Source organism: Pinus tabuliformis, chromosome J (genome assembly GCF_031772625.1).
Source record: "Pinus tabuliformis cultivar Carrire ecotype Pingquan chromosome J, CPIR1, whole genome shotgun sequence".
NCBI lineage: Eukaryota > Viridiplantae > Streptophyta > Pinopsida > Pinales > Pinaceae > Pinus > Pinus tabuliformis.
Window position 1 is genome coordinate 1,283,552,926 of NC_142295.1, and position 72,089 is coordinate 1,283,625,014.

A 72,089-nucleotide genomic window follows, 5' to 3' on the forward strand; every position below is an offset into this window, starting at 1 on the left:
TTTAATAAAAGGTCCCAAGTGCAACGGTCAAATGAATTTTCCATATCAAGTTTGATGAACATAATTTATCCTTCCTACACTGCTCAAATGTATTGCTTCTTGGACTAAGATGATATTATCTATTATGTGCCTTTGGCCCATGAATCCCACCTGATTCTTAAAGATGATATTGGGAAGGAAAGGTTTTATGCGCTATGATAAAATTTTAGAAATAATCTTATATGAAACATTGCATAAATAGATCATTCTATATCTTAGGAATGAGACCATATTGACATCTTTTGGAATGGAGACAATAAAGGATGAATTAATCCCTCCTCTCATACAATCATGCTTGAAGATGTAATCCACTAGAAGAATAAGATCAAAATTAATGGCATCACAATATGCCTAATAAAAGTGGGATAAAAACCCATATGGAACTGCAGCTTTGTTCAGGATTTGAGAAAATGCCATTTTTCAGATTTCCTCTGTTGTAATGCTTCACAACAGGTCTAAATTTTCATCTTCAGGCACCAATTTCAGATTTTATCTAGCATGTACTAAATGATCTCTGAATTGGGTATAGGTCAAGAAAAGTATAGAAAATTGAAGTAATCGACAACTGCCCTTTGGATCCCCTTAAAGTGCTTGATCTACACTCCATCCATGCTAACAAATTTAATATTATTCCTCCAAACCAATTCCTTAACTCGGTTATGGAAGAACTTAGTGTTGTGATCGCTAGTTAGTAGCCATAAGCTACAAGACTTAAGGCACCATTCTTCCTCTTCTAATCTTAGCACATGATGGAAGGACTCGAATTTTGCGTGCTTGTATTGCAGAAGCTCCTTTGTGATGGATCCTTTCTCTATTTTCCTTTTAGATTCTGCCAGATTTGATTTATGCATGTTTATTTTGGCCTCCTTTCTTCATTATTTTTTTTTATTGTGTGCTTAATGACTAACTTTAGATCTTTTTTCCCCAAAAGGTAATTAGAGAACCAATTTCCCACCTACTCCATGTTTCCATTACCAAATCTAAACCCTAAACATATAAAATATTTCTAAGAGGTTGTAGGATGGAACCAATGAATAAGAACCAAATGTTTATGAAGAAGGGGGATAATATTCCAAGAATAGATCTATGATTTTATATGATTAATAAGAATTCTAGAAGTGAATAGATATTGATTTGGAACCTGCTTGAAGCACTTTGTAATAATTAATTAGGCTTCACCCAACAAGAAGGTATCATATGCAAATTCAGAGTGATTTATACTCTTGATTCCTGAGACATATCTTATACATGGAAGCTTGACATTCCTTTGTTCATATTCAAGACACCTGCTTAATGAATATGCCATCAAGATTTAGAGGAAGGGTGACAAGGGGCACCCTCGATGGAGCCCTACTGACGCTTTAAAAAATCTTGAGAAGTGGCCATTCACCAAGGGGGAGATCAAAGGACAGGAGACACAAACCTACATCCATTTTATAAATTTCCCATTAAAGCCAAATTGAGATAGAAATTTTAATAAAAGGTCCCAAGCGCAACGATCAAATGAATTTTCCATATCAAGTTTGATGAACATAATTTATCCTTCCTACACTGCTCAAATGTATTGCTTCTTGGACTAAGATGATATTATCTATTATGTGCCTTTGGCCCATGAATCCCCCCTGATTCTTAAAGATGATATTGGGAAGGAAAGGTTTTATGCGCTATGATAAAATTTTAGAAATAATCTTATATGAAACATTGCATAAATAGATCAGTCTATATCTTAGGAATGAGACCATATTGACTTCTTTTGGAATGGAGACAATAAAGGACGAATTAATCCCTCCTCTCATACAATCATGCTTGAAGATGTAATCCACTAGAAGAATAAGATCAAAATTAATGGCATCACAATATGCCTAATAAAAGTGGGATAAAAACCCATATGGAACTGCAGCTTTGTTCAGGATTTGAGAAAATGCCATTTTTCATATTTCCTCTGTTGTAATGCTTCACAATAGGTCTAAATTGTCATCTTCAGGCACCAATTTCAGATTTTATCTAGCATGTACTAAATGATCTCTAAATTGGGTATAGGTCGGGAAAAGTATAGAAAATTGAAGTAATCGACAACTGCCCTTTGGATCCCCTTAAAGTGCTTGATCTACACTCCATCCATGCTAACAAATTTAATATTATTCCTCCAAACCAATTCCTTAGCTTGGTTATGGAAGAACTTAGTGTTGTGATCGCTAGTTAGTAGCCTTAAGCTACAAGACTTAAGGCACCATTCTTCCTCTTCTAATCTTAGCACATGATGGAAGGCCTTGAATTTTGCGTGCTTGTATTTCAGAAGCTCCTTTTTGATGGATCCTTTCTCTATTTTCCTTTTAGATTCTGCCAGATTTGATTTATGCATGTTTATTTTGGCCTCCTTTCTTCATTATTTTTTTTTATTGTGTGCTTAATGACTAACTTTAGATCTTTTTTTCCCCAAAAAGTAATTAGAGAACCAATTTCCCACCTACTCCATGTTTCCATTACCAAATCTGAGAAATATTCCCTTTAGATCCAAAGAGGAGAGAAGCGGAAGGGAAACAACCCATAGTTTACTGTTTGTAATACTTGAAGAGAAATTGGTCGATGATTTGAACTCGCCCAAGGAAGAATATTAGAGGAGATCTGAAAGTCTTGAGATAAAAAAGAACATGAAACTAAAAATCTTCCTAGGTGGGCTACAATATTTCCTAAGCCAAGTCTACCATTATTCCATGTAAATTTGTTAACCTTGATAACTATTACATCTATCTAAGTAATGAGATCCTCTAAAATTTCTTGAAACTAATCTCGAACATGGGATCCTCCATTTTTCCCCAAGGATGGTAGGTTTTATTAAAATCCCATGCCATAATACAATATTGATTTCAAGTGGAGCCTCTAAGGTCTAGGAGAGACAGTCAATAATTGAACTTTTATGTCCATTGAATAGGCACATATACATTTTTTCTGTGTAAGGATCGACATTCAATTACTGATAAAAATAACTAAAAACAATTCTACATGGTGTTAAGGGACGCCCTGCAGGGAAACCAACTCAAAACCACCATTTTAAAGTTTTGATATTACATATACTAAGTTTGACTAAAATTTTTGTCAACACCATAAGCAAGAGTGAAAATGATTTGCAGAATGATACATAGAAACTAGAATTTTGGCTTGGAACCACAAAACTAGTAGTAAATGTGCTTAACATGAAACTATCCTATGTAAATGAACTAGAAGCCACATAAGGGATGGCCGATTACTTGAATGAGCCTGGAATATTTGAGACCGTAAATGAGCTGCGGAGAGTCACAATCTATAAGTTATGAGCCACAAGCTACAAGCCACAAGCCACAAACACGCATAACAAGGACCCCTCCTTGGCCCATTGAGCACACACAGTGGGAGCTCCTTCCTCGACATGCCTCAGCCTTAACTATGCACAATAAGTAATCCTTCCCTATACAATGATCACACACAACAGGAAATCCTTCCCCGACACCCCAGCTACACTACTTTGAGTGTGACAGACGAGCTACCTTCTTACAAACTGTATGACCGCCAAGAAGTAGTAACACAAAGCTTATGCTCTTCACTAACATGACAAGACTAAGAACTTGAAGGAATTGATTCAAATTCCCTGCATGCCTCCCAATGTAATAACTCTACTGATTAGTCAATTTCCAATAGTCTGAAAGGCAAGCCTTAGTGCCGAATTGGAGCCTATTTGCAACCAAATAAATTCTACAGGTCACAAATTGCCCCAAAACTAATGGATGTCCAACCCCAACATCCATGCATACGAAGAGAGAAAAATCCCAATTGTAGGCATCGATCCTAGCTACCAGAGAATTACGAGGAGGATCAACATTGCAATTATCCCACACCATGGCTCGAATGGAAACCTAAAGAATATTGTGATTCTCCATGAAACCAGATGAATGAATACTATCTTTGCATGGTGGAGCAATAGGCCAACACAATTCACCCTGAGGTCGAATGGCCTTATAATCATCACGCACGATCATAAACCAAACACTATGGTATTGGATTGCATTAAAAGTAAAGGCTCTAGGCATGAGTGAGTTTAATTTAGAATAAAACTAAGCTATGGTTGATGCATGACCCCCCACGTGGAGAGCCAAGTCGCCGAGAGCAATCTTGTCAATTGGAAGACTACATTGGCACCCATGGTGGGGGTGAATATGCACATATGCATTAACAACAATAAATTCCTTATTTGATGGGAGATGAAGCAAGTGAACCATCAACAACTGAGGCACCAAATGTGAGTCGATTAACTTGAAAATAGAGGTAGACCAAATTTAGAGCCCCCTAGAAGCCCCATGTGATCCAATCACTCTAAGCTCAAAATTCTTCCAAAACTTTGAAAAATTTTGGAGGATCTCTTGTTCCCCCATATTTGTCTCATGGAGCAAGAGGATGGCCAACATTTCCTTTTTTATTATAGATTTAAATTTATACATCTATTTATCGGAGCCTAGCCCCCTGCAATTCCAAAAGAGGAATTTCATTATTTATTGTGCCATTTGGTGCCTCCAGAATGGAGGCCATGGATGTTTTTATTGATGTTTATACTGACCATTTTGGATGGATCGATTATTGTTTGGGTACCCATTTCCTTTTTTTTTCTTATAAAGTTTTTTCATTCTAGAGCTATCGATTTGTCTTCCTCCCTAATTTTCCTCACAAATGATTTATTACCTTTTCCCTGTTTGCATCCGATTTTTCATCTACAAATCTTGTTGGTAACCCTGAAACCTGAGTTTTGAGGGCCTTGGGCGAGTGGAATTATTCTTCTTATGAATCTATATCCTCCGCTTGAGTCCCCACAGAGGCTTACTTTAAGGGAGCATCCCTTCTGGCACTACAAGTGAAGACACCTTAGTGGGGCTTGGGGCCTTCCCCATCATCATTTTAGTAGTTAGGATTTCCCATTCTTCTAGAAAATGTGTCAAGATATTGAAGCTATTGTTTGGATCTAGCGATCTATTATTAGTAGTAGTAGAGGTTCCCTCTCTAGGCATTGACCCTTACTTTTTTGGAGACATGGGCCCTTTCCCTTTCTGCCTTGTAGTCGCTTGAGGAGGAGCTTGGTTATTCATCCTTGCGAGGCCTCTTCTCCTATTCTATTGCTACCATTATTATCCATCATTACTCTACTTTAGCTTCTCTTCTGCCTTATTATTACAATCAAGTGTGAAATGGCTATATTCATGGAAAAACTTGCATTTAAATAGAATTTGATTGCAATCAACTTCTTGTATATGAGATCAATTATCTAGGTTTATATTTATTACTGTTGGTAAACACTTGTCTAGCTCCACTGCCACACTGATATTGGTGCAAGCTTGCAACCCTTCTTGTGGTCTATGTATTTGCTAAGAATATTTCCTAGACTCCTAAAAGTTTCCTCATTCCAACAATGTAGTAGGAAGAAGAGAAGTTTAACCCATATTGAGACTTCTGTTGGAACATCACATTCAGGATTAAAATCTAGACTCCAATGATCTAGAGATAACCCTTGGCCCCCCCATGAAGTAGGGGTTATTCCTAAAGGTGAGATCCAAATTTTCTTTTCCTTCGGACAGGAAGGTGTAAATCGATTGTCAACAAAATGACATTGAAACCTTATTTTTAATCTTAGGTATCCAGTTCTCATCGATCCATGCCCGCAGGGATCTCAAAGAGGGTCATAAGCCCATAAAATGACAAATAATCCTCCTATCTGCAAGCTTAAGGGTCATTGATTTAGATTGAGGTGTGAAACTCCACCTTGGGAATGTTGTTGATCTTCTTCACAAATTTTGAGGATTCAATATGAGTTTTGCCATCGCCCACTCCATGGTCTTCGCAGTAGTGTCGCTTCCCGCCCTAAATATGTCCTACATCAAGCAATTGGCCATAAGAGAAATTACTTTGGGAGTATGAATTCAGTGGTAAACTCTGATGCTTTAGAATAAGACACCATCTATCATTAAATATGTCAATAGCCTTATTGTATGATACCAACAACGGAGAATGGAAATGATTACAGTTAAGTAGACTCTAATGTCAACGAGAGTAAAATCATCGCTTCTCATTTCTAGCAGAGCTTCCAATAGATCCTTAGAAGCATCACTCCCATTCGTCGTTTTGCCTTTTGTGGTGAGGCGGTTCTCTATGAATTTGTCAAGAATACCAAATTCCCATATATATATATATATTAACCTAGTAAAATATATATGTTTATTTTGTTTTGTATTGTATAGTATCTAGATAGTATACATTGAAATATTTTATTTATAATTCACATCATACATATATATATTTAAAATGTTATATTTCAACTCTATATTAAAAAATAATAAATTACAAATCTTCCTAATGAATTATATATATATATATATATATAATTCATTAGGAAGATTTATATATAGATTTATATATATAGATTTATATATATATTTATATATATATATATATATATAATTCATTAGGAAGATTTATATATATATTTATGTATATATATATATAATAAATTACAAATCTTCCTAATGAATTATATATATATATATATATATATATATATATATATATATATAATTCATATTATATATATTTCTTTTGTTTTACATAGTATACACATAGTTGAGATTGAAATATTTTATTTATGATTTACATCATACATTAAAATGTCAATACATGTCTTACTCATATTTAGAAATAGAAAACATATATCTTCAAAATTCTTAATTTTATTATAAATATTTTTTAAAAGGTTATATATATAATTATTGTTATTAATATTTATAATGTTATATCTGAATTCCATATTAAAAAGTGAATGAATTACAAATATTGTTAAAGAACTTATTAATGGAATAAAAATTCTCTCTGGATAGAATTTATTTATAGTACCTTCATGCCAAGTCTCATCATTTACCAGCTCATAAGTTGGGTGTCCTCAACACCCTAGCTACTCATGCATTGAGAATCTCTGATGAAAACCACCTTTATAATGAGAAATCCCATCTCCTTAATTCTTTTGTTAATACTGGATATATTAGGCACCAAGAACTTAAAGCTTTCCTAAAAGCAAGCAGAGGTCCCAAGGTTAAGAAGGACCCTATAGATCGTGTCTCAGGGGTGCATCTCCCTTTCATCCAGGGCATCACTGACAAGATTGCAAGAATCCTAAGGAAGCACAATGTTCCCTCGACCTTTAGACCCCTTAGCACCATTCAGATCTCCTTAAGATCTGTGAAAGACCCTATTGACCCCAAGGATATGAAAGGTGTTTATGTTATTCCTTGTTCTTGTGGGACCCCCTACGTTGGTGAAACTAGGTGCTCTATCAATTAGATGATTCATGAGCACGCAACAAATACCAAGCATATGAGAACCCAGTCTTCAGCCATGGTAGAACACGCAGAAAAGACCAAGCATCATATTTGCATTGAGGAGGCTCGAGTCATTGCTAGGATTGGTCCATTTCATCACCGGAAGTTTAGGGAGGCCACTGAAATTGAAAGGAGGCCAAGTAATCTCAACAGAGATGACGGATGGAAAATCAACAGTTGTTGGATTCCCACCCTTTCTTCTTAAGACCCCTCTGTTTTTCTTTCCTTTTTATTTTGATTTCATCCTCTCGTCCTTTCAATTATTTTGATTTCCTTATTGTTTTCTTTTCTATTTTAGTGATTTTTTTTTGTTATTCTTAATTCTATATATATATAAATAATGATAATAATATAATAATAATATTATTATTAATTCCTATCATAGCATTAATTTAAGTTTAAAAACTTAATAGATAAAAGGCGAAGACATAGTAATTATAATAAATTTTCATGAAGACACAATAAAGAAGGTCTTTAGGTATTTATTAGCATATTTGTTTAGTTCATTATATAAACAAAAGGTTAAATAATATATGTACTTATATAAAAATTATAGTATTTATAGTATCCTCGTTTTTATTTATTCATAATTTATTTATTTTAATTATAAACACGTTTATTTAAGTTTTATAAATAAACTAATTCATAAATATATAATAAAATGAATTATAATATTTATGTTTGGTCTATTAGTTCTTATTTAATAAAACTTGGTACTTATAATAAACATAATGCAATATTTAATACATATATAATTAGTTAGTTACCTTAATATATTAATAATTTTATATATTTTATTAATGATTTAACTAATTAATTGATTAATTAATAATTATTTATTCCTATTTCTTGGTCCATTTAAATGTAGTCATTTCTAGTCCAGTCAAATGGAAACATTTCAGTTAGTCAAATATAGTTGTTATTTTCTAGCTGTTTCTTTCTAGACGTTTGAATGGTTAGTCTCTTTGTTTAACTCAATTCCATGATATGTTTCTTCATGTTGTCCTGACGATGAACCACACTTGCTGGTTCGAAACGCGTCGACAAATGAATTTTGATGTGATTATTGCCGAAAAAATTATCTTCAAAACTGATATGGATCACAAAAGACTTAATTCAATAATTATTAATCTTTTTTAAATGTTTTTTTCCCAAGTAAAAATCATAATTTCCATTAAGAATATTAAAAGTACATGCTCAAGATGCTAAAAAAACATATCAAAAGGAATACCACATAAATAATCACACCAGAAGTATGAGCCTAAAAGTATATGATCTAGTCATAGCACAATATCAAAAACATCAAAACTGCTGATTTTTAGGGCTTTTTAAACAACCAAATATATAGAGACAAAATACTCATAGTGTTCAATGAGCTCCATCATTCTCAATACCATCTATAAATGGTTTGTGGTAATACTCATGATGTTCAACCTACTCTGTGATCTGTCATCTACCCCAAGCTTGTTTCCTGCCCGCCTTAGAAAGCTCATGAGATATTGTGTTTCTCTCCCTATAATTATGTTGACATGTGATGTGATCAAAATTCCTTTTTATCATTAAAACTTCCTCAAGGATGGGCTTGAGTGTGTGCATGTGACATACATAATTTTCATTAAACCAATTAATAACCACACATATTTTATAAATGTTATATATTAGTTTGCAATAAATTATACATATTCCTTATAATGAAGTGTGAAAACATACATTTTTTAATTTAAATTACTTTGTTTTTATTTATATAAACTTAATATAAAACTATGTTATTTAATATGAACATTAAAATATTTTATTTATATTTTTTTGTTATTAGTATATTTTTATTTTAACTATTACATGCAAACTAAACATAAAATGGATTACATATCATGTAATATCAATTATATTGTTTTTACATGGCCTTTGTAAACTTCATATTAAATATTGAAAGAATTACATATCTCTTTAATATTACAAAGTAAACAATATTTTTTTCCTTTTACTTTCAATTACTTTATATATATAAAGTGGATGAAAATGAAGGTGGGAATTGAAGTATTTGTGAGTGACATTGAGTTATTACTTTTTTTTTTCTAATTTGTTATTGTAAGTATTATTTTATTATTTTTAAATGTAACATTACATGACAACATCTCTCATACTGGGTTGTAAAACACCTCTCAACGAAATTAGTGTACATCATCTTAACTCCAAATTTATAAGTAGCTAGAGGGATCAAATCTCTAGAGGTGAAAACCTCATTTTGAGTACAAAACTTGAGGAAATTTTTGCACCTCCGAAGATTTGATCCCTCTTAGATCTTGATAGGTTAAGAGTTAAGTTGAATATAAGCTAGTGTTAAAAAAATTGCATATTCTATACTTTCTAAATTTGAATCTATAATTAATAATAAAAAAACAAATATTCTTACCTATTAAACCTAAATTTGAATATATAAATGAATAAAAAACAAATATTCTTACCTTTTAAACCTAAATTGGAATATATAATTAATAAAAATTAAATATTCTTACCCATTAAACCTAAATATATATAACCAACCTAGATCCATCTTAATATATTTATGAATTAAACCCAAATATATATAACCAACCTAGATCCATCTTAACTCCAAATCTATCAAACACCGAGAGAGATCAAATCTCTTGAGATGCAAATATTTTTTTGAGTGAAAAAATTGAGGAATGTTTTAAACCTCCAGATATTTGATCCCTTTCAATGCTTGATCTCAAGTTCAGATGGATCTAGGCTAATTTATATGTATATTTAGGTTTAATGGGTAAGAATATGTGTTTTTTATTACTTCTAAATTCATTTTTTTTTGTAAATTTTTTTATTACGTAATGTGAGTCGTGAGATGATTGACATGCCTACCATGTGGCTTGAGTAACCATGACTAAGGGCATCTGAGCTGTTAGAATCACTCAAGGATTGCAATCGGCGTTGGCCGCACCAACCCTTAGCATGGGTGGATTTTTTCCCACGCGGTTTCAAACGAGTGACCTTTTCACCATGGAGTGCCTTAACATAATTCCTTGCAACATCTATGCCTCGTGAGAAATTATGAATTCAACTTTAGAAAGTATAGAATATGCACATTTTCTCAACATAATTAAATAGTTAAAATATGAGTATGCCTGGATTTAATGTATAATTTAACTTTAATTGTGTTGAGAGGCACACCATCCTATGGAAGAGATGTTGTAACGTAATGTCATGTAATCATTTTAACTCGGTCAAATTGCATAAAAAAAAAAATTACAAAAAAAGAATAATATATAAATATATGATGAAATTACTTATTTTTTATACATATTTTCAAACATTATATTAAATTAATTTATATTAATATCACAATAGGATGGATATTATTCATTTCTTAATAAAATGTATTTGATGATTAGTCTCTGCCTCACCAAAGACTATAACACTTACCTCGTTGTCAAATTCTGTTGAATTTCAGTTATTTTTTTGAGCTTTTGTAACTTTAACCAAAGTTTTCTAGAAAATGTTGAATATTCCTATCTTTTCATAAATTCAAAAATAATTTTTTGATTTATAAAAATATTATTTTTAATTTTCCATTGGATGCGTGAGCTTTGATGTGTCTGTTGAATTTCAATTATTTTTTTTAGCTTTTGTAACTTTAACCAAAGTTTCTGGAAAATGTTGAATATTCCTATTTTTGCATAAATTCAAAAGTAATTTTGTAATTTATAAAAATATTATTTGTTATTTTCCATTGGATGAGTGAGCCTTCATGTCACATAATTCCCCTCGTGGAGGGTGTTTTATTTTTGTTATTTGTTAGTTCCTAACAAATATTTTTAAAATAAAAAAGGCTAATTTCGTGAGTTACCAATCCATTAGTGAGTGCTTTGATACTAACACTATTATGCCTCACATTGCTAGTGCTCTACCTAATGATGCCAGAATTGATGGTGTTGTAGGTCACTTACGTAAGTGAGTGGGTGTGTGTGTGGGGGGTGAACAAATATACAAAGGAATTTTTCATTGTGTGGAGTATGAAAGTGCAAGTGATGGTAAATAATGGTGGAAAAGCATAATTAAAATTAAAATAAAAAAAAATCTAGAGCCATCATGAGAAATACGGAGGTGCATAGGAAGCTTTCATTGTGCTTCCTCTACATGTCCGCACTGCCACATGAATTCATCAACCTTTGACAAATTTGGTAAATCACAATTTTGTTGAAAAAGGAACAATGCATTTGGCACCCTTACGATGCTCTCTCATTGAATTATTAAAGGAAAAAATATTGTGATATTCTTCCTACTTATTGTTTGAATTCGATAAGCGATCTCAAATATGAATGGAAATGTATTGCCGTTCATGATGGGGAGAAGATACCATTTCTCGTGTGGAGTTGTAGAGGTGCTTCTCTACACTTCTTCGCACTCGCCGTCACTGTAATTTGAATTGTATGAAAATGTGATCACTCTGTACCATGATCTTTAAACGAGAGGGAATATCAGACATGTTGACTTAGATTAGATGTTTATATATATATTTGTTAAATTGTGCTAAAAGGTCTAATGAGTTATAACGATGAGTTATGATGCAAGCATGATAGGTGTGAATGAGCTTTGAGGACCATTTTTCTTTACTTTCGCACACCACACTTAACGACTTTGTTGGAGAGAATGATAAAATAATATATTCTTATTTTTGGTCTTTATTGTTAGGTCTCTCAATTATGCCCTTAAATTATACAAATAAGACCAAAATAACTTTTATCGGGGAGGGTTTTAGAATGGTTGCATCCACAAGCATATCAGTGATGAACTGGCTGACAATGAGATGATGTAGGCAACTTTTATGACGCACTGTGGCTGAACAATTTGGCCCATCCATGTCAATTCATTCATAATGTATTTGAGATCATGAAATGAGATTGGACTATGGCTCCAATGTTTGATTTTGATAGCTAACTTTTTTGGTTACAAATTCACATAATAAACAAATAATTTATATGATTTTTCGATGTTGTAATTGAGAGAGATTGATTGTACATGCTTTATGTTGGCACCACTATTTCAATTAATTTGCATTACCATTATTACAACTTGGGCTCTTGTATGTGTTTTTTTAAACTAAGGGTTGATGTCATGGTTTAATTGTTCAAAAGATATATATCTATTTGAAGTTAACGACATTATAAACTTTACTAAATTAGACTTCCTACGAGAATCCATGAGATACAAAAAAACTTGGCTAAATGAGCGAAGGAGAACATTTCACATTTTCTGGAAAATCACAAATTAGAATAATACTATATGTATTATGAAAAAATGTTATTGATTCCAAGAGGACTGTAATGAGGATTTAGAAGGAGCACATTTCATATTTTCTAGAAAAGCACAAATTAGAATACTACTAGATGTATTCCAACAAAATGTTATTGATTCCAAGAAGAATATAATGAGGAGGGTGATAGACCAATAGGAAAGTTAATCGTGGATACAAGGGCCATATAAAGTGAATAATGACTACATTGTGTGGAGTGTAGAGGAAGCTTCCTCCACACAATGAATGCACCTTTCTCCACACCCTCACACAAATAAGGTTCAAATACCATTGCCAGTGGTACACCTATGTACAAAGTGTATCGAATTTATACAAGGTGACACCCAAAGTGGTATTGAGCCATATTTCCTTACCTTAAAATCACAATGGATCCGTAGGGCATCAAGGAACTGTAGAATGTAGAGGAATTTCTCATTATGCGTCCTCCACACTCCCCCTTTGTGCATGATGCTACGATGGTGGGAAAGGGTTTCAAACGTTAGTAGGTTTACTGATATCTCAAGAAAAGTTAATATCAAAAACCATTTCTGCAATCCAATTGCAATATGACGCCTAATTCTCACTCAAGATGCATGCATTGAAACTGCAAGTGGTTACTATTCTAATCTATCAACATAATACTTCATCATTGTTTATCTATAAAACACATACAATTATCTAGAGAAAAAAAAACATAAATGCACCAAGAAATTATGCTAAACTCCAACTGGTGAAGAGTCATATGAAGTACAACAGATCAAACAAGGATGCCAAAGAAACCACTTCATTAGTCCCATGGCCTTATATGCCCTAAGAAAATCACAATAAGTTGTGCTTTTTCATATACTATATTTGACTTAGAAATACACTTCAGTTATCAGCTAGGAGCCAACATGTTTGACATTGTATATGTTATCACACCTATATATAAGTTAGGCATAAATTGATACATTCAAATAACAGTTTGTGTAATGACCCACCTCGAATTTTGGGAGGAATATGATTATTAGCGTGCATATAATAGCTACATATGCATATTTCACATGCATTGCACTAATATGTATACTAATTGGCTATAACAAATGTCTAAGTATAGGATAAATTAATTAATTATTAAAAGTACTAATTAAATACCTAACTATCAAGAAGGAAACAAATATATTAAGTATAAAATTCAATAATGAAATTTAAGGGATATACTAAAGCTAAAATTACAATTAATAAACTCATCAATTAGTAAACCTGTTTAATAATCCATTGATTAATAAACCTAAATAATAAAATCATTTCAATCAAAATTTTGGTAAATTAAACCCATTTAAAAGCATTAACTAATAAAATAATTTCAAAATGAAATTGGGGGACCGATTAAAATCAATCATATATATTTAATGTTTATAAATAATTTAAACATCCCAAAGGGTGATCATTTAATGGTTATATATAATTTAAAAACACCAAAGGGTGATCAATTAATGCTTATAAGTATATTAAAATAGAAGGGTGGGTGACTATTAGAGTCATAAAGATCGTACATCATGATTTCAAGTGACCGACTGAATGAATGGATTTGATGAGGAAGTGAGGAGATTACTTGCAGAGGAGATAACCTCTCTTATAAAAGGGAGGTGATAGGGCGAAGAAGTGGGGGGTTTTTTCATTGTTCCTTTTCTAGTGGATGAAAGGAGACGAAAGGAAATAGAGGTTACGAAGAAGGAGGAATGGTACAAATTGAGGGATGAGCCTCAGGCTCGATATTCAACTAAAAATTTGGAAACTTGAGCACTATTCTTGGAGTTTTGGGCATGTGGCCAAGAAGGTCTCAATCTCGAATTCCTCTAGGTCTGGGAACCAGAGAGGTTTATCCAAAATGGGCAGGGAGGAATCAATCAGCTTGGTAAAGAAAGCAAAGGATTGGGAGTAACATCAGCCATGGATCAACATCAGACGGGAGAACTAGGTATGCACTTATGTTTAATTTTATGGACTTTACTTGTGTTTAATTTGCAATTCAATATGAGTTTGATCACAAATAAGCAAAAAAATTAAGGTCAATTGGTGTATTTGACAGAACAAAATAAGGATATCACAAGTAGAAGGATAACCTTCGCCTTGATGTCGTGAGGTTCCTCCCAAATGCATTCAATCTCCTCCTTAGATGACAAGCGTTCCAATCTAAAACTGGTAGCATAAGTTTACATTCTCTGATTTCTGACCTCCTCTAACCCTCTAGTAATTTTATAGGCCAAGAGGAAGAATTTTTAGATCCAAAAGAGGAGGGTGAGATCCCCTATTTGAGAGATCGGTTTTCCATGAGGAAAGGGATAAATATGCATCATTTGAGGGTTATAGTTTGAATAGTCATCACCTAGAAGCTTTCAGTTCGGAAATATTTGACCAACTACGTTTCTAGAATGTACTTTTTATGTTTACTTTCTTGAATTCACCTACACAGTTTATAGTGGCAGAAAGAGTGTATCTCTACACAGTTCTCATAGTTAATTCCAGTGAATGCATGGGAAAAGCTAGGAAAATTAGCATAGGTGAAACTTGACAAGGTGCGACAACTATTATTCCCAAATTTCTCATCTTCTTTAAGATTTTTTAGTTGTTTTACTTCTAAGAGAGTTCAATCAAAAATGTTCGTGATGGTAAAAAGACCCATAAACTGATCAAGTGTCATGGAGACAAATTGACATGTCACAGATACCCAAGCCACTTTGATGAGATGAAACTTTTTGTGGATCTACTTACCACCCTCCCATAAAAATTTCCTCATAATTTTAACTAGTTCACAAATAATCCTAGTTGGTAGTAGGAGAACTATGAACAGGTAAAAAGGAAATATTGATAATACCACTTTAATAAGAACTTGGTTCACAACAAAGTTCAACCAAATCAGTCCCCATTGTCGTAGCTTGGAATTGAATTTCACAACAATTCCTAACCATAATTGTGAAGAGTGGGATTTTAAATGGATCATAAACCCTAAACATATAAAATATTTCTAAGAGGTTGTAGGATAGAACCAATGAATAAGAACCAAACGGTTATGAAGAAGGGGGATAATATTCCAAGAATAGATTTTTGATTTTCTATGATTAATAAGACCTCTAGAAACGAATAGATATTGATTTGGAATCCACTTGAAGCACTTTGTAATAATTAATTAGGCTTATCTCGAAAAGAAGGTATCATATGCATATTCAGAGTGATTTATACTCTTGATTCCTGAAACATATCTTATACATGGAAGCTTGACATTCCTTTGTTCATATTCATGACACCTGCTTAATGAATATGCCATCAAGATTTAGAGGAAAGGTGAGAAGGGGCACTCTTGATGGAGCCCTATTGAGGCTTCGAAAAAGATTGAGGAGTGGCCATTCACCAAGGGGGAGATCGAAGGAGAGGAGACACAAACCTACATCCATTTTATAAATTTCCCATTAAAGCCAAATTGAGATAGAAATTTTAATAAAAGGTCCCGAGTGACACGGCTAAATGAATTTTCCATATCAAGTTTGATGAACATAATATATCCTTCCTACATTGCTCAAATGTATTGCCTCTTGGACTAAGATGATATTAGCTATTATGTGCCTTTGGCCCATGAATCCCCCCTAATTCTTAAAGATGATATTGGGAAGGAAAGGTTTTATGTGCTATGATAAAATTTTAGAAATAATCTTATATGAAATATTGCATAAAGAGATTAGCTGATATCTTGGGAATGAGGCCATATTGACTTTTTTAGGAATCAAGACAAAAAAGGACGAATTAATCCCTCCTCCCATACGATCATGCTTGAAGATGTAATGCACTAGAAAAATAAGATCAAAATTAATAACATCCCAATATGCCTAATAAAAGTGGGATAAAAATCCATATGGAACTAGAGCTTTGTTCAGGCTTTGAGAAAATGCCATTTTTCAGATTTCTTCTTTTGTAATGCTTCACAATAGGTCTAAATTGCCATCTTCAGGCACCAATTTCAGATTTTATCTAGCATGTACTAAACGATCTCTGAATTTGTTATAGGTTGGGAAAAGTATAGAAAATTGAAGAAATTGACAACTGCCCTTTGGATCCCCTTAAAGTCCTTGATCTACACTCCATCCATGCTAACAAATTTAATATTATTCCTCCAAACCAATTCCTTAGCTTAGTTATGGAAGAACTTAGTGTTGTGATCACTAGTTAGCAGCCATAAGCTGCAAGACTTAAGGCGCCATCTCCATCTTCTAATCTTAGCACATTATGGAAGGACTCAAATTTTGCGTGCTTGTATTGCAGAAGCTCCTTTGCAATGGATCCCTGCTCTATTTTCCTTTTAGATTCTGCAAGATTTGATTGATGCATGTTTATTTTGGCCTCCTTTGTTCATTATTTTTTTTATTGTGTTCTTAATGACTAAATTTAGATATTTTTTTCCCCAAAAGGTAATGAGAGAACCAATTTCCTACCTACTCCATGTTTCCATTACCAAATTTGAGAAATATTCCCTTTAGATACAGAGAGGAGAGAAGCAGACGGGAAACAACCCATAGTCTACTATTTGCAATACTTGAAGAGAAATTGGTCGATGATTTGAACTCACCCAGGGAAGAATATTAGAGGAGATCTGAAAGTCTTGAGATAAAAAGGAACATGAAACTAAAAGTATTCCTAGGTGGGCTACAATATTCCCTAGGCCAAGTCTACCATTATTCCATGTAAATTTGTTAACCTTGATAACTATTAGATCTATCTAACTAATGAGATCCTCTAAGATTTCTTGAAACTAATATCGAACATGGGATCCTCCCATCTTTTCCCCAAGGATGGTAGGTTTTATTAAAATCCCATGCCATAATACAATCTTGATTTCAAGTGGAGCCTCTAAGGTCTAGGAGAGACACTCAATAATTTAACTTTTATGTCTATTGAATAGGCACATATACATTTTTTATGTGTAAGGATCGACATTCAATTACTGATAAAAATAAGTAAAACCAATTCTACATCGTGTTAAAGGACACCCTGTAGGGAAACCAACCCAAAACCACCATTTTAAAGTCTTGATATTACATATACTGAGTTTGACTAAAATGTCTATCAACACCATAAGCAAGAGTGAAAATGATTTGCAGAATGATACATAGAAACCAGAACTTTGGCCTGGAGCCACAAAACTAGTAGTAAATGTGCTTAACATGAAACTATCCTATGTAAATGAACTAGAAGCCACATAAGGGATGACCAATTACTTGAATGAGCCAGGAAGACTTGAGACTGTAAATGAGCTGCATAGAGTCACAATATATAAGCCATGAGCCACGAGCTACAAGCCACAAGCCACATACACGCATAACAAGGACCCCTCCTTGGGCCATTGAACACACACAGTGGGAGATACTTCTTCGACATGCCTCAACCTTGACTATGCGCAACAGGTACTCCTTCCCTGTCCAATGATCACACACAACAAGAACTCCTTCCCCGAAACCCCAGAGCCTCAAGCCTCTATGCTGCTGTGAGAGTGACAGACGAGCTACCTTCTTACAAACTCTATGACCTCCCAGAAGTACTGACACAAAGCTTATTCTCTTCACTAACATGACAAGACTAAGAACCGAAAGGAATTGCTTCAAATTCCCTGCATGCCTCCCAATGTAGTAACTCCACTACTTAGCCAATTGCAAATAGTCTAAAAGGTAAGCCTTAGTGCTGAATTGGAGCCTCTGTGCAACCAAATAAATTCTACTGGTCACAGGTTGCCCCACGACTAATGGACATCCAACCCCAACATCCATGCAGACGAAGAGAGAAAAATCCCAATTGTAGGCATCGATCCTAGCTGCCAGAGAATTGCTAGGAGGATCAACATTGCAATTATCCCACACCATGGCTCGAACAGAAACCTAAAGAATATTGTGATTCTCCATGAAACCAGATGAATGAATACTATCTTTGCACGATGGAGCATTAGGCCAACACAATTCACCCTGAGGTCGAATGGCCTTATAATCATCACACACGATCATAAACCAAATACTATGGTATTGGATTGTGTTAATGGTAAAGGATCTAGGCATGAGTGAATCTAATGGAGCATATAACTAAGCTATGGTTGATGCATGACCCCCCACGTGGAGAGCCAAGTTGCCGAGAGCAATCTTGTCAATTGGAAGACTACATTGGCACCCACGGTGGGGGTGAATATGCGTTAACAACAATAAATTCCTTGTTTGATGGGAGATGAAGCAAGTGAACCATCAACAAATGAAGCACCAAATGTGAGTCAATAAACTTGAAAATAGAGATAGACCAAATTTAGAGCCCCCTAGAAGCCCCATGTGATCCAATCACTCTAAGGTCATAATTCTTCCAAAATTTTGAAAACTTTTGAAGGGTCTCTTCTACCCCTATATTTGTCTCATGGAGCAAGAGGATGGCCAACATTTCCTTTTTTATTATAGATTTAAATTTAGACATCTATTTATCAAAGCCTAACCCCCTGCAATTCCAAAAGAGGAATTTCATTATTTATTGTGCAATTTGTTGCCTCCGAAATGGAGGCTAGGGATGTTCTTATTGATGTTTATACTAACCATTTTGGATGGATCGATTATTATTTGGGTACCCATTTCCTTTGTTTTTTTATAAACATTTTTCATTCCAGAGCTATCGATTAGTCTTCCTCCCTACTTTTCTCTACGAATGATTCATTTCGTTTTCCCTGTTCGCATCCGATTTTTCATCTACAAATCTTGTTGGTAACCTTGAACCCCTAGTTTTTAGGGCCTTGGGGGAGTGGAATTCTTCTTCCTATGAATCTATATCCTTCGCTTGAGTCCCCATAGAGGTTTACTCTAAGGGAACATGCCTTCTGGTGTTACAAGAGAAGAGGGCTTAGTGAGGCTTGGGGTCTTCTCCATCATCATTTTAGTAGTTAGGATTTCCCATTTTTCTAGAAAATGTTTCAAGATATTGAAGCTATTGTTTGGATCTAGGGATCTATTATTATTAATAGTAGAGGTTCCCTCTCTAAGCATTGACCCTTACTTTTTTGGAGACATGGGCCCTTTCCCTTTCTGCCTTGTAGTCGCTTGAGGAGGAACTTGGTTGTTCATCCTTGCGAGGCCTCTTCTCCTATTCTATTGCTGCCATTATTATCCATCATTACTCTACTTTAGCTTCTCTTCTGCCTTATTATTAAAATCATGTGTGAAATGGCTATATTCACAGAAAAACTTGCATTTAAATGGAATTTGATTACAATCAACTTCTTGTATATGAGATCAATTATCTAGGTTTATATTTATTACTATTGGTAAACACTTGTCTAGCTCCACCGCCACACTGATATTGGTGCAAGTTTGTAACCCTTCTTGTGGCTTATCTCGGTCGATGTATTTGCTAAGAATATTTCCTATACTCCTAAAAGTTTCCTCATTACAACAATGTAGTAGGAAGAAGAGAAGTTTAACCCATCCGAGACTTCTATTGGAACATCACATTCAGGATTAAAATCTGGACTCCAATGATCTAGATATAACCCTTGGCTCCCCCATGAAGTAGTGGTTATTCCTAAAGATGAGATCCAAATTTGCTTTTCCTTCAGACAGGAAGGTGTAAATCGATTGTCAACAAAATGACATTGAAACCTTATTTTTAATCTTGGGTATCCAGTTCTCGTCAATCCATGCTCGCAGGGATCTCAAAGAGGGTCATAAGCCCATAAAATGACAAATAATCCTCATATCTGTAAGCTTCAGGGTCATTGATTTAGATTGAGCCGTGAACCTCCACCTTTGGAATGTTGTTGATGTTCTTCTCAAATTTTGAGGATTCAACCTTTTAGAAAAGTGGCCCTCTAGCAACAAGGGCATTAAATTCCACTATGTCTGGAGGGGGTTGCGAGGGTGAGATGGGGGTCCTATTGAACCTTGAGCCATTTTTCGGCAAATAAAGGAAAGCAACAAAGAATAACAGGTTGAGCAATGCGCACTAGGTTTTGTTTGATTTTTCTATAATTAATTTACATTTCAAAATAAAACAATATTATAATGTTATAAATGATTAAATTTATATATTAAAATATCATTTTATAGTTTATTTTTAATTGAACACTCAATAAATACAATTATATGAATTTATGTTTTATAAATTTTATATATAATTAAAAAACTATTATTTTTTATTTTTTTTGGGAATTTTTATTAAAAAAAATTCAATAGATTATATAACTTAATAATTCTCTTTTAATATATTGATGTTTAGTTTCTAATGGTTTAATGAATTTATGTTTTGTAAATTTTATATATAATAAAAAAGCTATTTTTTTTTATAGATTTTCTTAAAAAAAAATTAACAGTTTATATAATTTAATAATTCTCTTTTAATATATTGATGTTTAGTTTTTAATGGTTAAATTTACATTTCTACATAGAATTTTAAATTATATTTCCAATATATAATTGGAAATTTAATAATATATTTACTTTTAATTAATATAAATTATTATTATTAATATTGTATTTTATTTTTATTTAATATAAATTGGTTTTTTACATAAAGAATCATCACAAGAATTCTAAATATTAGTTAAATTTGTTTTTTTTTTAATTTAATAGTAAATCATACAAATTGTTATATAAATTTAGAAAAATAAGCATTTACATTTTATAAAGACATTTTTTAAAATACAAATTAATAGAGTAATAATTAATTTTTTATTTAATATTTTAAACAAAATTAATTGAATCTCAAAAACACTTTATCATATTAATTTTCTAATCTTCATTTAGTATTAAAATTTCTTTTAAAAGAACATCAATTTAATAATTAAACTCATGATAAATATACTCAATGAAGATAGACACTTACAACTCACACATTTGTAGCTGTCAAGATAATAAGACTAATATTTTAACTATAGTAATCTAATGAATCAATCTATTATAACTTTAGAATCCTCAACACCTTTAAAGAGCAATGTCTTTTGTTTCTCTCAAAATAAAAGGAATTTCAAAGAGCTACTAATTCATTTCTACAACTCTCATATTTGAAGCTGGAAAGATAATAAGACTAATATTTTAATTGAAGTGATCTAAGTAATGAGATCCTATAAAAATTCTTGAAACTAATATCGAACATGGGATCCTCCCTTTTTGCCCCAAGGATGGTAGGTTTATTTAAAATTCCATGCCATAATACAATCTTGATTTCAAGTGGAGCCTCTGAGGTCTAGGAGAGACACTCAATAATTGAAATTTTATGTCTATTGAATAGGCACATATTACATATACTGAGTTTGACTAAAATGTCTATCAACACCATAAGCAAGAGTGAAAATGATTTGCAGAAAGATACATAGAAACCAGAACTTTGGCCTAGAGCCACAAAACTAGTAGTAAATGTGCTTAACATGAAACTATCCTATGTAAATGAACTAGAAGCCACATACGAGATGACCAATTACTTGAATGAGCCTGGAAGACTTGAAACTGTAAATGAGCTATAGAGAGTCACAATCTATAAGCCATGAGCCACGAGCTACAAGCCACAAGCCACATACACGCATGACAAGGACCCCTCCTCGCCCCATTGAACACACACAGTGGGAGATCCTTCCTCGACATGCCTCAACCTCGACTATGTGCAACATGTACTCCTTCCTTGTCCAATGATCACACACAACAGGAACTCCTTCCCCGAATCCCCAGAGCCTCAGAGCGTGATGGACGAGCTACCTTCTTACAAACTCTATGACCTCCTAGAAGCATTGACACAAAGCTTATTCTCTTCACTAACATGACAAGGCTAAGAACCTGAAGGAATTGCTTCAAATTCCCTACATGCCTCCCAATGTAGTAACTTCACTGATTAGCCAATTGCCAATAGTCTGAAAGGTAAGCCTTAGTGCCGAATTGGAGCCTCTATGCAAGCAAATAAGTTCTACTGGTCACAGGTTGCCCCGCGACTAATGGACATCCAACCCCAACATCCATGCAGACGAAGAGAGAAAAATCCCAATTGTAGGCATCGATCCTAGCTACCAGAGAATTGCAAGGAGGATCAACATTGCAATTATCCCACACCATGGCTCGAATGGAAACCTAAAGAATATTGTGATTCTCCATGAAACCAGATGAATGAATACTATCTTTGCACAATGGAGCATTAGGCCAACACAATTCACCCTGAGGTCAAATGGCCTTATAATCATCACACATGATCATGGCTTACTCTAAGGGAACATCCTTCTAGTGCTACAAGAGAAGAGGGCTTAGTGGGGCTATCACACGGAATGAATCGATCTTGGGGACAAGATAGACCTTCCTAGAATCTAAAGAAGACCTAATGACAAGCAAAACAACCAGACACTATCTTTCTCTAAATATGCTTTGATAAACAATGGTAAACAAGTGTTTTTAGGTCCTACCTTAGGTCCAACGCAAGCTTGTGGATGCCCTCGCTCCTTTGATCCAAATGAGCTCCTTTTCGCGAACCTGCAAACGCAAACAAGGCAAACAAATTAAATAGCACCGGAAAAGCCAATTGCATAAAACATATTTAACATGAAAGTCAAGGAGTCCATGAAACAAATAACATAAGATACTTGTTGAGAAAAATGAGTTTGATTGTATTAATTCAAAAGGAGAAGAACTTTACAACCTTTGCCTTGACACTGTACAAGCTCCTCCCAGGGTTTTCACTTAAGAAGACTCCAGGGTTGACCTTTTTCGTAAATTTGTGTCTCCCAAGCCCGAAAAAGTATAAAATAATACTTGAGAGAACCGCTTGATCTTTTACGACCAAGGAGTACTTTTCGTTATTAGTGCCCTTGACCCGAAAAAGTAAAAAAGCAATCAATGACACGTCGTTTTATAATCAATATCGAATTTGAAACGACAAAAATCCGACAATCTTTTCATGTTTTTACGGTCGGAAAAGAGCTGTAAGTGGACCATCTTTTAATTCCATTTTAACGAGTTTAAAAGAAAAACTCGGCAATCTTTTCATGTTTCAGGAGTCAGAAAAGGGCTTAAAGGTGACTCTAAATGTTTTTTCATCGAAAATGATAGATTTCACCTGAATAATCCGTTATTCTGCACAAAAACACAAACATTACTCATACCTGTTTGAAATAGATAAAAATGTTGCAAAAATACCTTTTCAAAGTGAAACATAAACAAATTTGCAATTTATTTACCCAAAAAACTTATAAAAAGGGTCTTTGTCAATTCATTTTTACCGTTTGATTTTGGGTGAGAAAATAGTGCTTTTGCTCAGAAAACTTCCCGTGAAGATTGTGGGAAATCCAACCGTCGGAATCGAACGTCGTCTTCTCCAGGTAATCCACATCATCCTACTCTTCATTTTTAACCGTTTCATTTTTTTTTTTAGTCATTTATTTCATTTTTGGGAGGGTTTTTAGGTATAAAACCCGCGCGCGCGGGCCCGCAGGTTTTCCAGTGCTGGCCTGTGGATCCCGACATTTTCTCCATTGGGAAAAAGCTCGGGGTCCGCACCTTCCGTGTAGACAAAGTGTGGTCCCATGCACTGCGTCTAACCTGGAGGGTGCGGTCCCCGCCGCAAGGGTTTTTAACCCAAAATTTCTCAAAAATTGACCAATCAAAATAATTTCTAGCAATTTAATTTATCCTTATACTTGATGCAGAGAGTACATCATGCTAGATTGGCACGAACGAGAGCATGAGGACGTGGATGCTGCCGCATGGAATCATCAGCCTTCACTTGATGCTTTGAGGGCGTGCAGCTTGTACAAATTCTGGGCCATTCCTGGCATGAGGGCTCAGGTGGATTTCTTACAGTGGATGGTTGACAGATGGAGTGTACAGGACCAGTGCTTCTTCATTGGCGGCCACCAGCTCGAAATCGAGCTGGCGGACATATATTTCTTGACTAGTTTGCCTAAGAGAGGCGAAGACTTGACTCTGTTCGGGGCTAGGCCAGGTGGCCAGTCTGTCGATAGCCTTCGGCTAGAGTTCTGCAACAGCCAGGCTAGAGACAAAGGGATAGACATAAAGACCATATCCCGTCCTGAACTCATGGTGATTGCGTTTACTGTCACCAGACTTTGCAGGGCTACCGCATTACATATTGCCACCGGATTCCAGATGCGTATGGTAGTTGATTGCTTTCGAGGCACCATCTTCAACTGGTGCGATGCTATGTTTGCCAATCTGAAAGGCCAACTGACCAGGGCCAAAAACGGACAACTAAAGACCTTTGGTTATGGGGCTTTGGTTGTGAGTTTTGGCCTGGAGAGGGTTCCTATGTTGATCCCACAGCACCTTACTGTTGGAGCTGGGCTTCCTCGAGAGCCCAAACTAATGCGATGGGTCGCAATTATGGCCCGTCACCCGGACGAGAGGACAGAGGTTGCTCGATTCAAACCTGAGTATTTCCAATGGCTGGAAAACCAGGTCTTTTCTATTCAGGACTTCCCTTATGCTGGGATAGATTTTCATTGTGACCCAGACATGACTCTTCCACCAGGAGAGCAGTGGGATGACTCAGGTAAAATTCTTTTCAACATTTTTCCTATTTTAATTTTTTTATTTTTCCATCGTCTCAAAACTGATAGTAAAAATTTTAAATGCAAATGTGGGTCCACAGCGACCAGCCGCTCTCCGGCCTTATGAGAGGAAGCAACCAGTTGCACCCGCACCAGCCCCACAGGACGAATCAGCAGAGGTTTTGGCCGAGTTAGAGGGTCATCTCGAGCGCTTGACAGGAGATATTCTGGAGACCACTATAGATGACATTCCTCGTCGACTTCAGTACTATGTGATTGGGGTCCCGGAACCTTTTAGGAGGTTCCTTTGCAAGGTGGCCCGTGCAGTGGTTTCTTATAGAGATCATCACCAGTGATAGGATGATTGCCTATTGTGGGCACATGTGACATTTTTGTTTTTTGTACTTATCATTTTTGCCGATCATAAGGTGTTTTTCAACATATGATCGAGGACGATGTATTTTTTGACACACTCCTATATATATATATATATCACTATTACTGGCTTATCTTGTAAATCATGTTATGGAATGGTTTTAAATTTACATGTATGATTATTGCAAATGTCTATTTAACATTTGAGAAGCAATTGCATCTGCTAATGTATTTAAAGATCTTGGAATACGCTGATATTCAATATAATCAAATTCACGTTCCAAGAGATGCACTCTCAAAAATAATCTTAATAACACTAGATTTCTAATGGCATACACTCTATTAAGCTGTAATACAACGAGTTCAGAATCTAACCTCACTATCAAACTCCGAATCCCAAATGAAATAGATTCAGATAATAATTCAATCACTGCACTATACTCGGCAATGTTGTTCGTTGTTTGACCGAGGCTTACCCCATGCATAGATACTAACTCGTCAGAGGGTGAATAGATAACCCAAGCTGCGGAAGAGATGTTCTGTGTATTACGACAAGCACCATCAGCGAAACCAATGTATGTTTGGAGAGGCATCGACATCTGCAATATCAAGAGTAAAACCAAGATAAGCAGGAATAATGACGAAAAACACTCTCTAAGCTAAGCACACTGTTTAAACTAAAACACACCAACTAGAAAGAAAAAACTATCCTAACTAAAAATCTCCATACCCATTCTTTTAAGCATAATACCTCTTCAAGTAAAGGCCATTTCTGGGTTTACCCAAAGAGTCCCCGTCAAAGTCTACCAATTCATAGGCCCCTTTGGCTAGCTTTCGCTTGACAACATAGGGACGATGCCACATAGGAACGAATTTTCCAGCACCTAATTAATCATTAGCTTGATCGTAAACTAAGACTAGATCTCCTTCCGAAAAATTTCGAGGGGTCACATTTTGATCATACTGAGATTTCATGCATTTTGCGTGAGTCTCGATCGCCAATGCAGCATCACGTCGATTCTCATCTAATTGAGCCAAGTATAATAAACGCTTTTCCTCTTCGAAAGTGGCTGGAAGTAACTCGATGGCCATTTGTAGTGACGGGATTTCGCATTCAATGGGTAACACAGCTTCCAAACCATAGACTAGTTGGAAAGGAGTGAACCCTGTTGATGTTTTTACTGAAGTTCGGTACGCCCAAAGCGCTGAAAATAGCATGTTGTGCCAATTCAACCGATGAATCCCAATGATTCGTCAGATCATGATAACTAAAACTTTGTTGATGGATTCAACCAAACCATTCGCTTGTGGATAATAAGGGGTTGAGCTATCATGACGTAAACCAAGCTGGCCTGTAAGTTCGGTCATCATAACATTTCGAAAATGACGCCCATGATCAGTGATTATCGCTTGCGGGACACCAAACCTAGCAATTATATGATTGAACATGAAAATTGCAGTTGTCTTGCCATCTGCCTCAAATGTAGGCATCGCCTCGGCCCACTTAGTAAAATAATCTACCACAAGGATGATATACGCATGCCCCCTGGCCGAGTGAGGGTTACATGTAATAAAATCGATACCCCATTTGGCAAAAGGACCAACGGCAATTATAGGGTGGAGAGGAGCAGGTGGAGCGCGCATCTTACGATCAAAAATTTGGCAGTTGTGGCATTTTCAGACCGCCGTAATACAATCTTTAAATAAAGACGTCCAGAAGTAGCCAGTGCGCAATATCTTTTGGGCTGTGGCATACCCAGACATATGACCGCCACATGCTCCAGAGTGACAGTCATTTAGAACCCTTTCAGCTTCTTCGTGAGTTAAGCAACGTCGAAAAACAGAGTCCGCCCCACGGCGATAAAGAGTATCTCCAGTAATCCTGAATTGTTGGGACTGGAATCGAATTTTTCGACATTCTGACCTTGAAATTTCTGGCCGAAAGGATTGGGTCTGGAGATAAACGATGATATCCCCATACCACGAATCTAAAGTGCTGATTAGAAACAAGGATTCGTCCGCAATGGGATCCTCCGCCACAGTTTCCGTGTCAGCACGCGGGAAGTCACACATTAACTCCGCAAAAACTAAAGATTTCTTAGACTTAGATTTCTCAAATTCCAAGTCGAACTCTTGCAGGATAACGATCCATTTAGAGTACTTGCCCCCTAGCAATTGCTTGGTAAAAATGTAGATCATAGGGTTGCAATCCGAAATTACTGTAGTTTTACGTAGTAAAATGTAGTGACGAAAAAGTTGGACAGCTTGAACAGCTACCAATGCCAATTTCTCCACATGTGAGTATTTTAGCTCAGTTGGATTTAAAGTTTGACTAAGGTAATATATCACATGTTCAGTTCCGAATTCATCTTCCTGAACTAAGACCATTCTAATGGTGGAATGAGAGGCGGCGAGATACAAGAAGTAATCCTGGTTGCAGTTGGGAGGATGCAACAACGGTGCATGGGTCAACACGTGTTTGAGTGCATCAAAAGATTTCTGAGCTATCTCGTCCCAATAGAATGGAGTATTTTGCTTCAATAACCGGGAAAAACCCTTTGTAACCTCGGCGTAGTTAGGAATGAAACGTCGTAAAAAGTTTGCTTTCCCCTGCAAACTTTGGAGTTGGCGAAGACTCGAAGGAGGAGGCAATTTGATGATAGCTTCGACCTTCGAGGGATCAACGCGAATGCCGGCTTTCGAAACTACAAACCCCAGCAATCGACCCGTTTCTATACAGAAGACACATTTGTGTGGGTTCAACCGAATCCGATAATGCCTACACCTCATAAAGATTGCTCGTAGATGGACGAGGTGATCAGCTCGATGTAATGAATGAGCAGGCAAGTCATCGAGATAGGGTTGCACAATGTGCTTGATTTCATGAAACGCATAAGACATCGCCTTTGAAAAGTTGCTCCGGCATTCTTAAGCCCAAAAGGTAACTTGCAATAAGCAAATGTCCCCCATGGACAAATGAAAGCCGTTTTTGGTTGATGGGCAGGTAGAATATTGATTTGATTGTATCCGGAAAAACCGTCCATGAAGGAGAATATTTCGCTGCCGGCACAATCATCAATGATTTGATCGATATAGGGAGTTGGGTAATTGTCCTTTGGACAGGCTCGATTAATGTCCCTATAATCGATGCATATTCTTATTGTTCCCTGTTTTTTGTTAACCGGAACAATATTCGATACCCAATCCGTTAGCGGGATCGGATAAATGAAACCTGCTTTCAATAGTTTTTCAACTTCTGCTTTAATTGCAGCAGCTTTTCATGGGTGAATCTGACGCAAACGTTGCCGGACGGGTTTAGCATCCGGGTAAGTCTTGATCTCATGAACAACAATCGCGGGATCAATTCCTGGCATTTCCTCATAGGACCAGGCAAACACGTCACGGAATTCTTGAAATAGGGCCTTATATATCTGAATTTCGTCATCTGTACACGAGGCACCTATATGAATGTTCTCAACAATTCTGGGCTTAACCGAAATGTCAATAGGAATAGTTCGAGAGATGTTTCCCAAATTTAACTCTGAATCGGGATGTTTCATTGGATTCTGAGGTTCCTTGACATATTCAGTTGTAAAAATTGATGAGAAATCATTTTCAAAACGATCATCCTCAGGTCAAAGTAAAAACAAGGAAAACAATCAAGTCCCCAGCGGAGTCGCCATTTTGTCACATGGAATGAGTCGATCTTGCGGACAAGATAGACCTTCCTAGAATCTAAAGAAGACCTAATGACAAGCAAACCAACCAGACACTATCTTTCTCTAAATATGCTTTGATAAACAATGGTAAACAAGTGTTTTTAGGGCCTACCTTAGGTCCAATGCAAGCTTGTGGATGCCCTCTCTCCTTTGATCCAAATGAGCTCCTTTTCGTGAATCTGCAAACACAAACAAGGCAAACAAATTAAATAGCACCAGAAAAGCCAATTGCATAAAACATATTTAACATGAAAGTCAAGGAGTCCATGAAACAAATAACATAAGATACTTGTTGAGAAAAATGAGTTTGATTGTATTAATTCAAAAGGAGAAGAACTTTACAACCTTTACCTTGACGTTGTACAAGCTACTCCCAGGGTCCAGCAAGAAGTCTCCTCTACTTTGACAAGTTTCACTCACTCCCCAATGAAGCCAAAAAGGTATGTGATCTCTCCTCTTAAGCTCAACTAGGAAGTCTTGATTTCACCAGCATTTACCCTCAAAAATGTTCAGCTTCTAACCTCCCCAGCAACCAACCCAATGCCTGTATTTATAGTGCAATGGAGGGAGGTTACTAGGTCCTCCTTCAAAGGGATAAAGCCCTCCTTCAAAGGGATAGCTCCTCTCATCAAGGGATTAGCTCCTTCTCTTTTGGGATGCATGAACCACCTCAGAGCGAACAATCCACGTCAAAATTCCTTCTAGAAACCTCTAGAATTAACCTAAAGTGAGTTTTTTAAGATAAAACTTGCGCCTTTTGACTTTCACAGGGGTCTGCACCTACATCGTTAGGGACAAATTGGGCAGGTACGCAGTTTTTGTACACAGAAGGTGCGGGACCGCAGGTGACAGTGAGAGAAAGTGTGGAACCAGAGTTACATTGATTTTTAATGTCTTTCTCTCATTTCCAAAGCTTGATTTGAAGAGCTGAGGTCTGAGACTTGCTTAGGAGGACAGTACAAGTGATGATAGACCGATACTGACTACAAATAATCATGGTGACGATATTTTTGTGTAACAAGGGCTTGGGGTCTTCTCCATCATCATTTTAGTAGTTAGGATTTCCGATGTTTCTAGAAAATGTTTCATGTTATTGAAGCTATTGTTTGGATCTAGGGATCTATTATTATTAGTAGTAGAGGTTCCCTCTCTAGGTGTTGACCCTTACTTTTTTGGAGACATGGGCCCTTTCCCTTTCTGCCTTGTAGTCGCTTGAGGAGGAGATTGGTTGTTCATCCTTGCGAGGCCTCTTCTCCTATTCTATTGCTGCCATTATTATCCATCATTACTCTACTTTAGCTTCTCTTCTACCTTATTATTACAATCACGTGTGAAATGGCTATATTCATGGAAAAACTTGCATTTAAATGGAATTTGATTGCAATCAACTTCTTGTATATGAGATCAATTATCTAGGTTTATATTTATTACTGTTGGTAAACACTTGTCTAGCTCCACCGCCACACTGATATTGGTGCAAGTTTGCAACCCTTCCTGTGGCTTATCTCTATCGATGTATATGCTAAGAATATTTCCTATACTCCTAAAAGTTTCCTCATTCCAACAATGTAGTAGGAAGAAGAGAAGTTTAACCCATACAGAGACTTCTGTTGGAACATCACATTTAGGATTAAAATCTGGACTCCAATGATCTAGATATAACCCTTGGCCCCCCCATGAAGTAGGGGTTATTCCTAAAGATGAGATCTAAATTTGCTTTTCCTTCGGACAAGAAGGTGTAAATCAATTATCAACAAAATGACATTGAAACATTATTTTTAATCTTGGGTATCCAGTTCTCGTCAATCCATGCCCGCAGGGATCTCAAAGAGGGTCATAAGCCCATAAAATGACAAATAATCCTCATATCTGCAAGCTTCAGGGTCATTGATTTAGATTGAGCTGTGAACCTCCACCTTTGGAATGTTGTTGATGTTCTTCACAAATTTTGAGGATTCAACCTTTTAGAAAATTGGCCCTCTAGCAACAAGGGCATTAAATTCCACTATGTTTGGAGGGGGTTGCGAGGGTGAGATGGGGGTCTTATTGAACCTTGATCCATTTTCGGCAAATAAAGGAAAGCAACAAAGAATAATAGGTTGAGCAATGCGCACTTGGTTTTGTTTGATTTTTCCATAATTAATTTACATTTCAAAACTAAAACAATATTATAATGTTATAAATGATTAAATTTATATATTAAAATATCATTTTATAGTTTATTTTTAATTGAACACTCAATAAATACAAGTATATGAATTTATGTTTTATAAATTTTATATATAAATAAAAAACTATTAATTTTATTTTTTTGAATTTTTATTAAAAAAATTTCAATAGTTTATATAACTTAATAATTCTCTTTAAATATATTGATGTTTAGTTTTTAATGGTTTAATGAATTTTTTATAAGTTTTATATATAATTAAAAAACTATTATTTTTTTTATAGATTTTATTAAAAAAAAATTAATAGTTTATATAATTTAATAATTTTTTTTTAATATATTGATGTTTAGTTTTTAATGGTTAAATTTAAATTTCTAAATAGAATTTTAAATTATATTTCCAATATATAATTGGAAATTTAATAATATATTGACTTTTAATTATTATAAATTATTATTAATAATATTGTTTTTTATTTTTATTTAATATAAATTGGTTTTTATACATAAAGAATCATCAAAAGAATTCTAAATATTAGTTAAATTTGTTTTTTTTTTTTAATTTAATAGTAAATTATACAAATCGTTATATAAATTTAGAAAAATAAGCATTTACATTTTATAAAGACATTTTTTAAAATACAAATTAATAGAGTAATAATTAATTTTTGATTTAACATTTTAAATAAAATTAATTAAATCTCAAAAACACTTGATCATCTCAATTTTCTAATCTTCATTTATTATTAAAATTTCTTTTAAAAGAACATCAATCTAATAATTGAACTCATGATAAATATATTCAATGAAGACACACACTTACAACTCTCATATTTGTAGTTGTCAAATAATAAGACTAATATTTTAACTATAGTGATCTAATGAATCAATCTATTATAACTTTAGAATCGTCAAAACCTTTAAAGACCAATGTCTTTTGTTTTTCCCAAAATAAAAGGAATTTCAAAGAGCTACTAATTCATTTATACAACTCTCATATTTGAAGCTGGAAAGATAATAAGACTAATATTTTAATTGTAGTGATCTAAGTAATGAGATCCTCTAAAATTTCTTGAAACTAATATTGAACATGGGATCTTCCCTTTTTCCTCCAAGGATGGTAGGTTTTATTAAAATTCCATGCCATAATACAATCTTGATTTCAAGTGGAGCCTCTGAGGTCTAGGAGAGACACTCAATAATTGAACTTTTATGTCTATTGAATAGGCACATATACATTTTTTATGTGTAAGGATCGACATTCAATTACTGATAAAGATAAGTAAAAACAATTCTACATGGTGTTAAGGGACGCCCTGCACGGAAACCAACCCAAAACCACCATTTTAAAGTCTTGATATTACATATACTGAGTTTGACTAAAATGTCTATCAACACCATAAGCAAGAGTGAAAATGATTTGCAGAATGATACATAGAAACCAGAACTTTGGCCTAGAGCCACTAAACTAGTAGTAAATGTGCTTAACATGAAACTATCCTATGTAAATGAGCTAGAAGCCACATAAGGGATGACCAGTTACTTGAATGAGCCTGGAAGACTTGAGACTGTAAATGAGCTGCAGAGAGTCACAATCTATAAGCCATGAGCCACGAGCTACAAGCCACAAGCCACATACATGCATAACAAGGACCCCTCCTTGGCCCATTGAACACACACAGTGGGAGATCCTTCCTCGACATGCCTCAACCTCGACTATACGCAACAGATACTCCTTCCTTGTCCAATGATCACACACAACAGTAACTCCTTCCCTGAAACCTGAGAGCCTCAAGCCTCTACGCTGCTTTGAGCGTGACGGACGAGCTACCTTCTTAAAAACTCTATGACCTCCCAGAAGCAGTGACACAAAGCTTATTCTCTTCACTAACATGACAAGGCTAAGAACCTGAAGGAATTGCTTCAAATTCCCTGCATGCCCCCCAATGTAGTAACTCCACTGATTAGCCAATTGCCAATAGTCTGAAAGGTAAGCCTTAGTGCCGAATTGGAGCCTCTGTGCAACCAAATAAATTCTACTGGTCACGGGTTGCCCCAGGACTAATGGACGTCCAACCCCAACATCCATGCAGGCGAAGAGAGCAAAATCCCAACTGTAGGCATCGATCCTAGCTGCAATAGAATTGCGAGGAGGATCAACATTGCAATTATCCCACACCATGGCTTGAATGGAAACCTAAAGAATATTGTGATTCTCCATGAAACCAGATGAATGAATACTATCTTTGCACGGTGGAGCATTAGGCCCACACAATTCACCCTGAGGTCGAATGGCCTTATAATCATCACACACGATCATAAACCAAACACTATGGTATTGGATTGCATTAACGGTAAAGTCTTTAGGCATGAGTGAATTTAATGGATCATACAACTAAGCTATGGTTGATGCATGACCCCCCACGTGGAGAGCCAAGTCACCGAGAGCAGTCTTGTCAATTGGAAGACTACATTGGCACCCACGGTGGGGGTGAATATGCATTAACAACAATAAATTCCTTGTTTGGTGGGAGATGAAGCAAGTGAACCATCAACAAATGAGGCACCAAATGTGAGTCAACAAACTTGAAAATAAAGGTAGACCAAATTTAGAGCCCCCTAGAAGCCCCATGTGATCCAATCACTCTAAGCTCATAATTCTTCCAAAATTTTGAAAACATTTGAAGGGTCTCCTCTTCCCCTATATTTGTCTCACAGAACAAGAGTATGGCCAACATTTCCTTTTTATTATAGATTTAAATTTAGACATCTATTTATCGAAGCCTAACCCCTTGCAATTCCAAAAGAGGAATTTCATTATTTATTGTGCGATTTGTTGCCTCCAGAATGGAGGCCAGCGATGTTCTTATTGATGTTTATACTAACCATTTTGGATGGATTGATTATTGTTTGGGTACCCATTTCCTTTTTTTTTTATAAAGAATTTTCATTCCGGAACTATCGATTAGTCTTCCTCCCTACTTTTCTCCGCGAATGATTCATTTCATTTTCCCTGTTCGCATCTGATTTTTCATCTACCGATCTTGTTGGTAACCCTGAACCCCTAGTTTTTAGGGCCTTAGGGGAGTGGAATTCTTCTTCTTATGGATCTATATCCTCTGCTTGAGTCCCCATAGAGGCTTACTCTAAGGGAACATCCCTTCTAGCGCTACAAAAAAAGAGGGCTTAGTGGGGCTTGGGGCCTTCTCCATCATCATTTTAGTAGTTAGGATTTTCCTTTTTTCTAGAAAATGTTTCAAGATATTGAAGCTATTTTTTGGATCTAGGAATCTATTATTATTAATAGAAGAGGTTCCCTCTCTAGGCATTGACCCTTACTTTTTTGGAGACATGGGCCCTTTCCCTTTCTGCCCTGTAGTCGCTTGAGGAGGAGCTTGGTTGTTCATCCTTGCGAGGCCTCTTCTCCTATTCTATTGCTGCCATTATTATCCATCATTACTCTACTTTAGCTTCTCTTCTACCTTATTATTAAAATCACGTGTGAAAAGGCTATACTCATGGAAAAACTTGCATTTAAATGGAATTTGATTGCAATCAACTTCTTGTATATGAGATCAATTATCTAGGTTTATATTTATTACTGTTGGTAAACACTTTTCTAGCTCCACCTCCACACTGATATTGGTGCAAGTTTGCAACCCTTCTTGTGGCTTATCTCGGTCGATGTATTTGCTAAGAATATTTTCTATACTCCTAAAAGTTTCCTAATTCCAACAATGTAGTAGGAAGAAGAGAAGTTTAACCCATACTGAGACTTCTTTTGGAACATCACATTCATGATTAAAATCTGGACTCCAATGATCTAGATATAACCCTTGGCCCCCCCACGAAGTAGGGGTTATTCCTAAAGATGAGATCCAAATTTGCTTTTCCTTTGGATAGGAAGGTGTACATTGATTGTCAACAAAATGACATTGAAACCTTATTTTTAATCTTGGGTATCCAGTTCTCGTCAATCCATTCCCGAAGGGATCTCAAAGAGGGTCATAAGCCCATAAAATGACAAATAATCCTCATATCTGCAAGCTTCAGGGTCATTGATTTAGATTGAGCTATGAACCTCCACCTTTGGAATGTTGTTGATGTTCTTCACAAATTTTGAGGATTCAACGTTTTAGAAAAGTGGCCCTCTAGCAACAAGGGCATTAAATTCCACTATGTCTGGAGGGGGTTGCGAGGGTGAGATGGGGGTCCTATTGAACCTTGATCCATTTTCGGAAAATAAAGGAAAGCAACAAAGAATAACAGGTTGAGCAATGCGCACTAGGTTTTGTTTGATTTTTCCATAATTAATTTACATTTCAAAACTAAAACAATATTATAATGTTATAAATGATTAAATTTATATATTAAAATATCATTTTATAGTTTATTTTTAATTGAACACTCAATAAATACAATTATATGAATTTATGTTTTATAAATTTTATATATAATTAAAAAACTATTTTATTTTTTTTTGGGGAATTTTTATTAAAAAAATTCAATAGTTTATATACTTAATAATTCTCTTTTAATATATTGATGTTTAGTTTTCAATGGTTTAATGAATTTATGTTTTATAAATTTTATGTATAATTAAAAAACTATTCTTTTTATAGATTTTATTAAAAAAAAATTAATAGTTTATATAATTTAATAATTCTCTTTTAACATATTGATGTTTAGTTTTTAATGGTTAAATTTAAATTTCTAAATAGAATTTTAAATTACATTTCCAATATATAATTGGAAATTTAATAATATATTGACTTTTAATTATTATAAATTATTATTATTAATATTGTTTTTTTTTTTTTATTTAATATAAATTGGTTTTTTACATAAAGAATCATCAAAAGAATTCTAAATATTAGTTAAATTTGTTTTTTTTTTTTATTTAATAGTAAATCATATAAATTGTTATATAAATTTAGAAAAATAAGCATTTACATTTTATGAAGACATTTTTTAAAATACAAATTAATAGAGTAATAGTTTATTTTTGATTTATCATTTTAAATAAAATTAATTGAATCTCAAAAACACTTGACCATCTCAATTTTCTAATCTTCATTTAGTATTAAAATTTCTTTTAAAAGAATATTAATCTAATAATTAAACTCATGATAAATATACTCAATAAAAACACACACTTACAAATCTCATATTTGTAGCTGTCAAGATAATAAAACTAATATTTTAACTATAGTGATCTAATGAATCAATCTATTATAACTTTAGAATCCTCAACACCTTTAATGACCAATGTCTTTATTTTTCTCAAAATAAAAGGAATTTCAGAAAGCTACTAATTCATTTCTACAACTCTCATATTTGAAGCTGGAAAGATAATAAGACTAAGATTTTAATTGCAGTGATCCAATAAATCAATCTATTAGAATCCTCAACCGGAATTTCAAAGAGCTACTAATTCATCTCGGGTATTGGTTCCTCAACTTTCTTCTAGCTTTATCAAATAGATGTAAACTTCGGATATTACGCGACACAAATAGAGTCCGATACAAACAGTTCTAATAGACATGCCGTGGCAGGCGTGGCAAGGGAATAATTTCCAGTGGCACTGCCTTCGCCATAGTAATTCCAAACTTCTCTGTCATGTCCACTTCTTCTGCACGCATGCCCTTCGCAGGTGCCCACTCGAATGAATGGAGAAGGGAAGCCAATACCAGATGAATCAACCGACTCGCCAACGGAAGCCCCGCGCATATTCTCCTTCCTGCTCCGAATGGTATCAGCTCGAAGTGTTGTCCTCTGTAATCCACGCTATTCATCTTATCATCCAGAAATCTCTCAGGGACGAATTCCGATGGTTCATTCCAGATGGCAGGGTCCCTTCCGATTGCCCACATGTTGACGATTACCTGCGTGTGTTTGGGTATCAAGAATCCCTCAATCTGACAATCACTATCTGCTCTGTGTGGAACGAACAGAGGAACTACCGGGTGTAGTCGGAACCCTTCTTTCACCACTGCACAAAGATAAGGCAGACGGTCGGTGTCACTTTCTTCGACCCTTCTGTTGCGCCCAACAACCTGGTACAACTCGGCCTGGGCTCGTTTCATTCTCTCCGGATTGCGTATGAGTTCTGCCATCGCCCACTCCATGGTCTTCGCAGTAGTGTCGCTTCCCGCCTCAAATATGTCCTACATCAAGCAATTGGCCATAAGAGAAATTACTTTGGCAGTATGAATTCACTAGTAAACTCCGATACTTTAGAATAAGACACCATCTATCATTAAATGCGTCAATAGCCTTATTGTATGATACCAACAACGGAGAAAGGAAATGATTACAGTTAAGTAGCCTCTGATGTCGGCGAGAGTAAAATCATCGCTTCTCATTTCCAGCAGAGCGTCCAACAGATCCTTAGGAGCATCACTCCCGTCCGTCGTTTTCCCTTTTGTGGTGAGGCGGTTCTCTATGAATTTGTCAAGAATACCAAATTCCCTTGCCATATAGATTGCCGTGTTACGTCCCACCCCCTGAGGATCCAACCACTGAAGAAAGGGAAAGTAGTCCACCAAATTGGGAGCTGCTGCATTCACCGCCAATTGCCAAATAGCATCACTGAACTCTTGGAAAGCTGGAGAATTGGGATGGAACATGTCTTTACCAAAGGCCAACTTGCCTAACATATTAACAGCCAAGTGGGCCATCATATTTCCGATGTTTACACTCTTCCCCTCTGCACTTCCCAACAGAATCTGATTGATTGTTCGGAATACTTCATCTTTTCTCAAATGTTGCAGGGCTTCTAACCTCTTGACGCTGAAGAGCTTCGTATTGGATATGCGTCTGAGCAAACGCCAGTGGGACCCATATTGGGACCAAATTAGTGAGGACTTGTCGTAAGAAAGGCACTGAACTGACTGTACGACCGTCCGGCCTGCAAAAACATGGTCATGGGTTTTGAGAACTTGCTTTGCCATGGCAGGAGAAGAGACCACCACTGTAGTTTTCATTCCAAGAGAGAGACACATGAGAGGGCCGTACTTCTGAGCGAGGTGGAAGAGAGCTTCGTGAGGATTGTTACCCAACTGGAACAGGTTTCCCACAATCGGCCATCCCAGAGGTCCCGGCGGAAGCCTGCGATAAGTCTTCCTCCTCCACACATCAAAGACAAAGAATATAAAGACAGAGGTGAGCCCTGTCACAGAATACCATAACATCCATCCATTATCCATTGAGATTTATTGCAGAGGCTGCTAATGGGCAACTACATAGAAATGTTACATAGAGGTGGAAGACAAGTCGTATAAATACACGAATGCGAGTCTCAACCCTAAGTGATTAACAGTAATCTATTTGAAGTCAATAATGTTACTAGTTTAAATTATCTAATTCTATTTTCACGTTCTTTAGTATTTCATTTTGTTTTCATATTTATGAGTTTAAAATTTGGTATCGACTTTTTGGAATTACAAATTTGATTGGTAAATTGTTTCGAGTTTTAGAAATTTTAGAAACTCTTTATAATCTCAGTATTATAGAAATTTTATAAATTTTTCATAATTTCAATGTTTCAAAGATTTTTCAAAATATTACATTTAATCAAAACCCCTTTTTAAACAATAAAGATTAAAATTTAACTCAAAAAATTACACTATCAAAACTCCAAAAAAATATTTAAACATAATAAAACATGTTAATTTTTTCAAACATTTTAAATAGAAAAGAATAAGCGAGGTTAAATTTTTTTGGTTTAAAACGTCATTTTATAGAAATTGGAAAAATTGCTAAAATATTTTCACAACTAATTAAATTAGCCAGATTTAAATATTTTAATATTTTAAAATATAAATTATTATGGAAAAATTGTTAAAATATTTTCACAACTATTTAAATTAGCCAGATTTAAATATTTTAATTTTTTAAAATATAAATTATTATTAATATATTTAGTTTGTACAAATTATCTTTAGTACGAGTTACTGTATACATTTATTATTCAAAATTTAATGAACAACAAACTGCATTATTGGAGTTGTTTATAATGCGACTTTTTGAAGATTCCGGTGACGGAATCCGGCGAAGAAATTGAGGTCAAATCTTGATTTCTTGCAGTTAAAATGGTTTTTTAACTGCATATTTGGATTCAGCACCCTGAAAAACCCCTAGGACGCTTTCATTGTGCAGAAACTAGCTATCAAACTTCCGATTCCAATAATTCTTGCCGGATTTCGACCGGAAAAATCCGCCGGAAAACAACTCCTGCATTATTTGGTTGGTTGGCTTTCTGCATAAATTCCACATTAGTCGCCGGTAGCGACTTTTATAGAAATGTGTACGAAAATTCCACATTTGTCGCCATTCGCGACTTTTGTGACATTTCTTAATTACTACGCACGTACGATGAATTGATTTAGATTCCGTCCATATATTTATTTTTTCATAATCATAAGTTATTTATTACTATTCTAAATTTATTTTACTTCCAGAGTTATGATTAGAGTCTGGAAAATCAAATATCTTTTTTTCAGAGTTATGATTAGAGTCTGGAAAATCAAATATCTTTTTATTTTATTGGATTCCGATTTAAAGAGTTTAATTATTAATTATAGTTAATTAAAAATTAAAATTATATATTTTATTTTAATTAATTTAAAATGTTTGTTTTGTTTTATTATTTTTTTACATAATATTTATGGAGTTGTCTATAATGCGACTTTTTGAGATTCCGGTGACGGAATCCGGCGGAAGAAATTGAGATGAAATCATGATTTGTTGCAGTTAAAATGGTTTTTTAACTGCATATTCAGATTCAGCACCCTGAAAAACCCCTGGGACGGTTTCATTGTGCAGAAATTAGCTATCAAACTTGGATTCCAATAAATCACTGCCGGATTTTCACCGGCAAAAATCGCCGGAAAGGCTTTCAAAAAGTCGCGTTAAAGACTACGTCAATATTTATTATTGATCTTTGATTTTTCATAGTAAAGTATTTTAGTAAGAGGAATTTATTGAACAAAAATATTAAATAAGATATTTAAGACATTTTATTAAGATAGATTTTTTTTTAATTTAATTTAAATTAATTTTGTTTTATTTTGAGCAAGTTAAAATATTTAAAAATATATTACAAATGTTTAATAAGATATTACAACATCTCTACCATAGTAAGCTTTTGACAACCATTTTTCTATTTCTATTCAATTTTCTATCTTCTTAAAGTTGCATTGTCTCTTGAATATTTGACTTTTCTTGGAGACAGATGTATAAAGGGTAAAAAAAAAATTGCTAAATATATTAAGTATTTAATGAGTTGGATAATGGGGAAAATTTTAGAATGTTGAATTGAGAGTGAAAAATGACCTAAATAAATAATTAAATATTTAATGAAAAAAGATGTATTTTTGTTTTGTTTTGTTTTGTTTGTTCTTGTTGTTTTTTTTTTTTAATAAAAAAATATGTATTTTTGTTTGCTTGTTCTTCTTGTTGTTTTTTTTAATGTAATTTTAGTTTTTTTAATTGAGGCATGAAAAATTGTTTGTGAAAAATTAAGTATTTAATGAATTGGATAATAGGGAAGATTTTAGTTTTGTTAGGTAATTAGCATAGATCCATCTAACTCTGGCTTTACAAGGGTCAAGAGGGATCAAATCCCTCAAGGTGCAAATCTCTTTTTGAGTGAAAAACGTGAGGAATGATTTGCACCTGGAGAGATTTGATTCCTCTCGTTGTAGGTAGACTTGGAGTTAGGTGGATCTATGTTAATGTTATTTTTTAGCAGCACACCAATAAAATATTTTAACTATAAGAAACCTTCTCTCTCTCTCTCTCTCTCTCTCTCTCTCTCTCTATATATATATGTGTGTGTGGTTGCAATATTATTGGATGAGTTTAACCATCGAAAATTAAAATCCTTGAAAATAGTTCATACTCAAGTTAATAACACACACACACACACATATAGAAATAGATTGTACCACTTTTGTCAAAAAATACCATTAAAGTCTTATGTTTCTTGTGCCACTTAAAGGACTCTAAATATTTACTACTATGACTACAATACTTACTACTATGACTACAGTCACAATAAGGTCTACCTAGTTGATATTTTTGGTAACCCTGGTTTACAAACCTATCTTTTACAAAAATACTACTAGCCTACATAATTAAACTGATATCTAAATAGCCTAATGACATAGTAAACCAAAACATAACTTCCCTATTCTCGAACCTCATTCCACAGGAGCCTTGTTAGACATTGCTTTTGTTGGAGCCACTGTTGAAGGGTCACCAGAGCCATCGACTGTCCGAGCCTTATACTTTCACACATGGGCTAATTATCCTTTAGCTTCCCCTAAAGTAATGTTTATATTATGAATGTACTTAAGAAAAATGGTAAACATAGTGTTCAGGTCACTTATACGACCATCCTGCAACTTCTCAATATTAATCAGCCCCTTCAGGACCGATTCAATACCTCCCACTCTTTCCTTGATGGCCCTCAATTGATTTAAGGTATCCATTTGACCTTTGGTCCTTTTCACTGATGCTCTTACTTGTAAGTTTCCCACTAGGGTCTTTACATGCCATGTTATTTCTACAGTATTATGGTAGAGGATTGCACAGGTTGTAGTTTCATCTGTGTCTATGATCCAATTGACCTCCTCCTCTATTCGACTGTCTGGAGTAGCCCTCCTTTGCTTGTGAACCTCGTCCTCCCAAACCTACACCACTTCTTTGTCCTTTTATGGTACCGTAGTGTGAAAAGCATTAGTTGCTTCCCTTTCTGCCATTTCTATGTGAGAACGCTTACTACAACCCGCCCCTTTTGCCTTCGCCTTAGGTCTCCCTTTCGACCTGCAAACTGAATGCCTAATTTTATCCATACTTGACTCAAAAACCTTCCTTGCCTTCGATACTACTCTTATCAAGGTTCTACTATTCCACCAGTGCTCAATTTCCAAACAAAAATCGCAAAAGAGGGCTTCAAGCCCATAATTTAAAGCCTATTATGTTGGACTGCTTTGTCTTGCTGAATTTTTGGTAGTTTTCCTTGACATATTCACATCATTAGATCTGTCGATGATAAGATTGTCACTATGTGTAAGCATGTTCCATCTATCCCTTTCATTCGCCAGGCTCAACAACTTGTACAAAATAATCACCATTTTCCTCCTCTTGTACATATCCTCTGCTAGTAACGTACCTTCCCACCTCTCAGTCATCTTCTTATCATTTATGAACCAGCCTACACGACTTGCCTTGATGGGGTGTTCATAACTTCGCCACCTTTGGTCGTCACTCTTTCCATGCAACGATCCCATGTGCCCATTCTCCCATCTCATTTTGAAATTCCACTTGCTTTCATGATCACAAATTAATCAATCATGTGAGTAGGTGGGGTTTTTCTTGAGGCCGGGCTCGCCTATGCATTGTGCTCATTACCAGCTGTCGTGGAGCTATCTCGTTTAGAAAAATTTTAAAATTCTTCCTTAAGTTGTCCCTCATGGATATCCCTCCAAGCCACGTCAGTAAACGTGTGCATGTTGGCTACCGATTCATTGGCCAGCCTGTCCACCACCGCATTTGTTGACCTTAGAACTAGGCTGAAATCTATTATTATGAAAGTCACCTGATGTTGTTGTATGCACTAGATTAATTGTGCCAGACACCAATTCCTCATGACCTTCCTTACCTGTGAGCCACACTCTAGCGTACGTATTGCTTGGATGGCTATATTCGAGTATCCTTCTACATTAGCATTAAAATTCTCTCTCGAGCCAAAATTTCAAGCCCTTGTTCCAAGGCCTAAAATTCAGCTGTGTTGTTGGAGGCATGTTCCAAGTTTATGAAAAATACCTTGCAAATTTTCCCTTTCCAGCCTTGTATAACTCCACCTGCTCCTGTGCTACCAGGGTTTCCTTTAGATGCCCCATCAAAACTCAACTTAAAGAAACCTTGGGGGGAGGGGGGCAACCAAATTGATGAACCCAACTGGATTTTAAGATCTCTTTTTCAGGACGCCTGCATACTAAGGTAATCTAGCTCTAAGAGCTTTAACACCCTTTCCTCTTGTGGTGATGGATGTTCCTCTGATATTTTGGGGCCTTTACTAATTACCATTTCCTTCAGCTAGCATTGAATTGATTCCACCAGGTGTTTTGTAAAAAGCTTCTTGTTCTGGAAAATTCATCTGTTCATTTCCTTCCAAACTAACCAATTAATGAAACTAGGAACTAAGCACCAGGTAAGGTTTACCATTTCATTCTTAGTGTAATTCCCTCACCATTTTCTAATAGATTCTTGTATATTGTCCTTGATTCTATCAGTTAGCTAGAAGATATAATCCATCCAATCCCATATGATAAATGTATAACTATAGGTGTTTAAAAGATTATTTAGGTTTTCCTCTCCACTTCATAGAGAAAACACCATGAGGCTCCAATAAAGTCTTTCTTCACTAGATTTTCCCATGTGAGAACTTTCTTGTGCAACACCAACCATAGGAAGGTTTTAATTTTCGGTCGTTGGGGTGATGACCACAGTTTCTTCCAAGATGGATCGATTGCCTCACTTTGAGCACATTCTATATACACTTTCACCTCCTTGAGATTAAATTACACTCCTTCTTTTTGCCCCCACCTTAATTGATCATGGTCCTCGTTATAGATGATTCTTCTCTGGCTTAATTCCTCTACTAATCCATGGACCACTTGGTATATTGTCCTTGATTCTATCAGTTAGCTAGAAGATATAATCCATCCAATCCCATATGATAAATGTATAACTATAGGTGTTTAAAAGATTATTTAGGTTTTCCTCTCCACTTCATAGAGAAAACACCATGAGGCTCCAATAAAGTCTTTCTTCACTAGATTTTCCCATGTGAGAACTTTCTTATGCAACGCCAACCATAGGAAGGTTTTAATTTTCGGTCGTTGGGGTGATGACCACAGTTTCTTCCAAGATGGATCGATTGCCTCACTTTGAGCACATTCTATATACACTTTCACCTCCTTGAGATTAAATTACACTCCTTCTTTTTGCCCCCACCTTAATTGATCATGGTCCTCGTTATAGAGGATTCTTCTCTGGCTTAATTCCTCTACTAATCCATGGACCACTTGGTATATTGGATGTACTTCTAAAAGAGGCTAAGGTTCCACTTTTTGCCATTTATTTCCATCCAACCCCTATTCCCAAAATTGGTGCACTTCTCTGCGACCCTGACTCTCAATAAATAATTGGATTGGGCACCACTTTTCCTTGCTTAAACTGGGTTGTTTTTTCCAAGAATATTCCCAAAAAAAAAGTTGAACTTCCATCCTTGATATACTAAAAGAAATGTATTTATATTATTTATATACTTTTGCAGGCCATATTCCATATCTTTGGACCTTGAATTGATCGTGACATACAAAGAAGGTCTTGCGTAGATTGGTTGGAGGCATATTTTTCTCTCTAGAGATAAGCCCATGGTGTTGACCCTCCTTTGAGCCATCACCACGAAATTTTAGCTCCACTCATTTTATTGGCCATCTTCGGATATTGTAGACCCAGCCCCCTGAAGATTTTGATTTACATACAGTATTCTAGGCTAACAACATCCACTTTCTCTTACCCTCAACTTCTCTCCATAAAACAATCCTTTTAATATCTTTGACTTTTTGCAAAACCCATTTGGGAGTTGTGAGTATTGATAACATATACCTCGGAATTGATTTCAAAATGACTATAGTCAAGATTAGACCACCTATGAGGTTCAATGCTCTAACAATCCATGTTTTCACCCTATCCTCCAAGCTCGTGACAACCTTATCCCAATTTAATTTCTTCCGGGATTGAACAGTTAGAGGGATTCCCAAAAATTTGGAAGGAATACATTTCCTTTGCAATCTTAGGATAGCAATCAAATTTCTCTGAATAGAAATATGTGTGTTGAATAAAAAAAGCATAGATTTGGAGTGGTTTATCTCCATACATAAGGTGGCTACAAAAGTATCCATGATAGCCTTGAATGAACGAGCTTCCTTCACTGTAGGGATACCATGTAACATGGTATCATCGACAAACTTCTCGTGCATGGTAGTCAGACATCCTTAATGTCATTAGAGCCAATTAATGTCCTCATTCCTAGCAGATGCTGTAATTACCCTACCCAGGCCTTCATCATTATAACAAACATGAGCGGTGACATAGGGTCACCTTGGAAAATTCTCGGGGAAGGGAAAAATGGTTTTGCAAGAGCATCATTTAGCAAAATCGAAAACATGGGAGAGGTGACCAAGGCAATTATGTAGTTTGTCCATCTATTATCAAACCCAAAGGCCCTTAGGACTGCCTCCATATATTACCAGCTAATATTATCATACACCTTCGAAAGGTCAAGTTGTATTATCATCCCTGCCTTCCCCAGGTTCTTTAGAGATTGGGAAATAACATGAGCATGAATCATATTATCTAGAATTTGCCTACCTTCCACAAAACTTGACTATTCTTCTAAGATGAATATAGGAATTATTGTTTTGATCTGTTTGGTGACCAATTTTGACATAATCTTGTATACCACATTACAAGGAGATATCAGTCGAAATTTATCAGGGGTACTTGCCTTCTCCTCCTTCGGAATAAGAGTGATAAACGTAGATTTTAGAGCATTAAGGATTGTAGTTGAGTCCTGGTAGTCAACCACCACCTCAAAAACATATGTCTTGACTATTTCCCAGCAGGTTGAAGAAATCATTCGCAAATCCATCTGGACTTGGCGCCTTACTATTAGGCATCTCATTTACCGCCCGAGCCACTTATTCCATGGAGATGGGTTTATAAATTCTTATTATGCTCATCTATTATCGGTTTTGGAGTATGATTTACTACCTTATGAATGGATTCTGATATATCAAGCATGGGTTCCTCCATAATCTTTTGAATGTGTTGAACCAGTATCTACTCAATATCTTGGTGTGCTTCATAAGACTGCCCCCTCTTACCCTTAATCCTGAGGATTTGATTAGAGTTTCGGTGTTCAATTTACGAATGATGAAATAATTTAGTATTCTTTTCACCTTCCTGAATCCATAGGACTCATGATTTTTGTTTCCATAAGACTTCTTCTTGAAGGAATCTTTCCTCCAATTACTTCATAAGCTTTGTTTCCTCATTCTCCCTTTTCTCCGTCTATCCTTCTTTAATCAACACTTTTTGTAACACCTCCATCTTCAGTTCCACATCTCTTTTTTCCTGAAATATGTTACCAAACTATGTCTTGTTCCACTATCTTAGCTGGGTTTTAATGTATCTCAACCTGACCTGTAATTAAACATCTTGGTACCCCAGATTGGGAGCAAATCTTCCCACCATTTTTTGATAGTATTCATAAATGAGGGGTGATCTAGAATGGTCTATTTTTAGGGGTACCTAGCATTGCAATTGTCAACACTACTAACCAATGATCTGAGCCCCAGTAGGGGAGAAGATTGGCTTCCATATCCATCCCTTACATCAATAAATCCTCTGATATCAAGAATCTGTCCAACCTTTGATCTAGGTGGATATTCATGGCCACCCACCTATTCCACGTAAACCTCCATTCAATTTCATAAGTTTCCTTGATTATAACGTAATTTACTATTTTTAGCAGTTTTTAGGTCCTGAAGTTTCGAAGCTAGTTTGACCCCCTAAACGGTGGTTTTTTGAGGTTTGCAACAAGCCTTTCCCTAATCTATGAGCCTACCACAAATCCTATAGTACTCGGATATATATTTCTAATGAGGTATCATACACACTGAATAGAGATCATATAACCAAGTTACGACCTCAGGAAGTTGGCTGACCAACTAAGCCAACGAGGCCCACAAACTCTGGGCGTTCCATCTCCCAGGGTTAGGTTTTTGTTTTTTTAGGGTTTCCCATTGGTGTTCAATAATAGAAAGGTCCTTGAGCCTCATTGTAATACAGTTCAGAGGCATGTAGCCACCACATCTCTTCCTAGATATAAGCTACCATCGCTTGAGGTATTTTATTTCCATTTAGCTTGTAAGCATCTTTCAGTTCTTTGATATTAATGAAATACAAATTTATTTATACTGCATCTTTGTGTTTATGTTTATATATGTATTTTGTTACATTCTTGCATAAGTTTGGATCAGTCGTATTACAGTGGTCTACTCTTTCTTTGTTTTTCTTTGTATGTCCCCAATGAGGTCAAGGTATAAGGAGTTAGGGCTTGAATTCGTTGAACCTTTGTAAGACCAACCTCGCAAACCCAAACGATATCCCATGGCAGAAGAAAATAAATATGAGAGAGAAGGAGATCCTTTCAAAATATTTCTCGAGGAAGCCTTTGAGTGACAGAGGAATGCGATGATGGATAACTTTGCCTAGATCCTTCAGCGACTACCCAAAAGTGACACGTCTTTATCTAGCATCCACTCTGGAGGTGCCACTCCCTTTAAGGTACAAGTAAACCTTGATATCCATATTTTGAGGCCAGATAGATATGTACGTCGTAGATAAATGGTTAAATATGTTGGAAGGATATTTTTCGGTTCATGATTTTTCCAATTAAGAAAATATTACTTTTGCACTCCATAAGGATGCCTCTCGGGTTAAGGACTGGTGGCAAACTTACTGTTAGAAGAAGGAAGAGGCGGAATCCTCACTATTTTCAGCTGCACCCACTTGGAATTATTTCCGAGATACCATCAAGGAGCATTATTACCGTGTTAGGAGCCATGAAGATAAATACATGAAGTGGACCATGCTGTGGCAGGGAAGGGACCAAGATGTGCTAGAGTTCACAAATAATTTTCGTACACTTCACACGTAGTTAGGTATCAAGGATTCTGAGCAGAATGTATCAAGTACCATGACTATCTACACAACTACATCCAAGACGAGATGGAGTTCCTGGACATATCCTTGCTTGGCATCACCTATCGATACACTATCAAGATCGAGAAGAAATTTAAATAGAAGAATCAAGACTTTGGATTTGTGAATCCGAAAAAAGGGAAAGGCGCTCCCAAACAAAAAAACAAAGGCCAAATCAAAGGCGGGGTGACCTAGGACTACCTCTAAATCCACATGCAAAGAAAAACACCATGAAGACAAAGAAGGACATAGGAAAATGTTGTGAGTTCCATAAGATCCCCAGTCACAACACGAGTGAGTGTCAGGCCAAGCAGTCATTGGTGGATGAGATAAATGCTTCAGAATCAGATGCATGTTCCAACTCTGAGTTAGAAGCCAACAAGGGGAATGAAAAAGGGAAGAATATTATTGATGTGGAGACCAATGCCATTGTTTCCACCACAAAGATCCAAAATATTGAGCCTCACGATCCAGAAGAGGGGGAGCATCTCTTCCACTCACAAATTTGGGTTAAGGGTTCTCCACTACAGTTCATTATCAATAGTGGAAGCCAAAAGAACCTCATTTCAGTAGAGGTCATGAACTGGTTGGGCCTACCCTGCCACACAACACCCGTAGCCATACAATATCAGGTAGCTTCACTAAGGATAAGATCTTCATGTGAGCCCACAATGTTGCCTTCCCTACATCATCAAGCCCTTCATAGATGAGGTAATTTGTGATGTTGCTCCTCTTGTAGTTTGTGATGTATTATGAGGCCAACCATACTTGTGGAAGCGTCAAAATGTGTATGATTCTAGGCCTCACAATGTTATTATTTCTTTGGGAAACAATTTATTCAGGATATCAGAGGTAGCACCACCTACTGCCATCTCTTTGAGTTCTGCGAATTAATGCAGTAAGCTCATTTCTGAGACCAGGAAATTTGTCTTCTTTATGATTCAACCTTAGGGCAAGAAGAAGACTATGGCCACATCCACAGCCTCTAGACATGGACATCTTCTCCTCACCCACAAGGGTACCCCTACACCTTCAAGTCAAGCACTCTATCAATCTGAACCCAGGCATGCGGCTACCTAATGGATCAATCTACCAACGCTTTGTTCTAGAGAATGATGGAATTAAGAGGAAAATTCGGGAGCTGTTGAAGAAAGGGCATATCAGGCCAAGTTCATCACCTTGTGGGAGCGCAATTGTGTTGGTATAAAAGAAAGACAACACCCAGAGACTATGTATGGGCGATCGAGCACTGAATAAGATCACAGTTTGGAATAAGTATCAAATGCCATAGATTGATGACCTTCTAGACTAGCACAAGGGGGGGGAATATTTCAACAAGATTGATTTGAAGTCTAATTATCACCAGGTGCCAATCAAATCCTCCAATGTGTGGAAGACTACCTTCAAATATAAGGAAGGCCTTTTCAAATGGCTAGTCATGCCTTTTGGGTTGGTGAATGCCCCAAAACCTTCATGAGGCTAATCGATAACATCTTGCGGCCCTTGACCAACTCATTCATGGTAGTTTATTTGGACAACATCTTGATCTTCAACTAGAGTTGGGAAGAGCACCTACACCATATTCGGTAGGTCCTCCAAACCCTGTGACAACAAAAGTTTTATGCCGATTTGGAGAAATGAACTTTTGGTATGACACAGGTTCAATATCTATGGTATATCATTGATGATAGAGGTGTGCATGTAGACCCAACCAAGATACAAGTTATTCGAGATTGGCCAGCCCCAACCACTCTAATAGACCTACGCAGCTTTTTAGGTCTTACCAATTTCTAATGCAAGTTCATGTTATGTTTCTCTCATATCACTTGGCCTTTGAGTCAAGTCACCATGGGTGGAGAAAATGAAAAGTTATTTTGGTATGAATCCCAATAGAAGGTGTTTTTTGAGTTGATGCATCACCTTTGCTTTGCACTAGTGCTCACATTACCAGATCTATAAAAACCATTTGAGATTGAGAAAGATGCCTCTGACTATGCTATCAGGCCAGTTCTTACTTAACAGGGGCATCCGGTGTCATATCACAGTGAGACACTTTTAGACATACTTTGAAAGTATCCCACCTATGAAAAATAGATGTATTCCATTATGTAGACCTACCGATAATGGAAGAATTACATTATGGGGAAGTAAATGGTCATCCAGACAGATCACCGACCCCTGCAGTTCGTATAGACACAAGGAAAGTTGCAGAATGATCACCATCATAAATGGTTCACATACTTGCAACAGTTCCATTTGAACATCAAGCACAATAAGGGAAGCACCAATAATGTTGCAGACTGCCTCAATCCACTAGTCATAGCACTGACCACTGTGCTTGACTCTTGTGAACACGAGAGTTTAGAATGGCCACATCTTTATAAGAGTAATCTAGAATTCGACCCCACATACCAGATGCTCCTGAAAGATAAGCATGCTCCAGAATTTCACCTCCAGGACACAATGTTATTCCACCTGGGACACTTATGTGTTCCTTTAAGCGAGTGTGCGAAGATGATTTGGGAGGCGCACTACAGTCTGGTCGCTGGACATTTTGGGGTAGAGAAGACAATGGTAGTGATGCAAAAGCATTTTTATTGGTTGAAACTTCGAAAGGATGTTGGGAAGTACATCAGATCTTACACTGCGTGTGCCATTTCCAAACCTACAATAAAAATGCAAGGCCTGTATACCCCCTTTCCTACTCCTAGCCAACCCTGGGAATCCATCTCCATGGATTACATGTCGATCCTTCCTTCTACCAAGCATGGAAATGACTGTTCTTTTGTGGTTGTCGATAAATTCTCTAAGATGTCCATTTTGGCGGCCTGCAACAAGAGTATCACAATAGATTCCACTATGAAACTCTTCATTGAATGAGTATGGGTACACTTTGGGATCCCACAATCCATTATCTTAGATCGTGACAGTCGGTTCCTAAGTGCATTATGGTCAAGAATTTGGTCGTTCTTGGATACCAAGTTCACTGAGTCCATGACCTTCTACCCCCAAACTGATGGCTAAATAGAGGTCGTCAACAGAATAATCGCACACATCCTATGCATGTACAACTTGAAGAACCCACACACATGGGATGTAGCCTTCCCTATGTCAAACATAGCTACAATAGAGTTGTCCACAACTCAACTGGCCACAACCCCTTTTAGGTGGGATTAGGATTCGAGATACTATGTCCCATTGATGTTTCCATACAATTTGCAGCTACTCAGGTAGATTTGGCTCCATGGAAAATTTTAGGGGTGAATTTTCGTCCTTGGGCTAAATTAAGGGGTTTTATATTTTTATTGGTTGAATATTTTGTATCATAGTACATTGTTACAAATCGCCTCAAATTTATTTTATAAATGAATTAGGTATGGAGGTTAACCCACCTTATTTTAAGGGAGAGGGTAAAAAAAGTAAATTTAGCCCTTGAAATTAGGAGTTTCAATCTTCCATTCGCCCTCATTTTCAAGAAAATGTATTTATGATAGTTATAAATATAAATATAAATATAGTGGAGGTATAGAAAAAATAATTAAAAGCTCTTTTTATACTTACTCCAAAGGTATGGTAAATAAATAAAAATACAAATAAACTAGAGGTATGGTAAATAAATAAAACCTCTTTTCATATTTAGTCCATAACCCTCTTTTTTAATATTTAGTCCATAACCCTCTTTCTATTTAAGAAGGCTGAAAAACGAGGTTTCATTTAAGTGAATCCTATGGGCCAAATACCATATTTATAAAAGAAGTATGGTAAATTAATAAAAATATAAATAAACGAGAGGTATGGTAAATAAATAAAGCATTTTTTTATATTTACTCCATATGTCACCTTATATTTATGAACACATGTGAATAAATAAAAATATAAATAAACTATAGCTATGGTAAATAAATAAAACCTCTTTCTATATTTAGTCCATAACCCTCTTTCTATTTAAGAAGGCTCAAAAAAGAGCTTTTATTTAATTGAATCCTATGGGCCAAATACCATATTTATAAAAAAGGTATGGCAAATTAATAAAAATATAAATAAACGAGAGGTATGGTAAATTAATAAAACGTTTTTTATATTTACTCCATAAGCCACCTTATATTTAAGGACACTCAAAAAATGTGTTATATTTTAGGTGAAGCGTATGGGCTAAATTATTATTAATACCATGCAAAAAGACATTATTAACCTTAATATTAGTATTAATAAAAATAAAGATGGCACATGGTATTGACCCAAGGTATTCACATGGAATGCCCCCTATTTTAAGGGGGGAATTAAACTAGCATAGATCCATCTTTACTCTAGATCAAATATCGTGATATGAAAACTAACATAGAGTGAAAAAATATTTGATCCCTCTCGGGGCTTGGTAGATCAAGAGCAAAAATGGATCTTGTAATTTAATGTCACTTAAACATTTTAACTTGGTTAAAATAAAAAAATAAAATAAAAATCAATTATTAATTTTTATAAATTACTAATAGTAGTTTTTAAGCTCTAAGTTTATGATAACCCATGGTAATACCATGGTATTCATGTGAGCATAGACTATTTAAAGGGGAAATTCTATCAGCTTAGATCCATCTTAATTCCAGGTCTACCAAGTGCTGGGAGGGATAAATAGATTTCATCCCTCTAAGAGTGGTAGATGTGGAGTTAAGATGGATATAGGTTGGTTTTTATGATAGTGAAGATATTAAATAGACTTAGGAAATTATATTGTAAAAAAAATATTAAGGTGAATGGTTAAAGCTACATTTAGTCACTTCACAAAATTTAGTAAAAAATACCGATATCTCCATTAATATTTGTTTTTCTGATTTAACAAAAAAAAATTCAAAACAATGAAATCTTAACTCTTTCCGCATCATCCTTGCAGAAGAGAGATAGTCGCTGCCCATGATTGGAAGGCTTCTGACAATGGTCACTTCTTTCCATTGGATCCCCTTCAGGCCTTTGGGATACCCACTACTTCATTATATTATATAGTTGGGGCTTGCTACTTGTTGGCGTGTTGGGGTAAACAAACTTGATGTGTTTTTTTTTTTTATATCGCAGTTGGAGTCTATGGAATAAGAAAGAAATTTGATAGCTTGGCAAAAGTGGTATCTTGACAAAAGTGGTAAAGAAAACATTAATCTCTCCTACCATGACAAACATGGTCACTAAAACTTGCAACATTGTTTGTAGGAAGTGAAAATTATGTTTCTTTTTTCCAAACATGTATGTTAGTATATTACAGTTTAATGAATATGTTTTATTATTATCATATATGGTTTCATACTTTAACAAAACACTCGCCAAGACTTCACAATGTTTTATTATTCAGTGAAAGATTTTCCAAGATCTTACAAGATTTTATAATTCAGTGAAAGATTCACCATGACTTTACAAGATAATATAATCTGGTGAGAGATTCGCAAATATATAAATATATATATATCTATATATATATATATATATATATATATATATATATATATATATATATATATATATATATATTTATATTAGTGATAAAATCACCTCCCATTTTTCCTATGTATCATGGGGATTCACCTATTTATTATACATATAAATTTAGTGTGGTTCTTAAAATTTTCCTTGTTTGGCTCATGTTTAGTCCAAAGCTAGCAGGGCTGACAACTTCATTGAGCACATTCAGCACGTCTGCCAATAGGTCCGTGACATATTGGATAGAGAAAATGCTAAGTATAAACAACGTCATGATCAACATCGAGGGCCACACAAATTCTAGGTGGGCAACAAAGTTTGGTTACATTTGCAGAAGGAGCACCTCGTTGGGCCTCACTACAAGATTCGCCCACTTCGATATGGGACTTACACCATCACTAAGGCTGCAGCGGACAATTATTTGGAGCTCAGCTTTCCACCATTCCTTAGCCTGTGAGCAAACGCCAGTGGGACCCATATTGGGACCAAATTAGTGAGGACTTGTCATAAGAAAGGCACTGAACTGATTGTACGACAGTTCGGCCTGCAAAAACATGGTCATGGGTTTTGAGAACTTGCTTTGCCATGGCAGGAGAAGAAACCACCACTGTAGTTTTCATTCCAAGAGAGAGACACATGAGAGGGCCGTACTTCTGAGCGAGGTGGAAGAGAGCTTCGTGAGGATTGTTACCCAACTGGAACAGGTTTCCCACAATCGGCCATCCCAGAGGTCCCGACGGAAGCCTGTGATAAGTCTTCCTCCTCCACACATCAAAGGCAAAGAATATAAAGACGGAGGTGAGCCCTGTCACAGAATACCATAACATCCATCCATTATCCATTGAGATTTATTGCAGAGGCTGCTAATGGGCAACTACATAGAAATGTTACATAGAGGTGGAAGACAAGTCGTATAAATACACGAATGCGAGTCTCAACCCTAAGTGATTAATAGTAATCTATTTGAAGTCAATAATGTTACTAGTTTAAATTATCTAACTCTATTTTCACATTGTTTATGAAACTCTATTTTCACATTGTTTAGTATTTCATTTTGTTTTCAGTTTAAATTTTGATATGGATTTTTTGGAATCACAAATTTGATTCGTAAATTGTTTTAAGTTTTAGAAATTTTAGAAATTCTTTATAATCTCAATATTATAGAGATTTTATAAATTTCTCATAATTTCAATGTTTCAAAATTTTTTCAAAATATTACATTTATTAAAACCTTTTTTGAACAATAAAGATTAAAATTTAACCCAAAAAATTGCACTACCAAAACTCCAAAAAATAACCTATTTACACACATCTTTAAATAATAAAAAAAAAATTAAACATAATAAAACATGTTAATTTTTTCAAACATTTTAAATAGAAAAGAATAAACGAGGTTTAATTTTTTTGGTTTAAAACGTCATTTTATAGAAATTGGGAAATTTGCTAAAATATTTGCACAACTAATTAAATTAGCCAGATTTAAATATTTTAATTTTTTAAAATATAAATTATTATGGAAAAATTGCTAAAATATTTTCACAACTATTTAAATTAGCCAGATTTAAGTATTTTAATTTTTTAAAATATAAATTATTATTAATATATTTAGTTTGTACAAATTATCTTTAGTACGATTTACTATATACAATTTACTATTCAAAGTTCAATAAAAAACAAACTGCATTATTTTTTTAAAATATAAATTATTATTAATATATTTAATTTGTACAAATTATCTCTCCAGTTGTCTTTAGTACGAGTTATTATATACATTTTACTATTCAAAATTTAATGAACAACAAACTGCATTATTTGGTTAGTTGGCTTTCTGCATAAATTCCACATTAGTCGCCGGTAGCGACTTTTATAGAAATGTGTACGAAAATTCCACATTTGTCGCCATTCGCGACTTTTGTGACATTTCTTAATTACTACGCACGTACGATGAATTGATTTAGATTCCGTCCATATATTTATATTTTCATAATCATAAGTTATTTGTTACTATTCTAAATTTATTTTACTTTCAGAGTTATGGTTAGAGTCTGGAAAATCAAATATCCTTTTATTTTATTGGATTCGGATTTAAAGAGTTTAATTATTAATTATAGTTAATTAAAAATTAAAAATTAAAATTATATATTTCATTTTGATTAATTTAAAATGTTTGTTTTGTTTTATTATTTTTTTACATAATATTTATTATTGATCTTTGATTTTTCATGGTAAAGTATTTTAGTAAGAAGAATTTATTGAGAAAAATATTAAATAAGATATTTAAGACATTTTATTAAGATAGATTTTTTTTTTTTAATTTAATTTTGTTTTATTTTGAACGAGTTAAAATATTTAAAAATACATTACAAATGTTTAATAAGATATTACAACATCTCTACCATAGCAATCTTTTGGCAACTATTTTTCTATTTCTATTCAATTTTCTATCTTCTTAAAGATGCATTGTCTCTTGAATACAATTTGAGTTTTCTTGGAGAGAGACATATAAAGGGTAAAAAAAAATTTGGTAAATATATTAAGTATTTAATGGGTTGGATAATGGGGAAAATTTTAGTTTTCTCACTAAGAGAAACATTTATGGTGAATTGAGAGTGAAAAATGACCTAAATAAATAATTAAATATTTAATGAAAAAAAATGTATTTTTGTTTTGTTTTGTTTTGTTTGTTCTTGTTGTTTCTTTTAATAAGAAAATATGTATTTTTGTTTGTTTGTTCTTCTTCTTGTTTTTTTTAATGTAATTTTAGTTTTTTTAATTGAGGCATGGAAAATTGTTTGTGAAAAATTAAGTATTTAATGAATTGGATAATAGGGAAGATTTTAGTTTGTTAGGTAATTAGCATAGATCCATCTAACTCTGGCTTTACAAGGGTCAAGAGGGATCAAATCCCTCCAGGTGCAAATCTCTTTTTGAGTGCAAAACTTGAGGAATGATTTGCACCTAGAGAGATTTGATTCCTCTCATTGTAGGTAGACTTGGAGTTAGGTGGATCTATGTTAATGTTATTTTTTAGCAACACATAAATAAAATATTTTAACTATAAGAAACATTCTCTCTCTCTCTCTCTCTCTCTCTCTCTATATATATATATATATATATATATATATATATATATATGATGATGATGATGATGATGATGGTTAACGTCCACTGAGACCAAATTGGTCTATCGGACCTACAATTTTCTTAATTTTTACTTGTTTGGCTCCTCGTCTTTCTTGGCGAGATTGGTGTTGTAGCTTTCTTTCTTTTCTCTACGGTCTTCCAACTTATATATATATATATATATATATATATATGGGTATGGTTGCAATATTATTGGATGAGTTTAACCATCCAAAGTTAAAATCCTTGAAAATAGTTCATACTCAAGTTAATAACACACACACATACACACACACACACACGCACACATATAGAAATAGATTGTACCACTTTTGTCGAAAAATACCATTAAAGTCTTATGTTTCTTGTGCCACTTAAAGGACTATAAATATTTACTACTATGACTACAATATTTACTACTATGACTACAGTCACAATAAGGTCTACCTAGTTGATATTTTTGATAACCCTGGTTTACAAACCTATCTTTTACAAAAAAACTACTAGCCTACATAATTAAACTGATATCTAAATAGCCTAGTGACATAGTAAACCAAAACATAACTTCCCTATTCTCAAACCTCATTCCACAGGAGCCTCGTTAGACATTGCTTTTGTTGGAGCCACTGTTGAAGTGTCACTAGAGCCGTTGACTGTCTGAGCCTTATACTTTCACACATGGGCTAATTATCCTTTAGCTTCCCCCAAAGTAATGTTTATATTATGAATGTACTTAAGATAAATGGTAAACATAGTGTTTAGGTCACTTATACAACCATCGTGCAACTTCTCAATATTAATCAGCCCCTTCAGGACCGATTCAATACCTCCCACTCTTTGGTTGATGGCCCTCAATTTATTTAAGGTATCCATTTGACCTTTCGTCCTTTCCGCTGATGCTCTTACTTGTAAGTTTCCCACTAGGGTCTTTACATGCCATGTTGTTTCTATGGTATTATGGTAGAGGATCACACAGGTTGTAGTTTCATCCGTGTCTATGATCCAGTTGACCTCCTCCTCTATTCGACTGTCCGGAGTAGCCCTCCTTTGCTTGTGAACCTCTTCCTCCCAAACCTACACCACTTCTTTGTCCTCCTATGGTATTGTAGTATGAAAAGCATTAGTTGCTTCCCTTTCCGCCATTTCTATGTGAGAACGCTTACCACAACCCGCCCCTTTTGCCTCCGCCTTAGGTCTCCCTTTCGACCTGCAAACTGAATGCCTAATTTTATCCATACTTGACTCAAAAACCTTCCTTGCCTTCGATACCGCTCTTATCAAGGTTCTGCTATTCCACCAGTGCTTAATTTCCAAACAAAAATGGCAAAAGAGGGATTCGAGCCCATAATTTAAAGCCTATTATGCTGGACTACTTTGTCTTGTTGACTTTTTGGTAGTTTTCCTTAACATATTCGCATTATTAGATCTGTGGATGATAAGATTGTCCCTATGTGTGAGCATGTTCCATCTATCCCTTTCATTCGCCAGGCTCAACAACTTGTACAAAATAATCACCATTTTCCTCCTCTTGTACATATCCTCTGCTAGTATCGTACCTTCCACCTCTCCGTAATCTTCTTATCATTTATGAACCAGCCTACATGACTTGCCTTGATGGGGGTGTTCATAACTTCGCCACCTTTGGTCGTCACTCTTTCCATGCAACGATCCCATGTGCCCATTCTCCCATCTTGTTTTGAAATTCCTCTTGCTTTCATGATCACAAATTAATCAATCATGTAAGTAGGTGGGGTTCTTCTTGAGGCTGGGCTCGCCTATGCATTGTGCTCATTACCAGCTGTTGTGGAGCTATCTCGTTTAGAAATTTTTTAACATTCTTCCTTAAGTTGTCCCTCTTGGATATCCCTCCAAGCCACGTCAGTAAACGTGTGCATGTTGGCTACCTATTCATTGGCTAGCCTATCCACCACCGCATTTGTTGACCTCAGAACTAGGCTGAAATCTACTATTATGAAAGTCACCAGTTGTTGTTGTATGCACTAGATTAATTGTGCCAGACATCGATTCCTCATGACCTTCCTTACCTGTGAGCCACACTCTAGCCTACGCATTGCTTGGATGGCTATATTCGAGTATCCTTCTACAGTAGCATTAAAAATTCTCTCTCGAGCCAAAATTTCAAGCCCTTGTTCCAAGGCCTAAAATTTAGCTATGTTGTTGGAGGCATGTTCGAAGATTATGAAAAATACCTTGCAAATTTTCCCTATCCAGCCTTGTATAACTCCACTTGCTCCTTTGCTACCAGGGTTTCCTTTAGATGCCCCATCAAAACTCAACTTAAAGAAACCTTGGGTGGAGGGGGGCAACCAAATCGATGAGCCCAACTGGATTTTTCATATCTCTTTTTTAGGACACCTACATACTAAGGTAATCTAGCTCTAAGAGCTTTAACACTCTTTCCTCTTGTGGTGATGGATGTTCCTCTGATATTTTGGGGCCTTTACTAATTACCATTTCCTTCAGCTGGCGTTGAATTGATTCCACCAGGTGTATACAAAAAGCTTCTTGTTCTGGAAAATTCATCTGTTCATTTCCTTCCAAACTAACCAATTGATGAAAGTAGGAACTAAGCACCAGGTAAGGTTTACCATTTCATTCTTAGTGTAATTCCCTCACCATTTCCTAATAGTTTCTTGTATTGTCCCCGATTCTATCAGTTAGCCAGAAGATATAAGCCATCCAATCCCATATGATAAATGTATAACTATAGGTGTTTAAAAGATTATTTAGGTTTTCCTCTCCACTTCATAGAGAAAACACCATGAGGCTCCAATAAAGTCTCTCTTCACTAGATTTTCCCATGTGAGAACTTTCTTGTGCAACACCAACCATAGGAAGGTTTTAATTTTCAGCCACTGTGGCAATGACCACAGTTTCTTCCAAGATGGATCAATTGCCTCACTTTGAGCACATTCTATATACACTTTCACCTCCTTGAGATTAAATTACACTCCTCCTTTTTGCCCCCACCTTAATTGATCATGGTCCTCATTATAGAGGATTCTTCTCTGGCTTAATTCCTCTACTAATCCATGGACCACTTGGTATGCTGGATGTACTTCTGAAAGAGGCTAAGGTTCCACTTTTTGCCATTTATTTCCATCCAAGCCCTATTCCCAAAATTGGTGCACTTCTCTGCGACCCTGACTCTCAATAAATAATTGGATTGGGCACCACTCTTCCTTGCTTAAACTGGGTTGTTCTTTCCAAGAATATTCCCAAAACAAAGGTGAACTTCCATCCTTGATATACCAAAAGAAATGTATTTATATTATTTATATATTTTTGCAGGCCATATTCCATATCATTGAACCTTGAATTGATCGTGACATACAAATAAGATCTTGGGTAGATTGGTTGGGGGCATATTTTTCTCTTTGGAGATGGGCCCATGGTGTTGACCCTCCTTTGAGCCATCACCACGAAAGTTTAGCTCCACTCATTTTATTGGCCATCTTCGGATATTTTAGACCTAGGCCCCCTGAATATTTTGGTTTACATACAGTGTTCCAGGCTAACAACATCCACTTTCTCTTATCCTCAACTTCTGTCCATAAAACAATCCTTTTAATATCTTTGACTTTTTGAAAAACCCCTTTGGGAGTTGTGAGTATTTATAACATATACCTCGGAATTGATTGCAAAACAACTATAGTCAAGACTAGAACACCTGTGAGGTTCAATGCTCTGACAATCCATGTTTTCACCCTATCCTCCAAGATCGTGACAACCTTCTCCCAATTTGATTTCTTCTAGGATTGAACAATTAGAGGGATTCCCAAAATTTTGGAAGGAATACATTTCCTTTGAAATCTTAGGATAGCAGTCAAATTTCTCTGAATAGAAATATGTGTGTTGAATAAAAAAAGCATAGATTTGGAGTGGTTTATCTCCATACATAAGGTGGCTGCAAAATTATCCATGATAGCCTTGAATGAACGAGCTTCCTTCACTATAGGGATACCATGTAACATGGTATCATCGACAAACTTCTCGTGCATGGTAGTCATACATATTTACTGTCATTAGAGCCAATTAATGTCCTCATTCCTAACAAATGCCAAAATTACTCTACCCAGGCCTTCATCATTATAAGAAACATGAACGGTGACATAGGGTCACCTTGGAAAATTCCCAGGGAAGGGAAAAATGGTTTTTCAAGAGCGTCATTTAGCAAAATCGAAAACATGGGAGAGGTGAGCAAGGCCATTATCTAGTTTGTCCATCTATTATCAAACCCAAAGGCCCTTAGGACTGCCTCAATATATTACCAGCTAATCTTATCATACACCTTCGAAAGGTTAAGTTGTATTATCATCCCTGCCTTCCCCAGGCTCTTTAGAGATTGGGAAATAACATGAGCATGAATCATATTATCCAAAATTTTCCTACCTTCCACAAAACTTGACTATTCTTCTAAGATGAATATAGGAATTATTGTTTTGATCCATTTGGCGAGCAATTTTGACATAATCTTGTATACCACATTGCAAGGAGATATCAGTCGAAATTTATCAGGGGTACTTTCCTTTTCCTCCTTCGGAAGAGTGATAAAAGTAGATTTTAGAGCCTTAAGGATTGTAGTTGAGTCTTGGCAGTCAACCACCACCTCAAAAACATATGTCTTGACTATTTCCCAGCAGGCTGAAGAAATCATTGGCGAATCCATCTGGACTTGGCACCTTACCATTATGCATCTCATTTACCGCCCCAACCACTTATTCCATGGAGATGGGTTTATAAATTCTTATTATGCTCATCTATTGTCGGTTTTGGAATATGATTTACTACCTTATGAATGGATTTCGATATATCAAGCACGGGTTCCTCCATAATCTTTTGAATGTGTTGAACTAGTATCTACTCAATGTCTTGGTGTGCTTCATAAGGCTGCCCCATCTTATCCTTAGTCTCGAGGATTTGATTAGAGTTTCGGTGTTCAATTTACGAATGGTGAAATAATTTAGTATTCTTTTCACCTTCCCAAATCCACAGGACTCATGATTTTTGTTTCCATAAGACTTCTTCCTGAAGGAATCTTTCCTCCAATTACTTCATAATCTTTGTTTCCTCATTCTCCCTTTTCTCCGTCTATCCTTCTTTAATCAACACTTTTTGTAACACCTCCATCTTTAGTTCCAAATCTCTTTTTTCCTAAAATATGTTACCAAACTATGTCTTGTTCCACTATCTTAGCTGGGTTTTAATATATCTCAACCTGACCTGTAATTAAACTTCTTGGTACCCCAGATTGGGAGCGAATCTTTCCACCATTTTTTGATATTATTCATAAATGAGGGGTGATCTAGAGCGGTCTATTTTTAGGGGTGCCTAGCATTGCAATCGTCAACACCACTGACCAATGATCGAAGCCCCAGTAGGGGAGAAGATTGGCTTCCATATCCATCCATTACATCAATAAATCCTTTGATACCAAGAATCTATCCAACCTTTGATCTAGGTGGATATTCATGGCCACCCACCTATTCCACCTAAACCGCCATTCAGTTTCATAAGTTTCCTTGATTATAACGTAATTTACTATTTTTAGCAGTTTTTTAGGTCTTGAAGTTTTGATGCTAGTTTGACCCCCTAAACGGTGGTTTTTTTAGGTTCGCAACAAGCCTTTCCCTAATCTATGAGCCTACCACAAATCCTATAGTACTCGGATATATATTTCTAATGAGGTATCATACACACCAAATAGAGATCATATAACCGAGTAAAGACCTCGAGAAGTTGGCTGACCGACTAAGCCAACGGGGCCCACAAACTCTTGGAGTTCCATCTCCCAGGGTTAGGATTTTTGGTTGTTTAGGATTTCCCATTGGTGTTCAATAATAGAAAGGTCCTTGAACCTCATTGTAATATAGTTCAGAGGCATGTAGCCACCACATATCTTCTTAGATATAAGCTACCATCACTTGAGGTAGTATATTTCCATTTGGCTTGTAAGCATCTTTCAGTTCTTTGATATTAATGAAATACAAAGTTATCTATACTGCATCTCTATGTTTATGTTTATATATGTATTCTGTTGCATTCCTGCATAAGTCTGGATCAGTGGTATTACAGTGGTCTACTCTTCGTTTTTCTTTGTATGTCCCCAAAGAGGTCAGGGTATAAGGAGTAAGGACTCGAACTCGTTGAACCTTTGTAAGACCAGCCACAGAAACCCAAATGATATCCCATGGCGGAAGAAAATAAATATGAGAGAGAAGGAGATCCTTTCAAAATATTTCTCGAGGAAGCCTTTAAGTGACAGAGGAATGCGATGATGGATAACTTTTCCTAGATTCTTCAGCGACTACCCAAAAGTGACACATCTTTATCTAGCATCCACTCTGGAGGTGCCACTCCCTTTAAGGTACAAGTAAACCTTGACATATCCATATTTTGAGGCCAGATAGATATGTATGTCGTAGATAAATGGTTAAATATGTTGGAAGGATATTTTTCGGTTCATGATTTTTCCAATTAAGAAAATATTACTTTTGCACTCCATAAGGATGCCTCTTGGGTTAAGGATTGGTGGCAAACTTACTGTTAGAAGAAGGAAGAGGTGAAATCCTCACTATTTTCAGCTGCACCCACTTGGAATTATTTCTGAGATACCATCAAGGAGCATTATTACCATTTTAGGAGCCATGAAGATAAATACATGAAGTGGACCATGCTGTGGTAGGGAAGGGACCAAGACGTGCTAGAGTTCACAAATAATTTTCATACACTTCACACGTAGTTAAGTATCAAGGATTATGAGCAGAATGTATTAACCAAGTACCATGACTATCTACACAACTACATCCAAGACGAGATGGAGTTCCTGGACATCTCCTCACTTGGAATCGCCTATCGATACACTGTCAAGATCAAGAAAAAATTTAAATATAAGAATCAAGACTTTGGATTTGCAAATCCGAAAAAAGGGAAAGGCACTCCCAAACAAAAAAACAAAGGACAAATCAAAGGCGGGGTGACCTAGGACTACCTCTGAATCCACATGCAAATAAAAACACCATGAAGACAAAGAATGACATAGGAAAATGTTGTGAGTTCCATAAGATCCCCAGTCACAACATGAGTGAGTGTCAGGCCAAGTAGTCATTGGTGGATGAGATAAATGCTTCAGAATCAGATGCATGTTCCAACTCTGAGTTAGAAGCCAAAAAGGGGAATGAAAAAGGGAAGAATATTATTGATGTGAAGACCAATGCCATCGTTTCCACCACAAAGATCCAAAATATTGAGCCTCACGATCTAGAAGAGGGGGAGCATCTCTTCCACTCACAAATTTGGGTTAAGGGTTCTCCACTGCAGTTCATTATCAATAGTGGAAGCCAAAAGAACCTCATTTTATTGGAGGTCATGAACTGGTTGGGCCTACCATAGCACACAACACCCGTAGCCATACAATATTGGGTAGCTTCACTAAGGATAAGATCTTTGTGTGAGCCAACAATTTTTCCTTCCCTACATCATCAAGACCTTCATATATGAGGTAATGTGTGATGTTGCTCCTCTTGTAGTTTCTGATGTATTATGAGGCCAACCATGCTTGTGGAAGCGTAAAAATGTGTATGATTCTAGGCCTCACAATGTTATTATTTCTTTGGGAGATAATTTATTCAAGATATCAGTGGTAGCACCACCTATTGCCATCTCTTTGAGTTCTGTGAATTAATGTAGTAAGCTCATTTCTGAGAGCAGGAAATTTGTCTTCTTTATGTTTCACCCTCAGGGCAAGAAGAAGACTATGGTCACATCCACAGCCTCCAGACATGGACATCTTCTCCTCCCCCACAAGGGTACCCCTACACCTTCAAGTCAAGCACTCTATCGATCTGAACCCAGGCATGCTGCTACCTAATGGATCAATCTACCAATGCTTTGTTCTAGAGAATGATGGAATTAAGAGGCAGACTCAGGAGCTGTTGAAGAAAGGGCATATCAGGCCAAGTTCATCACCTTGTGGGAGCGCGATTGTGTTGGTATAAAAGAAAGACAACACCCAAAGACTCTGTATTGGCTATCAAGCACTGAATAAGATCACAGTTTGGACTAAGTATCGAATGCCATAGATTAATGACCTTCTAGACTAGCACAAGGGGGGGAAATATTTCAACAAGATTGATTTGAAGTCTAATTATCACTAGGTGCCAATCGAATCCTCCAATGTGTGGAAGACTACCTTCAAATATAAGGAGAGCCTTTTCAAATGGCTAGTCATGACTTTAGGGTTGGTGAATGCCCCCAAAACCTTCATGAGGCTGATAGATAACAACTTATGGCCCTTCACCAACTCATTCATGGTAGTTTATTTGGATGACATCTTGATCTTCAGCTAGAGTTGGGAAGAGCACCTACACCATATTCGGTAGGTCCTCCAAACCCTGCGACAACAAAAGTTTTATGCCAATTTGGAGAAACGAACTTTTGGTATGACACAGGTTCAATATCTAGGGTATATAATTGATGATAGAGGTGTGCATGTGGACCAAACCAAGATACAAGTTATTCAAGATTTGCCAGCCCCAACCACTCTAATAGACCTACACAACTTTTTAGGTCTTACTAATTTCTAATGCAGGTTCATGTTGTGTTTCTCTCATATCACTTGGCCTTTGAGTCAAGTCACCAAGGGTGGAGAAAAAGAAAAGTTATTTTGGTATGAATCCCAATAGAAGGTGTTTTTTGAGTTGATGCATCACCTTTGCTTTGCACTAGTTCTCACATTACCAGATCTGTAACAACCATTTGAGATTGAGAAAGATGCCTCTGACTATGCTATCAGGCCAGTTCTTACTTAGCAGGGGCATTCGGTGTCATATCACAGTGAGACACTTTTAGACATAGTTTGAAAGTGTCCCACCTATTAAAAAGAGATGTATTCCATTATGTAGACCTGTCGATAGTGGAAGAATTACATTATGGGGAAGTAAATGGTCATCTAGACATATCATCGACCCCTGTAGTTCATATAGACACAAGGAAAGTTGCAGAATGATCACCATCATAAATGGTTCACATACTTGCAACAGTTCCATTTGAACATCAAGTACAATAAGGGAAGCGCCAATAATGTTGCAGACTACCTCAGTCCACCAGTCATAGCACTAACCACTATGCTTGACTGTTGTGAACACGAGAGTTTAGAATGGCCACATCTTTATAAGAGTAAGCTACAATTTGACCCCACATACCAGATGCTCCGGAAAGGTAAGCATGCTCCAAAATTTTACCTCCAAGACACAATATTATTCCACCTGGGACACTTATGTGTTCCTTTAAGCAAGCGTGCGAAGAAGATTTGGGAGGTGCACTACAGTCTGGTCGCTGGACATTTGGGGTAGAGAAGACAGTGGTAGTGATGCAAAAGTATTTTTATTGGTTGAAACTTCGAAAGAATGTTGGGAAGTACATCAAATCTTACATTACGTGTGCCATTACCAAACCTACAATAAAAGTGCAAGGCCCGTGTACTCCCTTTCCTACTCCTAGCCAACCCTGGGAATCCATCTCCATGGATTACATGTCGAGCCTTCCTTCTACCAAGCATGGAAATGACTGTTCTCTTGTGGTCGTCGATAAATTCTCTGAGATGTCCATTTTGGCGGCCTGCAACAAGAGTATCACAATAGATTCCACTACGAAACTCTTCATTGAATGAGTATGGGTACACGTTGGGATCCCACAATCCATTATCTCAGATTGGGATAGTTGGTTCCTAAGTGCATTATGGTCAAGACTCTGGCCGTTCTTGGATACCAAGTTCACTGAGTCCACGACCTTCTACCCCCAAACTAATGGCTAAATAGAGGTCATCAACAGAATGATCACGCACATCCTGCGCATGTACAACTTGAAGCACCCACACACATGGGATGTAGCCTTCCCTATGTCAAACATAGCTACAATAGAGTTGTCCACAACTCAACTGGCCACAACCCCTTTTAGGTGGGATTAGGATTTGAGACACTATGTCCCATTGATGTTTCCATACAATTTGCAGCTACTCAGGTAGATTTGTGTCACAGCCCTCCCATAAATACATAAAAGAAATTTTTTTCTATTTCATTTTAATGGTAAATTATAATACCCTTACATAACCCTTTTAACATAACTACTATTGCACATAGTTTATCAATTGCTTATAGCCACTCGGAGTTGATATAACTTGGACACATTTTATTTCCTGACAAACTATATGGTTTATTGGTTTACGGTTCGGCTCATTTGCATGGGTTACATGTGTATTAAATCGGCAATCGGAATGTATGCATTGTTCGACCCGTAACTTTTCCGGCGTTGAGTTGTTGGCGGCATTTAAGTTTTCATGGCAGCTGTTTAACAGGTGGCCTGGCTCACCCGCTTGGCCATGTGACTCGCCGATCTTCGCACCCTCGGCCTTCACGCCTTGGGTTCCCGCTCCTTGCTACGGTGGAGATCTAATGACTCAGATCTGAGGGCGGGAAATCGTCTAAGGGTTTGAGGGCTCTTCATAAACCCTTAGGGCTTCGCTCGCGGCTCATTTGGTACTGGAATGGTTCTCGGATTTTCACTTGTCTCTTTACTCTCGGATTCGTCTCCACTTCTCGTCTCCTCCAGGACTTCATCGTCAGCTCCAAGAATTTATGCTTCTTTCCCAGAGTCACTGTGTAGGTAATGTATTTTTTTTTGTAATTAAACACAGTTTTTTTCTCTATAGGTTATCTCCTTCTTCCGGGATTCGCCACAAGCTCTGCATGCGTTTTATCATGAGTTTCACTGCTGGATTGTATGCATCTATTAACAGTTGTCTCTTGTTATTTGTCGGATGAAGGTAAGGATTATAGCGATGCCTCCTTTCTGCTTGCGGATTGAAGGAGCTTCAAGGTTTTGACCTTCTCCGCCATGTGCCAGGTAAGCAAATCGGCCCCAAGACCCTGGTGCGAAAGCTGAGGTTTTTCCTTAATGTGCCTGAGTCGGCTGTAATTTATACATGTTTTCCCTCTTCTCTTTTCTTATGTTTACTGGCTTTTCGCTATCTAAAATCCAAGCGAGGATTTCCAGAGTAGGATCCTCATGACTTGCATGTGTTCTCGTATTCCCAGGTTTTGTGTTCCCGGCTTACCCTGTTGGGTTATGAGGAACAATCGGTTCCCTTGCACGGGATAAGCCTTAACCTTGTACAGTGATTGAGTTATTCGAAGGCAACCTTGTTTTTCTATGTTTAGTCATTCAGATGCAACTGTTTATATGTAAACGATGAGGGCCGCTGTTGAACGGGCCGCTGTATATGGACCCCTCTGTTCAAAGGGTGTTTTATTTAGATTTAATGAATATATTTAATTTGCTCTTCCAGTTTCATCGTTTTTAATACAATTTGCTCTGTAATTGTTGGGTCACTTCTGGTTTTTCCTCGGATAGATTAAATAGCATGCCGCTTGTATTTTCAGTATGCTCAGTCCGATATTATTGGCTTTCCATTCTGATTTGGTTAGCTGTTAAATCTTGTCCTGTGAATGGTATGTATTCCGGTTCTCCAGCTACCGCATTATGCTATTGTCCTCAAGAAGGGTAGTTGATATTTCCTTGCCACTCATTTTTGTTTAAATGCTCCTTTTCACAGTTACGGAATGCTGTATCACCAGCATTTGGATATTTACTGTTAATGAGCTTAAGTTATAATGGAAATGTTATATCGTTATTGAGTATATATGTTTACTTGGTTTGGAATGTACGTGCATACATGTAAATACTTCCGCTATCGTGTCCATAGCCACGGTTAGAGTAGTTTCTGTGGTTGCATTTGTTGTCCTTTGAATGGATACTAGGGAATCTAGATTTGGTTCGTATTCTTCTGGTATCTTTTCTTAAGGTAATCATTCTCGTAATAATTACTTCTTCAGTACCTTTCGGTTACATGTATTTGTGTCACAGTTAAAGCAACCTGTTCCGTAATATTTACCTCTTACGTTGTCATTTGGTTATATGTAACTATTTCACAGTTTTAAGTGAACTTTCTTGTTATCACATATTCGTTTAGTCTCTAAACTCTAGACTGAGTTCACATTGTATGTTTAGATGATTTGTCCAGTGGGTATTCATATTACAGTTAGGATAACCCTGGCTGGCAGTCTAAGATAGCTCGAGGCCTTTTACATTCCTTCTTTTAATAATGGATAAACTCAAGTAATTAAAAAAAGCCTAATCATTCTTTTAATGCACTAAGTGTTCGGATAACCACTGCAGTGCTTCTGGTCCGACTCATTGTTTATATGTTTTTTTTTTGTTGAACTACCATTAGCATATCAGGTTTTTCCCTTTAACAGTTATCTGACATTTAATCAGTAATATTTGCCTGAATCAAATATATTACAGCAACATGATATCGATGTGGAATTTTATAATGTAATGGGTCTTCACTGTCAACTACTGGGAATTTAGCTAACAGTATTGTCTACAATCATTGTTGAACTAATTTTCCTTCAAATACTATTACGCACCTAGTTCGCCAGAGTTGTATATATGCTTCAGAAGTTCACCTGCAATCCATGTTTGCTCTTGTCCTCCCAACCATGAGACCCATCGCTAAGACTGGAATCTCTCCCCGAGCTATCTTGCAGGCCTACAACCCTCAACAAGATACATGCACCTTGTGCCTAGTTATCTGGTCCTTACCAGACTTAACCAGCTTGCTTTTCCTTCTCTTTCTGTGTGTTCCTACAGCACATAATTTTTGTCTCTCCCCCCTTTTTCCCTTCCAGGACTTTCCCGTTAGGGAGGGTAGTTTCATCCAGTTTTCATAATTGATTTTCTTCTTCAAATCCTCCTTTCAGAGGTTGCCAGCATTTCAAGAAGTATATATTTTTTCCAATATATATTTAATTCACACTAAAATAATATGATCAGAGTTTTTAAAAAAAACAACAGTCTTTCAACTCTATCTCTTACTACAGTAAAATTCCAATATTTACATTTTCCAGGGTCATCACATCTCCCCCTCCTGAGATTGGACATCGTCCCGATGTCTGATTCCCATAAACAATTCTGGGTAAGCCTTTTTAATGAGCTCTTCATCTTCCCAAGTGGCCTCATCAGGCCCATAGTGCTGCCACTGCACTTTAACTTGGGTAATAGCTCGCTTCCGCAGCCGCACTTCTCTCCGGTCGAGGATGTTCAGTGGCTCGACCAGAACCTCGCCTTCCGGTTCGACCTGCAATCAACAACAATTCCAGTCACTTCTTGTCTGGAATAAAAGCTTAACTAGATCAACCAGATTAGTTCTTACCCGTACATCCTGCCATTTGATCACATGTTTAGGGTCGTAAACATATTTTTTTAGTATAGAAACGTGGAAGACATTGTGGATCCTAATATGGCTTGGCAGGGCGAGTTGGTAAGCTACCGGCCCCACTCTTGCCAAGACCTGAAAAGGTCCAAAATAACGAGGAGCAAGTTTGGCACAACCGCTCCATTGCAGGGTACTCCTTCTGGCTTGGATCCTCACAAAAACATGGTCACCGACCTGATATTCTTTGAACCTTCTTTTCCGATCTGCAAAGCTTTTTTGTCTGTCCTGAGCAGCCTTTAAATTAGTACGCACCCTTTTTACCATGTCCTCCATTTCTTTGAGCATTTCTGGTCCCAATCTTAATTTATCCTCAGGTCCACCCCAGCTTGAGGGTGTGCGGCATTTCCGCCCATACAAGACCTCAAAGGGGCTCATTTGTGTTGACGTGTGATATCCGTTATTATATGCGAATTCAACCAAATGTAAATATTCCTCCCATTGAGTTGGTTTCTGCATTACACATGCTCTCAACATGTCCTCCACTACTTGGTTCACTCGTTCTGTTTGACCGTCGGTCTGGGGATGATAGGTTGTGCTGAAATTCAGCTGTGTTCCCAGTTCAGTAAACAATGCTCTCCAAAAAGTTGACGTGAATTTTACATCACGATCAGATATTATTATCTTCGGAAGTCCATGCAGTTTGAACACATTCTGCATAAAAATATGAGCAATTTGCACAGCCTTATAAGTGGACTGCATAGGTATAAAGTGTGCTGTCTTACTCAGTTTATCTACCACTACCATAATAGAGTCATTGTTCTTCTTTGTCCGAGGCAAACCGGTTATAAAATCCATAGAAATAGTTTCCCATTTCCATTCCGGAATGGGTAAAGGTTGTAATAGCCCTGCTGGATGCAAATGCTCCACTTTAATCTGTTGACACTCCAAACACCGTGCTAAGTATTCAGCTACATTATTTTTCATTCCTGGCCAATAATATTCTTTTCTAAGTGCGGTGATCATTTTTTAGTACCCTGGGTGTCCAGTATAGTGGCTGATGTGAAACTCATCCAAAATCAGATTTCTAAGACTATCCTTATTAGGTACATACAGCCTCTTATTATAATACAGCATTCCAGCATCATCTAATTCATATCCTTGCTGATTTTTTCCACCAGAAAGTTGCTGTACCTGCTGTTTTATTTGCTGGTATTCAACATCTTGATCTGCTGCTATTTTTATCATTTCAAACAAGGAATTCTTCCATTTACTGAACGAAATTTCATACAAGCACTGCACCTTCCGACTCAATGCGTCGGCTACATGGTTCTCCTTCCCTTTTAAGTGCTTAATTTCAAAATCAAATCCACTTAGAAAATCCGCCCAGCGGGCTTGCCTCGTATTTAAGGTAGGTTGGCTGAAATAATTTGTCAAGCTGTGGTGATCTGTTAACAACAGAAATTTTCTCCCCATGAGATAATGCCGCCACATCTTCAGTGCGTGTATAACGGCTGCCAATTCTAAGTCGTAGGCAGAATATTTCTGCTCATGTTCCTTTAGCTTTCTTGATTCGTACGCGATCACTCTTCCTTCCTGCATCAACACACCACCCACACCCTCCTTACTCGCATCAGTACATACCACGTAATCCTTATTAGGATCAGCTATACTCAAGATGGGTGCGGTGGTGAGTAAATGTTTAAGTTGCTCAAAGCTCCGCTGACACTCTGAGGTCCATTTGAATACCCTTCCTTTTTTCTGTAAGGAGGTAATAGGGTATGATACCCTTGAAAAACCTTCCACGAATCTTCTATAATAACCAGCTAGCCCCATAAAGGA

At 36.1% G+C, this 72,089-nt stretch overlaps 1 protein-coding gene and 1 pseudogene across 1 annotated transcript; both read right to left on the reverse strand.

The window, feature by feature from the left end:
* Positions 1 to 36,864: 36,864 nt before the first annotated feature.
* On the reverse strand, positions 36,865 to 38,766 carry LOC149231938 (cytochrome P450 76T24-like). The gene is made up of 2 exons (XM_089376393.1): positions 37,843 to 38,766; positions 36,865 to 37,692 (listed from the first exon to the last, which is right to left on the reverse strand). The coding sequence occupies exons 1-2, from the start codon at positions 38,731 to 38,733 to the stop codon at positions 37,060 to 37,062; spliced, it is 1,524 nt and encodes a 507-aa protein (XP_089232519.1). The 5' UTR covers positions 38,734 to 38,766; the 3' UTR covers positions 36,865 to 37,059.
* Positions 38,767 to 54,276: 15,510 nt separating this feature from the next.
* Positions 54,277 to 54,672, reverse strand: LOC149231939 (putative (S)-N-methylcoclaurine 3'-hydroxylase isozyme 2 pseudogene; annotated as a pseudogene).
* Between the last annotated feature and the right edge of the window lie 17,417 nt (positions 54,673 to 72,089).

What these genes read in the sequence shown, in the direction of transcription:
- LOC149231938 (XM_089376393.1), bottom strand. Translation starts at nt 38,733, where the DNA reads ATGGATAATGGATGGATGTTATGGTATTCTGTGACAGGGCTCACCTCT. An exon ending in ACATCAGAGGCTACTTAACT is followed by an intron (nt 37,693 to 37,842) that starts GTAATCATTTCC and finishes TGCTTGATGTAG; the next exon opens with GACATATTTGAGGCGGGAAG.